The following is a 72089-nucleotide window of genomic DNA, read 5'->3' as shown; positions in this document are numbered from 1 at the left end:
CAACTTACCAGATATGATTATCATGATAGAATGATTATCATGATCTATGATTATGTTAGTTGTGTTTGTCTTTGCTTTAGACTTCTTCAAAACAGGAAGAGCTTCTTCGACCGCTGACATACTTTGTTTCCCACCTAAACCACATGTCAGACCAGAAGTCTATAACAAAGAGAACAGCTTTAGAACAGCTATTTGAGAATACGCTATGCATTTTTTTCAGGGTCGTTTCACCATAGCAGCCAAACATCATATAACAATTGCAGAAGTATATGAGACAGAACTGGTGGATATTGATAAGGTAAAGTTGAGTTTCTGCTCTTTAACACTTTGTGCTATATTGGCTGTGCTGCATTATACCCTATATGGCCAAAAATATGTGGGCATCTAACCATCACACCCATATCAGCATGTTGGACACCCAACTCCAAAAACATGGCCATTAACTGGAGTTGCATCCCTCCTCTGCATCTATAATGGCCTCCACTTCTCTGAAGACTTTCCACAAGACTTTTTAGGTGTGTGGAAAATTGTACCATTCAGGCAAAAAATGTAATATACAATGTATAGGCAGGTGGTGCATAGACAGGACAAGAAATATAGTGCAGTGTAGACAGTAGTATATAGTTGGTTTACAGAAGGTGGTTTAGAGTAATATAAATTAAATATTAATATGTGTAGTGTATTAGCAGTTACCTTATAAGATCAGAATAAATATGTAAAATTGAACAATGTATGAACAACATATACAGATATGTGCAATGTAGTAGCAGTAACATTATAATAGTAGTAAGAATAATATAGGTACATTATATGCAGTGTATTAACTGAATATATTATAAGAAAAACAATAAATATGGATTTTCAGTATGAATCATAGACAGAAATGTACAGTATGTACAGTATTATGTAGCTTTATCACCCGGGGAGAAGAAATATTCTTTTCTGATTGACTAGTGAGATGCTATTAATTCTGAATAACAGCCTATGAAGTAGATCTGGTAAAAAAAGTTTCATCACCGTTCCATATCAATGCTTATGAATGGTAACTATAACAAGCATAGTAGGACGACGGTTGAGCCTGAAAGCAGGCTTCGCAACAATGGAATCAACTGTAAACAAGCTAACTGTCCATGCGATCGCTGTTATAGGGCCAAAGAAAGTTGTACAAGTCGGCTTCTTTTTAAACGGAACTGCTTGTTTCCTTTGCGTGTTATAAAGACATGACTATTGCCTATAGTGGCAACCGGGTGATAAGCGGGATAACGGCTTTCGAGGTGTCCTGTTATATGGAATTAATGGACTTCAGCGGTGCACGTCGGGGAGTTCTTTGCCTCTCGCCCTCGTCCATTAATTCCGTATAAGGACTCCGCGGTGGCCGGTATCCCTTACTTAATGCTAACCACTGGAACCTATAGGCCCAGCCCAAATCCTGAAAAACTAAAGTAGCTTCAGACTAGTTATTCCACCTCCATGAAACCTTATAATAGGCACTGCATTCCTCTAAGTAGCATCCTCCTGGCATACGCCAACCCAGATTCATCCATCAGACTGCCAGATAGTAAAGCATGATTCATCACTCTAGAGAATGTGTTTCCACTGTTCCTAAGTCAATCGGCTGTGAGATTTACACAGCTGATGCTTGTCATTGCGCATCATGATCATTGGCTATTGTGCAGCTGCTCAGCCATGAAAAAAACATTTATTGAGATACCGTGACTCCTAGAGAACCTATACTCATTCTACTGCTAATGTTAATCTTTGAAGATTTGTATTTGTGTTTGATTTCTGGAGTACAGTGGGGAAAATAAATATTGAACACGTCAATTTTTTTGAGTAAGTATACTTCTAGTGAGGCTATTTCCATGAAAATTTCACCAGACATTATTATTATTAACTTCGGTAATCCACACATATAAAAAAATCCAAACATTAATGTTCATAAGTAGAGTTATGAGTAAAAAAGTGGAATGCCACAGGAAAAAAAGTATTGAACATGCATACTGAAATTTCTTAAATGCTTTGTGGAAAACCCTTTATTTGTAATGAGAGCTTCAAGGCATTTCCTTTATGACGAAACTAATCAGTCACAGTATTCAGGTGTGATTTTGGCCCATTCTTTTAAACAGATAGTCCTTTAATATTGAAGATTCCAGGGGTCCCTCTTGTAAATCCTGATCTTTAGGTAACTTCCAAAACTGTTCAACTGGATTTAAGTCAGGGCCTGAATTTCCTTTCTCTGAAACCAATTGAGAGTTTCCTTTGCTGAATGCTTTGGATCATTGTCCTGCTGGAAGGTCTAGCCATGTCTCATCCTCATTGTTCTGGTGGATGGCAAGATTCTCTCAGAAAAAATGGCTCCATTCATCATTTCTTCAACTATATGAAGTCTGCCAGTACCATGAGATGAAAAACAGCCCCACACCGTGATGCCTCCACCTCCAAACTTCACTGTTGGTATGGTATTTTTAGGGTGATTCACAGTGCCATTTCTCCTCCAAATATGGTGTGTAGTATGACATCCAAAGAGTTAAATTTTGCTCTCACCTGACCAGAATACATTCTCTTAGTATTTCATAGGCTTGTCCAAATGTTGTGTAGCAAACTTTCAATGAGCTTCGACATGTTTTTCTTCAGTAATAGAGTCATGTGAGAGAGTAGAAAATGTCATGCGAATAGCCTCTCTTGAAGTATACTTACTGAAAAAAATGTTGACGTGTTCAATACTTATTTTCTCCGCTGTATGTGTTTGAGTTTATGTTAGTAATAGGTGTGACTGAAACAACTGGTTGAGTAATAAAGGGTGGTGTCCACATACTTTTGGCCATTTGTCTATTTATGATAGATTTATTGTTAAGTAAATACAAAGATGTTTTCAGCCTTCCTCACTAACAGCAGCTGTACCCACTAGGAGTGCATCATGAAAAATACTTGTTAGACAGAGCTGGCTATGTCTGTTAGCGTCCTCCTATCTGATATTTTGCAGAGATTGGAAAAAATCAGTGATTATTTTGTGCCTTATTAGATTTTTGTTCTCAAAGAGCTACCAGGAACTACATCTTAAACATTTCATGGCAATTTAATGAATGAATGGTAAAGGAACAATGTGCATGCTGGCATTTAACCTATTTATTATGATTTATGATCTCCTGTAGGCTATTGCCCATTATGAACAGGCTGCTGATTACTATAAAGGGGAGGAATCTACAAGGTAAGCTATAATAAATTAATAAGTCTGTTGTTAACGGGATATTCCACCATTTGGGGAATTACACTCATTTTCCACCTCCCCTTGAGTTAAACAATTTATCTTTGACCATTAGCATCTTGCCTTCTAGCATCACGTTTCAAAGTGACTAAGATTTCCAGTAATTGTCCTATTTAAAACTTAGAGTTAGAAAGTGTAATAGACTAATGGAAAAGGAAACGTGGCGATTTGAAATGGAACTATACTCTCATTCAAATGTAATAATCCAGTCACTAACCAATTTGTCTGCTGCAGTTCAACCTTGGTACTGGAAGTTAGCCTATGGGCACTATTTTCAAGTGCTGCATGATATCATTGTGCTTCTGCGCCCATGGTGTTCCTTGATTTATTACGCTAAATGGTGGAATATCCCTGTAAAGGTTTACACTTTAAATCTTAAGGTTAATTTGTTTTGAATAAATGGTAAAGGCTGCCACAGCCACAATACAAAAACATCACAGAACATAGCACATATGATACACATAGAGTAGATAACACATACATTGTGAATGGGTACACATTCACAGTCAAGACACAAATTACACTCACACCACTCATACCCCATAAATGGCACTCTCTCTCACCCAGTACCACTCAGCACAGTCACAAGTAGTCACTCATTCTCTCTCTACACTCTATTCTCCTTTTCTACTCAATCTTATGTCTTCTTTTTAGGGCTGAACGATTTAGGGAAAATGTCTAATTGAGATATAATACATTCCTTGATGTTTGCTTAATCTTATCTTTTTGGGCATGACCAGCACTAGGCTACTTCTGCTAAACAGTTTTTGCTGTACATATATTGTACTGCTGCCTGTAGTGCTTTTTCAAGTGGCCTAAAGAGGTAGCGACTACTTGGTGATTTTTTGCATATTACCTTTGTTTGCTTGTTTGTTCCATCACTTCTTGTAAATCCAAAAAACCCGCAAAGAATTGTAGTTGCAAGCTGTATGATTAATTGCAGCCTTTGCATTTTGCTAATTGCATTAGTTGAAATTGTGATTTCGATTAAAAATAGATTCATCTTTTCATCCCTAATCCTTTCATTATCTTTCTGTGTAGCTCAGCCAACAAGTGTCTTCTCAAAGTGGCAACATATGCTGCTCAGCTGGAAAAATACCAGAAGGCCATTGAAATATATGAACAGGTGGGTCTCACTGGAAACTTTGCTGGATTTACCAGGAAATTAAAAAACACCTCAGCCCAAGAAAATGGAATCATGTAAAGTTCTGTTTTGTCACCAATCCTATCCATCAACGAACTACTTCTATGAAGTCATTTCAGTCTAGAATGTTATGTTAAAGGAGAATTCCGGTATTTAGCACTTCGAGTCCCTTTTCTGGTTTGTTTTGGATGAACTAGAGTGGTGAACACCGACATTTTGACGATGGGTCCTGTCTAGACTTTTCTGACTCGTTTTGAATCGCCTCTGACTACTTCAGAGTGGCAGCCTATGGGCATCCACAATCATGTCCTTAAAACAACCCTTAACGTTTGTTTTACCACCGGGTAGTGATGTTCGTTGATGTTCCAAAACAAGTAGCGTAGCGAAACTCAGTTTCTGTCTTGTTTTATTTGGCATTTTGTAAAATCCTATTGATTTCTGTTGGAAGACTCATTGCACGTTGATATTACTGCGCCAGCGGAAACGGAGGCTGTTTACATTTGGTTGTAGTCTTTCGGCGAGACTTTCTTTTATTGTCTATACATGGATTTCTATGCAACGTCACAAAAACATGCGTGCGCAACCAAGAGGCAGAAAGCACCATAGAACAGCATGAGCAATGCAAAAGAGCAAAAGAATAAAATGAGTTTTTGTGCTGAAAACTGCACCAATTCGAAATCATGATGGTTACAGAATGTTAAATATGTTCAATATCCCTAACGGAATGCATGTCTTCCCAAAAATGACAAAATACGATGTTATATTAATAATGCAAATGAACGGCAAACTTTGAAAAATAGTCTGAAATGAGATGTTATTATCATTGAGACAACAGGGGTATACAATAAAATCTGATTGTAGCTTACAGCAGCCGACTATTTAGGTTAAGTTTATAACGTTGTGGACGGCCACCAAGCGTCTTCTGCCTCACGGCTGCGCGCATCTAGTTTTGTTGGTAAAACGTTGGTAAAGCTCAAATATTTAACGGAAGTTTATACGCGGTTGTGAGGTGAGAAAAAATAGTTCCACAATAGCAAATAACGCGGCTGGAAATCATACATTGCGCCGATATATGTTTTTTTTTTTTTTTTTTATTATCGACGACGAACACCACTAACCACTTGGTGAGTTGCACAGTTTTGAAAACGAACGTTAAGGGTTGTTTTAAGGACATGTTGTTTTAAGGACATGTGCATGCCCGTAGGCAGCCACTCTGAAGCAGTAAAGGCGATTCAAAACGAGTCAGAAAAGTCGAGACAGGACCAATCGTCAAAATTTCGGTGTCCACCACTCTAGCTCCTCCAAAACAAACCAGAAAAGGGACTCAAAGTGCTAATTACCGGAATTATCCTTTAAACGGAAATGTTTTTAAAAAAATATATGTATATCGGAACATCACATATTTCCAACCTCTTACGTGTATGTGTTACTTAATATTAATTTCTATACAAACTAAGACGGCGGATTCCTAAAGAAACGCAAGCACCCAGACCATAAGTGTATCTAAATTAGCTATGTACCAAAAATTACATTTTACCGTGACTCGAAGAGCTGTAAACTGTGTTGTAAGGCTGCGTGTACAAATCCGCTTGGAGCTCCAGTGGAATTTTGATTTGCGACGAGAATTCTCGGGCTAACCGTTGATGTGCTGTGAGAAAGGTTGGGAAAAGGCCCAGCACTAAACTCCGAGCGTGGTAAACAAAATCGGATATTTCGGGCAGTAAAAGCCCGAAGTTGGATCGCCACCTCTGGCCCACTTTCGACCATCATATTTTAAACTTGCCAGAATATTAAGATAATACCATTGATTGTTTTCAAAATATTTTTGATAAAAATGGTGAAAACTGTGAGATGAGCACAACACCAGATCTGCCCTCAGACCAGCTTCTTGCTATGTGCAATTCTACTTGTATTTTTTTATTTCACACTACTTGGGCCAATGGTAGAATACTGGTCACTACTTGGGCCAATGGTAAAAAAAGCAACATGGGATGTTGATATTTAATGAAGCCATGAATGAATCATTATGCCTATGATCCAAACATAGACTACATGATCAAATAGCCTAGTTAGGCCTACTTAAATTGTCTGGTATAAACCAAATCAACTCTCCACTGTGTGTTTGCAGTTAATATTTATGCAACGTTAGAACTTAACAAGTGTTGGCTTAACAAGTTACCAGTCCAGAACACACAGAAAATTGCAACAGAAAGTTGCCTTTATAATCAACTATTTGTTCCAACAGCATTTAAACAAAGCATTTATAAAATTGAAAAAAAAAAAAAAAAAATACATAAGAAGTAAAATAAAATACTGTTACTGTACTAACTGTATCACATTATCCCAAGCTTCAAAGAGCTCCCCACGTTTGTGACAGAATTCAGACGTGACACATCTAAATTCTCAGCTTGTTTATACCTCACACTGAACACATAAGAACGCTATGCCCATCACTCTGGGGTGTGGTAGCCTACTCTCTGGGATTTATGCACCAAGGTGACTGAAGTATCCAATTTGTGTCTTGAAATTATGTTTGAAATAAATGTCTTAGAACAAAAACGTTGATAGACTTGTATTTTATAGTTAGGCTAGTGAAAACGAGTTGATAAGTAGGCTAGTTGAGTTTGTTATCATAAACATAACAGCTAACGCCATGTTGAGCAGGAGGAGTTGAGCACTAGGCTACCATAAATCCTCAAATTATGCCCGGGATTGATTCTATTTATAGCAGGACAAATAAAGGCAGGTTTACATATACAAGATGGGGTAACTAGAAGACATTGTTTCGATTTAAGTCAATGAAATAACACCTCTTCTTAATATTTTATTATATGTTGTATTGTATTGTATTATGTTGGTTGGATTAATAGCCTACAGTTGGCAAAGAAAAGTCGTTTTCCTACCATGGGTCTCCAACGTACGTTCTCAAGATCATTCTCTTGCCGCCCCTTTCGAGCTAATTGCCAGAGGCTGAAGCCTACTACATTTAAGCACAATTGTTGCGACTCAAGGCATTCCAGCCTACGAATTTTATTAAAAAAAAGTACTAAATCATGCATAATTAAACAATAACTCACGGGGGGCAGCCGTGGCCTACTGGTTAGCACTTCGGACTTGTAACCGGAGGGTTGCCGGTTCGAACCCTGACCAGTAGGCACGGCTGAAGTGCCCTTGAGCAAGGCACCTAACCCCTCACTGCTCCCCGAGCGCCGCTGTTGTTGCAGGCAGCTCACTGCGCCAGGATTAGTGTGTACTTTACCTCACTGTTCACTGTGTGCAGTGTGTTTCACTAATTCACGGATTGGGATAAATGCAGCGACCAAATTTCCCTCACGGGATCAAAAGAGTGTATATATATACTTATACTAACTCAATTTAGGCTACTTGGCTACGCAAAAAGGTTTCCATTACAGCACAACCCCTATTCATTGAAGGGTTGCCTTGTCTCGCAATAAACCGCAGTGGAAATCCCGACACCTTTTCAACTGCATGAAACTTAACAGAGAACCATCAAATATCTCCCAGATTTCAGTGCCCATCAGTCCCAACATTTAGCAATATAATCAAACAGTCCAAAAGTAAATTAAATCCCAAACCAAAGCGAAAATGCTTTTGATAGCCTACCGGTATGCCGCTCCAAACGAAACGCATGTCTAAATGCAGGTTAGAAATATTTTAAAAAGCCTGTCTCGAATACCAGCCTGCCTCAAATAAAGATGATGATGAATGATTTATGCTAAGCAAGTAGCCTGGATTATTTTATGATTGTTAGTAGACAAACTGGCTTCAGATATCCAACAGGGTGAATATGAGATTGTGCAGTCTTACAGTACTGTAGATGGCTGTGGTTAGTGATGCTGTTAATGGGGAGTTTTACAGTTAGCGCAAATCCTATATGTTATTATTTATTTAGTGTACCTATAAGGCTTTTTTTCCCTTATCACAAGTGAGGGGGACGACGGCTGTCTCTTCAGCACTGCGGGGGACATATCCCCCACGTCCCCCGTGCCTCTTGCGCCCCTGAAATATTGTCTCTTGAGAGACAGTATAGCATGGAACTTTGGCCAGCCTGTAGTGAGTATAGTGTTGAGCGAAGTGATGTCGTGTCTTTAAAGGGAACTGGAATTTTAAACATGGGCCCTATTTGTAGATCTTTGTGGGTGCAAAAGAGATTTTTATTGGCAACAAATATTATTAAAATCGGTCCAGTATATGGAAAATTTGCAGATGTTTTGAGATTTTGTGTTTCTGTTGAAGTTATGCTAACAACTGCAAGTACTAATGGTGCTTTTGTAATATTCCTCTGCAGGTTGGAACCAATGCCATGGACAGCCCTTTGTTGAAGTACAGTGCGAAGGACTATTTTTTCAAAGCAGCTCTCTGTCATTTCTGTGTTGACATGCTAAATGCCAAGGTATAGCTTTCTTCTACTTCCTCCTCTGTAATTCAATATATGTTTTGCCATCTTAGTCATTATCAAACAGAAATCTTTTTCATTTGTTTGAATGGATGCACTTTCCCAGTTTTTGTTTGTGGTCCTAAACCTAACCTAAACTTAATACCGGTGAGGAAATGAGGTTGCGCACACACACATCTTCACCAGTATATTTTTTGGTCAAGTCCTGCTCTGATGATGGCCATTCGGCCTAAATGTTGCCATGTTTGGTTAGCCAAATAGAGATGAAATGTAGTCCAGTTCTATGAAGATTTGTGGGTGCTGCCTCGTTACCTTAGAGTATTTAATTTGGAATATTTCTTATTGTCTTATTCTTCTTATTGTCTACTGTGTCTTGTACAGTTGGCCTTGCAGAAATACGAGGACATGTTTCCAGCCTTTTCAGATTCACGGGAATGCAAACTGCTGAAGGTATATACATTTCTTAAGCTGTTATCAATGTTATCTGTTAATATCATAAAAGTAGTTAATGATCCCATGTTACCACAGAAACTTCTGGATGCCTCTGAAGAACAGAACATTGATGCCTATACTGATGCAGTAAGTGATTCAAGCTCATACTTTCAAGACGTGTGAAAGTTTACATTTTGTATGTTCATGTAGCTTTCACGTTGATTTACACAACTTTACACAACTTACATGTCAGTAGTATGATCAAGGCAGCCTTATGAAAATGGTGTGGGGCAGACCCACAACCTCGTCAATTTTGCCTGTTAGGAAAGCGTGGAACATGAACTCTCTCATGAACCTTATCAATGCCATTTAATTCCAAGAAAAAACATTTTCAAAATCAAAGTGTGGTTTATGTAATCAAGGAAAACTGAATAGCAAACCACCTCAAATGTAAACATTTATTTCATCACATAAGCAAAGAATTCAATTAACCAAACTATACAATTTCTAGGAGGTATATGTATAACAATGTGCATGCGGTGTTTAGATGAATAATTTAAAACTCATTGTTGAGAAAGAAAGTGACAGACTTAATGCATGAATGCGTGGAGGCTAAAAAGTGCGTAGTTATGATGCATGGGAGAATATGGCCTTGAGTGATCACTATGAATACAATATCACTAAGGAAACAATATTTTACAACCTCATAAGAGAAACGACAAGCAGATATTTGCATCGCATTGTGCGCCAACATTGAAATGTCATGTTTACTCAGGTGAAGGAGTATGACACTATCTCACGGTTGGACCAGTGGCTCACCACCATGCTGCTGCGCATCAAGAAAACCATACAGGAGGATGAGAGTGACCTTCGCTAAAGACTCTCTCTCACACACAGTTGCCCAGCGACAACCTTGTATTTTGGATCATTCCCAGATTTTGCTATGTGGCACTTTTTAGTGACTTACAACTATTGTGACTTACGACTATTGTGACCGTAATCTGTCAGTTTTTCAACAACAAAAAAAAGCCTTATGTGCCTTCTGCTTCTGATGAGCCTAGATTTTCTTGCCTGAAGTCCATCTTCCCAGACTCTCTGGGAAGGTCTGGCAGACCTTTCATCCACTGGTGCTCTAAATAAGGTCTATTCATGACCCTTAAGAACACTAACTTTCTTGAATGGAAATCTGTTGCCAGGGTGAGCAGTGCCTTCAATCATGACTAGTTGCAGCACACTCTTTGGAACTTCAAAGTAGCTCTGAGAACCTTTGTTATGTGCTATCAGAAAAACAGACATAGGTCTAAGCACAGCAGAAATAGCACAGTATAACAGTCTATAAAAGATTCTTTATGCTGGTATTCCATATTGTACTATTTTATTTTATTTTATTTTTTGCCACAGGATGGTAGTCAACACGTTCAAACAGTAAACTTTGATTTTTTGTGATGAATTTGGTTGGAACAATTAAAAAATCTAAAAATGGTATGATGCACAAGCTTTGTAAAATATAATGTGTATGAATGAATTTCTTTGGCTTTGTGTTCCTTTTTCTGATCTTAAGTGTTTGAGTGTCAAATTGGTCCTGATGCGAAACTTCTTACTTTAATATTGTGTTTCTTACTTTCTTCTGTTTTTTTTTTCTTTAAGGAAGTGAATTTTGGTAATGAGGCCTTGTGCTGTGGGCATCCCACATAATTCAACAGCTAATTTGGAGATGTGTGCAGAAGCTTTTTTTTGTTTGTTTTAACTAGACATGCCAATTTTATAGTTATAGTTAGCATACACTTTTATCCAAAGCGAGCAACAACATGTCCCGTATACAAATTCACAGATGGGGTGATAAATAAATGATAATTCAAAATAATAACAAATAAATGATAATTCTAAATAAAAACAAAATGTTGGCCTTAATATCTGGACGACTTCCTATAACAATGCATACATTTTTTGTTCATATTATGGTCGTAATATGTAATCAATGCCATTAGATAGAATAACATGAAAGGCTGGAGAACAGGGCCATGCAAATATTAGACACTATTGTAAAAAGAATACAAAATATTATCATATCACCCCATCTGTTTGTGAATTTGTTTATATTATTGTTATTATTAATATTCATAATAATAATAATATTAATCTATGGCTACAGCCTTGGTAAAATATCGCACACACTCATTCATTGTTACATACGACAGGAAGAGCAGCTGTGCCCAGCATTGTGATTGGTTGTCTTTAATTGACTAATGTTAGAAAGGGAGTTCAATCAGATATTTCTCCATATTGAAGGCTTTTTGATTGATAATTATTAACAATTTGTAATTGTGGGCCATTGGAATCGTATGCCATTGCATGTTTGTATGTTTTTTCTAAGCCTAGACTTTGTTTAGGTGCATGGACAAGACACAAACATGCCTAGAGCCGGCCCTGTTCAACCATATTTATTCCTTCTGGAGTCTTTTAACAATGAACTTAGATTAATGTAGGAATTGAAAAGTGATTGTGTGGCCTATGAGGGAACACCCAGTGATACCCTTGGTGCCATCAAATGGTTGCCTATAGCGATGCGGTCAGGATACACACCTGTATGCCGTGGTCCACCTTGCTGGTGTCCATGTTGTGGTTGCTATATCACATAATTTATCCCCCTTTTTTACCACTACACCCCTGTGTTTAACTATGGAGTTACCCTTACATTATTTGCAACAGGGTACTATTTCATTAATTGAACATCACAGCAGCAATATTTGCCTTTTTTGTGATTTGTAGCATAATAAACAAATAAATAAAGGTTCAAAGCCTTCAATGCCATTTATAACATGTATACTTTTGGATGTGTTTGTGTGTGTCTGACAGGGGTCACGTGTGTCTGACAGAAGCAGGGGGCGAGAAAGAGAGATGTGTAGATTACAAATAATAACATCAAGGCTTATAAATCTGAATAGCATTAATCAGGACCTGCTATCTGGCAAGGGCTCGAACTATTTTCTTTTCCTGACATCTTTTGATGGCTCTTCTCTCCCTCCAACTTGAATATAAACTGCATGTTTCTTTCTCCCTTTAGTTTTTGCTGTTGAATTATTAAGCCTGAAAATGTCTTTTGGTGTTATTTGATAGGCTATTTTATGTCATGTTCACAAAAGAAGTAATCCTTTGTAATCATTACATTTATATAGCCTTTCAGACCCAGATGCAGGGGACAAGTGAGACACAGGAGGGTTAAAGTCATCCATTAGGTCACCTATTGACTCAGGCCTATAAAAGTGCTTGTGCAAAAAGTGTGCTTGTGTGGTCATTAAAAGTATACGCTATGCTACCAACAAATGGCTTCTGTGTGGGGCCATAGACTATGATCAGATAGGGCCAAGTCCTTAATGGTAAAACTTTCTCCAGACAACATGAATAGTAGGCTGTAGGGTTATTATTTGAAATGTTTTAAAATGGTTTCATTTGATACTTGAAATATATATATATATATATATATATATATATAATCTGTACAGTTAAGAACAAAATTATTCATACCCCTGGCAAATATTGATTTAATGTTGATTTTCTCTTGACCAATATGTAATATACCAAAAGGTTGTAAGACAATATGGTAGAAACATGGAATCAAAAATAAATAAATAAGCGTTTTAATCTTTTTTAACATTTTTATGAAAAATGGTGTGTCCACAATTATTCATACCCTTTTAAAATAATTACTGAAAACATCTTTATTTTCAATCAAAGCTCTCAAAATGGTTCTTATAATACGTACCAAGCCGCTCCATGTCTCCACAATGATTGTAGACCGCACCTTTTTAGCTGCAATCCGGGTTTTGAGGCAGGAACAATTATTTGCCAGCACTCTGGCCTTGTACTCACTTTTTTGACGGATTGAGGTCTGGTCTCTGGCTGGGCCACTCTAAAATATGACATTGTTCTCTGTTAACCATTTATTGACTTGTTTGGCTGATGTTTTGGATCATTGTATGGTTTAATGGTCCAATGATGCCTATTGGAGCAGGTCACCAGGTCCCCCTGGTTGAAAAACATCCCAAAAGAATACTTTTCTAACCTCCACAATTAAAATGGACATGGTGTCATTGGAATTTAATGCATCTTTTTTTTATGCCAATCTCAGGCCATGTCCCTGGGTCGAAAAAAAAATCGGCGAAAGCTAATTTCTTTGTCCAGGTGTGCCCTTATAAAGGTTTAGCTGAGTTGTGCATGTTTGGAGAAGAGTGATCCATGATCAGCATCCAAGATGACAAGTGATCCATTTTGAGATTTGAACATTTCAACCACCAAAACACCATCCACAATGTGGAGAATATCTATAGAAATGTATTAGTTTTGGGTGTTTTTCAGACAATGGGACCTGGTGAACTTCTCAAAGTAACAATACTAAAACAAGGGGAAAATTGAGAATTTTGGAGGAGAAGAGGCTGTCTGCCGAGAGACCTGCCCCAATAGGTGGCATTGGACCATTAAAACACACAATGATCCAAAACATACATAACAAGGCAAGAAATGGTTAACCGAGAACAATACCAATATTTTAGAGTGGCCCAGCCATAGTCCAGACCTCAATCCGTCAAAAAAGTTAAAAAACCCAGATTGCTGGTAAGGTGCCGTCTAGAATCATTGTGGAGACAGAGGCTTGGTATGTATTATAAGAACCATTTTGAGAGCTGTGAATGCAAATAAAGATGTTTCCATTGATTATTAAAAGGGTATGAATAATTTTGGACATGCCATTTTTCATAAAAATGTTAAAAAAAGAGGAAAATGCTTCTTTTTGATTCCATGTTTCTACCACATTGTCTTACAACCTTTTGACATGTGGTAGTGTCATTTTCAGTCAGAACAAACATATCGATAAAGAGAAAAGAATGAATAATTTTGTTCTTATATATGACATTCTAGTAGGCCTATTCGAGTATAGTCTAGCGCCCTCCACATATTGCTCAACTTTACCTGGCAATCAATGTGGAGGGCGCTAGACTCGAATGTCATCGTTATCTGAGGTGTCAATTTTCAGGAAGAATATTTTTTTTTCAGAACCTGTTTGGTGAGGAAGGTCTGGGGATGAGGGCGTTGTCGATCTCTGTTAACAATAAATAGACTTTTATCGACTGACCACGTTTATTGCCCTTAGATACTGCCTGATCAGACGCTTTAAATAAAGGAAACACCGGTGTCAGGTGAGATGACAGAAGAGTGAGGACATGGACATCGTTTGGTTATTTTACAAGGAAATTCATCAGAGACGGAAACAGGTAGGCTAAACAGTTTGATTGGCTTTTATTAAACGACTTCATAATCATTCTTATTGGCTTAGTTTTGCCTATTCGTTTTAGTAAAATTCATCTGAGAATTACAAAGAAACAGCAACATTATAGCCTACAGTTGGCTTGGCTAGCCTACACCTTTGATCTCAGTTAAGGGGAAGTCCGGTATAGGCTAGATGTAGAACATTAGCCTAATATTAATATACCATAGTGAATGGTTTCGCTTCCTGAAACTGAGACTAGGCTAGCCTATTCTTGCTGACATCTTTTTGCTGTTAGCCTATTTTCTCAAGGTGTTCAGGTGTTTACATGTAGCCTAAATCCCCAGGGTCACACGCTACTTAGTAGGCTTATACTTTCCCCGAATAATTAATCTTTTGGGACGTGGGGTGGAGTGGGGTGGTAGTGTGGGGGTCCAACACTTGGATGAAACTATCGTTATAAACTTAAATGATTCACTGGTGTGTTGTTAAGAAAAAAAACGCCTGTCATTGGTAGGCCTACATCAATGTCATCACAATTAAGCAGAATTCTTTACCTGTCCCTATAGCCCTCAGATAGGCTAGCTACAGCACGATGTGAATGGGGAGAGCCGGGGCCGTTGAAACACTTATTAATTAAATTTTCAAAGCGAGCTAGCTCTTTTTTAGAGTTATAACAGTAAGTTCTCCCATTTATATCATGTTTCTGTAGTGGAAAGTGTAATTTTTACTAGGTTTTTACGTGGGTTAGGCATCCTAATAAGTGCCCATAACGTCCCACAGCCCGCAGTCTCCATAAGATAACACGGGAAAACTCGTTTGGAGACACTTAGAAATGTCCATTCCACTCCATTATAGACAGAATACCAGCTGAGATCATTTGCATTGTTTTTTAATCAGGGCAGCAGTTTTCAGATTACATTACTTACATAGGCCTTAATCCCAAAAGGGTTCTCGACTGTTGTATAAAGAAATGGCTGATCTTTAATGCAATATCTACATTGCCCATTATCAGCAACAATTCATCCAATGTTGAAAAAAATATAATCTTAAAAGGCTAACTGAGAAAACACTGGAGAACCCTTTTGATCAGAACACTCTCAAAATGTGAGAGTGCACTTGCTCAAAAGAGGAACATTGGAAACCGATTTGTTTGGCAAATATCCCAGAAGAGTTCTTGTGAGCAGGTACACAGTAAAAAACAGTGTCAGTTTTACTCTTTAAGAGTTGAATTTAACTCTGTGTCAGATAACATTTGGTCCCACCCTAAATTAGTGTAAAATTTACTCTGTAGCCAGTGTAAGATTTTCAGAGTTAATTTTACTCTATTTTGTGTCACAATTTACAATGAAATGTGTAAAAACATTTAACACTGTGATCTGTTTACACTGTTAGAGTAAAATTATTTCACTACATAGAGTAGTTTCCACTCTAAATAGGCTATTCTTAAAATACACTATATAGTGTATATTTATTTTATTTTATTTTATTTTAATGAAATAGTAATGTTTTTAACTGCTATAATATAAGACAATACACACCATCAGGTACTGTAGCACCATTTATTTCCTGATAACTCCTCAGAGATAACAATATGGGACAACATACATAGTGGTGTCATTCTCTCCACATGACATTTGTATGTCAAAAGGCCTTGGATAAGGCAGATCATCAACTTGAAAAGCAACAAAATCTTTCTTAGTCCTAGTCACTTCATAAGCAAAGAAATGTTCTTGGAAAGCTACTGTAAATAAAGGTATGGTGAGCAGCACTGGTTTGTTCTGTATGATCACAACTGATTCAATCTGGTAAAACAGAGGCATTTCACATAGAACTTCACCACAAACGACCAGGTGTTGGCGGTATGCACACCCATTGTGCTTAGCCCACGTCACTTTAATAACCTTATCAAAATTGGACATTTTCATTTGCATAGCAATCACTGAACCACCATTAATCATATTTAAAGACACACTTTTTCCTGGACCAATGTCCAGCCGGAATAAACGTTGTTGAGGATCGCCACTTGTGTGCCATATAATTTTGGTGCTTTTTTGGCCAATGTTTTTGTGACATTTTTAAAGGACTTCAGTTGTTTCTTGAAAAAATTATGTTTGCCTTCGTATCTCATGCACCAGCTATGGAGTACAGGTCCTATTTTCTGAATGCAGCGAGGATAGTGAATTAGGAAATGGTGTTTTGGTAAAAGTTTTTTCTGAGGATATACCTCCTTAAACAGTTTATGATGTTCAACAATCAAATGTTTCAAATACACACACAGGCCTTGAGATAACGTGGGAGAGAACACAAGGTTTACTATCTGTTGTAACAAAATAAGCAGGGCCCAGTGTTGGTTTGTAGAGGCTACCAAATCTCCAAATATAAGGGGAACATTCCTCAGTAAGCACCATGACTGAATTGCGTTTAGTCCCAAATCATTAGACTCTGCACTTAAATTCACAGCCACTGGCCTATGACATCTCTCTGTGAATCCATAATCAAAACTTAATATTCTTGAATTCAGTTCTGCCAATGTAATGTGTTTTCAAATATAAAAACAGCTGCTTTAATTCAAATTGTGCGACGCCTTCTAAAAGATCATGCATTACATCAACTGAGTAGTTCTCAGTTGTATGAAAATATGTAAGTGAATTTAGCAAAGCATGATCTCTTCCGCCAAATACATAAGGAAGAGAAGGCTTATTTGCTATTTCTTGACAGTGAGCACTGTGGGCCTCTTTGGTACGCAACACTATTTTGGGAGCCTCTTCGGAGAATTCAGTTTGAAAGTCCTCTTTTTCGGCTAAACAAAACCTACAGCAATACCTTGCACTGAAACTCTCAACCAGACCAAACAAACTATGTAGGCCTAAATTATCTCCAGTGACCTGTATAACACTGCCACGAACACAACCACCATAAAATGGTATATCAATGCCATTACTCTCTAACTGTTTAAGATCACAAACAATAGGATCTAAAATTGCGCTAAAACCGTAACGTTTAATATCTTGAGCATGAAACAAGGCACAAAGATGAATATTGGCCAAAATAGAATTCCACTTTGGTGAGAAATTCCTTAAAGTAAAATAGATTCCACCCATTTTATGAACTCCCTTCTTGGACCCCAAGGGGTTGGCAACTTCGAAGTCGTCATAAAACATTTGGATCTGTATAGTGTGTCTCTCTGATGAAAATAGAGGATGAGTGTTGAAGAAAGAGCCATCATAAATATCTCTGAGTTTTGAATCACTAATATTTTTTGATTTCTCCTCCATCTACCCATGTCCTTGATTGCCTAGCCTTTCTGCCCCCCCCCCACCCCACCCCACCCCACCCCATCACACACACACACATACATCATCACTGTCATCACTTCACATACATACAGCACTCCTCTACATACTTGCTGCACACTGCCCCCACACACACACACACATACACAGCACATTGTCTTCAGGATCTTCTCCAACACACATCCTCTACATACTTACAGCACACTGCCCCCACCTACCCACACTACACACATACACACACAGTCACTGCTCCACTCCCGCCCACACACACATCTTCACCGTCATCACTCACATACATTATATACAGTACTCTGCTTGCAATAGTAAGTCCCTGACCCCCCCCCCAACACACACACTTACATCATCACTTCACATACATACAGCACACTGCTTGCTACAGTAAGCCTCCTCTACATACTTGCTGCACACTGCCCCCACATACACAGCACATTGTCTTCAGGATCTTCTCCAACACACATCCTCTACATACTTACAGCACACTGCCCCACCTACCCACCTACCCACCTACACACTACACACACACACACACACACAGTCACTGCTCCACTCCCCTCCCCGCCCACATACACATCTTCACTGTCATCACTCACATACATTACATACAGTACTCTGCTTGCAATAGTAAGTCCCTGCCCCCCTACATACACAGCACATTATTTCATCAGGAAGCTTCTCCAACACACATCCCCAACATACTTACAGCACACTGCCCCCAATACACAGCACATTGTCTCATGAGGGAAGCTTCTCCAACACACATATTGCACACTGCCTTCTCCCCCACATACACAGCACACTATCCCATCTCCCTGTCATCCCCCCAACACACACACCAAGACCCTGGCAGTTGGGTTAGCCCCTTGAGCCGTGGATCTGCCCAAGGTTTCTTCCTTGGTAAGGGGAGTTTTTCCTTGCCCCTGTTGCTCTTGGGTGCTCCTTGTTGGTGCCCCCACCCAATCCCAATCCTCCCCCCACCTTTTTTATGCAGCCCTTGCCACTTAATCTACTAAACCCCTCTTCTACTGCACTTTTACCCCCATTAATGCACAAATAGGCTGACACCAGACATAATTTCACTGCATTTCTTACTTCCAGTAACTATATGCATGTGACAATAAACTTCCTTGTATCCTTGTATTTGGGCTTTTGAGCATTTCCCTAGCAAGTTCACTTTTAAATATTGATTTTAATGTCGATAAAATTGGTATATACATAAATTTGTCTAACAACTACTTGGTCATATGTTCCTGTGTTTTTGTTGAGCCTCGAGTCACATCTTGAGCCAATTACAAGCTCCACTGGCTCCACAGTTTCCCACTTACTGGTAATAAATTTTGATTGTTTGTAATCTGAATTTAGAGCTGTGAATGGATTCTCTAATTGGTTAAAACATCCCTCCACATTCTTGCATGTTTCAGTGTCTCTTTGATCACGAAATACACCCTGGATGACTGACTCTTTTGCATGCTCATGAATTTCCTGCACAATATCCTCCATAGAGGTCACAAAAGAATTAACAACAGACTGGGCTACACCTGCTGCCTTTAGATCTGAAATGACAGAGGCACAACTATTTACAAGGTGTTCTGACGATAATGCTGGCTCTGACTCAACCTCAGCCTCATATGTCTCTTCTCTTGGGGATTTGCATTAGTACTATCAAGAACAGTTTGACAATGTGGTGGTTCAGTTTCAACAATAACATCACATGCACTATTCACATGACACTTATTCAGATGCTTCCTAAGACCAGAAAAACTATTGAAAAACGTGAGCATCCCACTTGCCACATTGAAGATAAAGAGTCCTTCCCATTACAGAGTCCATGTATTACTTTGAGGTGCTTTACTAGATTGTTTGCGTCACCAAAGACATTGCTGCAAAGAAAGCACCTCATTGTTTAATTTCAAGAGTGCCTAAGCATCATTCTTTCATAACTCTGCAATTCTTGGCGTTTCCTTAGTTTTCCCCACGTCAATGTTGTAAATGGTAGTTTGCAGAAAAGTGAACAAGTTGTTCAAGACAGGACTGTAAGATGTACCAAACACATAGTGGGCCTTGAAGAGCTCATCCAGGGCTCCAACCGAGCTGGTGGCTTGGCATGGAAGTGCATGCTTGTCGATGGCAATGAAGAAAGAGTGAATGCTGCTTTTTGTGGGTCCCTGAGCAAGGAGGTAGGGCTGACTGCTTTGAGCGATGTTGTCAAGATGCTGCTGCACGCTTGTTCCCGTCTATAACAAAACACATTCAACAACACTATTTATTAAAACAATAACATGAGATCACTCCAATCTCTAAACAATTTAAGGATTCAAGAATTTTATGTCACATGCATAGAATTACTTTAAGAAAGCACATGCAGTGAAACTGTAAGGTTCTCCAGAAGAAAGAAAGGTTCAAAGGGAAGAGTGCTGTGTGTGGGATAGGTGCTCGTAGTAGTATGTGGTGTATAACGTTGGTGTTTGTGTGTGTGTGTGTGTGTGTGTACTGTAGAACTTTGAGTGATGACAGAAATGAGATAAGATAAAATGATACAATGATGTTTGAGGGGATGCACGGCTGCAGTGTGTGTGTTTGGGGGTGAGTGATGTTTGAGTGTAGGGTGGTGTTGACAAAGGGGTAGTGGAGTGTGGGTGGGGTGGAGTTGGGGTGTGTGTGCATGATAGTAGAGTGATGTTTGAGGGGGGTGTGGTGTTGATGGCGGGGTGGGGGGGTAGTGGAGTGATGTTTGAGGGTGTGTGGTGTTGTTGGCAGGGGGTGGTTGGATAGTGGAGTGATAATTGAGGGTGTGTGGTGAGGGGTGGTGTGATGTTTGGAGTTTGAGGTGTTGTTGGTAGGGGGTGGGTGGTGGTGGGAGGGATGAGGTTTGATTAATGTCTAGTGTACCTTTTGGAATTTGATGAGGTGATCAACTGCATTAGATGCTGATATCTTCCCTGGCCTCTTTCGTCCCTGTGCAGATGGTGGTAGCAGATGTAGCAGCAGTATGATGGCAGACATGTCACTGTCCCAGCCTAGAGGCCAACAAGTATCAGGTTAAAGCGATATTCCACCATTTGGGGAATTAAGCTCATTTTCCACCTCCCCTCGAGCAAAACAATTGATGTTTACCTTTTTCCCGTTCATCCAGCCGTTCTGTGAGTCTGGTGATACAACTTTTAGCTACAGCCTAGCATAGATCATTGAATCTGATTAGACCGTTAGCTTCTCGCCTGCTAGCATCACGTTTAAAAGTTACTAAGATTTCCGGTAATTTTCCTATTTAATACTTGTCTCCTCTCAAGTTAGAAAGTGTAATAAGACCAACGGAAAATGAAACGTGGCGATTTTCTAAGCTGATTTGACTTGGAACTATACTCTCACTCCAGCATAATAATCAAGGAACACCATGGGCACAGCAGCACAATGATATCATGCTGCACCTGAAAATAGTCCCTGTAAGCTAACTTCCAACAACAAGGTTGAGCTGCAGCAGACGTGACTGGATTATTACGCCTGAACGAGAGTATAGTTCCATGTCAAATCAGCCTAGAAAATCGCCACGCTTTCATTTTTTCCGTTGGTCTTATTACACTTTCTAACTTGAGAGGAGACAAATATTAAATAGGGAAAATTACCGAAATCTTAGTAACTTTTAAAACATGATGCTAGCAGGTGAGAAGTTAACGGTCTAATCAGATTCAATGATCTATGCTAGGCTGTAGCTAAAAGTTGTATCGCCAGACTCACAGAACGGCTGGATGAACGGGAAAAAGGTAAACATCAATTGTTTTGCTCGAGGGGAGGTGGAAAATGAGCTTAATTCCCCAAATGGTGGAATATCCCTTTAACATTATGCCATCATTTTCCACCATCCTCAATATATTTAGCAACATGCTTCTCCACATTCAAAGACTTACCTTTTTCAACTTCAGTAGATGTCTCAGCGCTATGATTAAATCAAGAAGGTCTGTGGAGGGACCAGTCCATGGCTTTCCTTAATGACTCCTGCTTTGAAAGTGGTAGGCCACCTCTCCAGGAACTTGTTGGCAGTCTGCTCACCAAACATCATTCTAAAATCTTGTTCTATCTGTAGTTTGAAAAAGAAAAAAAAGAAGAAAAGGAGGACAACCTGAGTTGGTACCTTGTGCTACATTTTACAATATGTCTCAGTATTCAATGAATGTAGATGCCATACCAGTCCTGGTGTGTCTAGGAACCGTGGAAATACTGAGAAGACCTCTGCTGATTTGTTCTCATCATTGACCATGGCGTGGCGGTATTCGAAAGTGACTTTCATCTTTTCACGGATGGTCTCCTCATCAGCAGTGTGTCTCAACAAAGCGATAGCGCATTCCACTTCCTCGTCAGTCAGGACTCTGTCGGCAGTAAAGGGTCTAGTACACCCATGGCCTGGCCCACCAACTTTAGAACAAGACAATTTTGTTGTTGCTGTTAATAACTACACAGTTTTATATCCTCCTTTAAACACATTTCACAGGTTGATAATTCCACCTCATGATAAATATTACCTTTAGGAGATTGACTAACTGCAGGACCTCTTTCCTCAGCAGCTTTTCGTTGAATTGTCTTCAACCGCCATGCAATGTAGCCTGAACCACTTTCAGGATCGTAGTAATGTTCCTATGTATAATGTATGCACAGTGTGATATATACATTCATATGATCTCTGAGCTTTGGATAAAAGCGTCTGCTAAATGCATAAATGTAAATCTCAGCAGTTCGAAGGGCAAATATATTTTAAAACCTTTACTTACATAGCCATTCTGTGAATATGGGTCTTCAAGGTATGGAAACAGAGCGACAATCCCTGTGCATACATCACTTTTACACTCGGTAGGAGATGTCCTGGTGTATTCAATAATCAACATTCATAGATAGCATTGAACAACATGACCTAAACAATAATTGCGATGTTTAAACAATGTCTCATGATAACATATTTGATCCATGCTTACCCATGTGTTTCCGTCATCTCTGCAGTAAGTATGTTGATGAGCTGTCTTCTGGTTGAATCTGTAATTGATTTTGTTTTAAAGATACTCCTCCATGACACGGTCACCTCCAGGCTTTGTCGTCAAGATTTTTTCAATCAGCTAAGAAATAAAATGTGCAGAATTGTATTTTGAAAAATACTTGGCAATTATGAAACAAATAAAATGCACCTCAAATTAAACATATGAATCAAACTCCCCACACACACAACTCACAGCTTTTGCTTCATAGTTAATGCGGCAAGGCCTTTTAGGTTGACTTCCTTCGGCTGCAACTGGCTCCTCAGCTGGGTCACACAACGAGAAGTTGAGGATCACTGTGTCTTCAGATGCAATAGAGCATGGAGATGATGTGGACTGAGGGTTACCTGAGCATTGGGAAATAAGAACACAATTACATAGTTCAACACTTCCACTTCAACGATGTGTGTGTAGTCTTATGCAGGTAGGCAGCAATTACCAGGTGCTTCATTGGCCAATGAAATTAGGAAAGGTCCATGGAACTCTTGTACGATCTCCTCAAAAACCTCAGAGTCGACCTCTGTGTTAGACTGGTCATAAACCTTGATGTCCAACCGTCTGTCTTCAGCAATGTTAAATTTTAGACTCACTAGAGTAAAAGAAATAAACAGTGCACAAAATGTTCTGATGAGAAACAATTGCAATATGCCACCACTTGATTAGGCTACTTTCAATCCACATTTAGTGACTAACCTTCTCTCAAGAAATCACCGAATGTTAGTTCAGGCAGCTTGATGTACTTCTGCACTCCGCCAAACGAGACACGCAGCAGCATTTTCTGTTAAATTTAAATTTAAGGAAGGTTGAATAACTGTTAATATCCATCAAAATATTCTCTGAAGAATCAGAGCAAAGTTATTAAAAAACGTAATGGTCTAATAAACACTCACGGACTTATGGTATCAATAGGCTGATATACGGGGTGCTAATAAACTTGTTAGCTGAGAGTATAACCTCCTGTCTTTCTAACGACTTTCTTGCCATTCAGCAATTGTTGAAATTACTCTCAATGTCTGGTTTCAGACAGGCACAAGTCAAGCACGACAACAAAACATCTTGCAAATTATTTCAACTTGGGCAGAAACCACGTTGTCAAGCTAACTTGCTAACATTTTGGTACGTTAACCCAACGTCACCCACCCGGCCGAACAACTTCAATTATCACTAACCCATACATTGCACGGTGTTAACAAGTAAATAAAGTCTGAAATGTGTCATTTAAATGAATTTCGTTATCAACTGTATTACTTCTAAGTTCTTGACGTGGTATTGCAGTCGAATGCATCTGAACTTGAAGTCAGTGAGGTATATTGATTAGCTAACTACATCTATGCATGCCTAGCTTAACTTAATACGCCTACCATCGTCAATGTATTGCAAAAAGTTGGCCGTAAGTGGAAAAATATCTAGATGGTGAAAACCTACAAATGTTCATACAAACTTACCACGACAGGTCTGCTAGTGGGGAAAGAGACGATTTCCAACGTGCCACTGCCAGCTTGAGCTCCAGTTCAGTTCTAGGATTTTCCGCGGGGAATCATCACCATGTAGAGTAGATTTGGTCATTGTGTGCATGTTGGACTTAACTCTCACTTTTGACACTACTATTTAGACGATTTTACTCTGTACATTGTTATAATTACTCTATCCAGAGGAAAATAGGTTTACTCTGCAATAATGACACTCCATTTTTTACTGTGTAGGGGAGAACCGGCATAATTGTAACACTTTTTTATTTTTCCAATTCAAACTCGATTTACACAAAGACGATAGACTTGAGAGCTGTGAAATTTGACCAGGACAGAGTCGTACATGTCTACTCCATGAAAGTTGAAACAGAATTTAAAAAAGATGTTTGTCAATAATTTAACTTAACAGCGACATGTAGGCCTACCTTTGTTACAATCTTGACGCAGCCATAAAAAAGTGCGGTACAGTTTAACATTATGCATGAATGTAACAGTGCTAAAATCGTGAATCCTATAACATATTTTAACACAAAACACTGCTGGGTTAAACAAAGAGCATCTGTTTTAATATAAAATCAAGAAAAAAAAAGTCCAAATGTATGACTGTTAAAACTAATTTATTGCATTATTGATTAGCCATTGCAGACCATATGTTACGGTGTTATGCTAGCTCACAATATATCCACTTGATAAAACCAGTAAATATAGTTGATAAACTGCTTATTTCTTACATGTCTGAAGCATTTGGTCCAACAGTGATATTTCAAGTTGCTGTGTTAACTTTAATTGGGTGATGGCGGCACAAAAATCATAATCCATAACTCGCAATGAGAATGTTCGCGCATGCGCGATAAAATCAGTTCATTTTGCCATAGAGACTGGTGTTACAACTGACCCGCACAGGTCACACACACCCGCTCTGTAGTTCTTATGTGGTAGTATGTTTTTTCATAGTAGGCTATATGCTCCTTAATCACATTAAAGATTGCTTAGGTTTCACATATCTCTAGGCAATTGTGTTGATTTGACACTGACTACCATAGACTATAATGGAAAATTGGTTTCTGTTTATACAGTAGGCTATAGGCTATATTAGAGGGTTGGATCTTACCTCCAGGTCTTATGAAATCTAAAAATAAACCAAATCAATATGTCATGAAATAAGCAATAGGCTTCTTGTAAAGGTATTACTTTTACTAGTAATTAGAATGGTATTTCAGTGCACTTCACTTCTAACTTTTGAGAGTTGATCAAAACAGTTCTCTTTTGGATATAATAACAATGAGATATTCTGTAGCCAACTGATTATCAGTTTGTCGCATGTTTACACCTTGTATGTGTGTTGCACAACACATGTTGCACTTGGCGATCACTATGGTAGTGGACCATGATGGTCATAGAAGAAGTGAAGGAGCAGTACCCCCCAATTATGGCACTCTGCGTGAAAGCAAGGACGCATAGAAGACGACTAGCTAAATTAGCCTACTATTAAATCCACTTAGCATCATTAGCATGCTGCACATATTTGTTTTTCATATTTATACTTTTTTGATCCCGTGAGGGAAATTTGGTCTCTGCATTTAACCCAATCGGTGAATTAGTGAAACACAAACAGCACACAGTGAACACATAGTGAGGTGAAGCACACACTAATCCTGGCGCAGTGAGCTGCCTGCTTCAACGGCGGCGCTCGGGGAGCAGTGAGGGTTAGGTGCCTTGCTCAAGGGCACTTCAGCCGCGGCCCACTGGTTGGGGCTCGAACCGGCAACCCTCCGGTTACAAGTCCAGAGTGCTAACCAGTGGGCCACGGCTGCCCCAATACGGCTGTATTATTACCTGTATTATTATATTATGTTATTTAATAAAATGTCTAGCCTCTAAATGTGAGGTTGGTGTATCGTTACAGCCCTGTTAATATAAGATTATAACACTTATAAGATTTCATTTTTTTGCAGTGATGTCACTTGAACCACCACTTAATGACAAACACCAGTGTGAGTAGAGATTCTGTACTTGTCTCTGATAGCCCAAGGCTGTCGGAGTGTTTGCTCTGCAGTGAAAGGTTTGAAATGGTTGCTTGGTTTGAAACCAGGTTGTCCTGTTTGCAGAGAAAATGGCCCCTATTTTGCACCCTGGCGCATGACGTAAAACTTGTTTTTCACCCGTTTTCCACTTGTTTTGCACGTCTATTTTTACAATGCACCCAGGGGTGTGGTAATTAACAACCTAGGGAGTGGCCTAGCGCATTGTCTAAAAATCGTTATCAAAACATTACAAATTACACAATTACAATGGGAAACATAATTAGAATAAAGACATTACGAAATACAACTCACTATGAGTGGGCTAGTTATTCACCATCATTTGCAAATTGGTAATGACGGTTAAAAGTGATTAGGGAAGAGGCGAGAGACACATATGGAGCACAGCTGAAGAAGCACTGTCATGAGATATAAACAACTCCTCTGCAGGATAAACGTTGTTTTATTCAGTCATTTGAACAACATTACGCTAAGTGTTGCTTTTTCCAGCCTATATTTTCGATGGTAACCCACTGTCAGTCAATAGTGAAAGTAATTTACTTTGTATAACTGTTTTGTCTTTGACTGACACCACAGTGAAGTTAGTTTCACTTAGCCAATGAGTTCAAATAATAGATGAGTGCAAATGCTTGAAGGCTATACTATGCTAGGTTTTAGTAAAGAATAGTGGAATGACTGTTCCATATGGTCTCGCAAGCAGACTCCTTCAAATGTGCTGCTGACTGTCAAAATACCGATGCATTCTTTGACGTCGCTGTTAAAGGGAATGACAGGTGTCATTCTCATTGGTTGATTAAGAAACCTAGGAACACCTTGTTGCGCCATCCGCCCGACGTTTGATAACGAAAACACTCCCAATATGGACTGGACATCCTACTAAATTTGAATAAGCTTTTGACTAGTGACCATGCACTTTAGACTGTCTTAATAGGATGTAATGCTTGTGTTTTTGGGATGTATGCCCTCTGTGGTGCCGCAGGTGCCTCTAAAACCATGTGCTTACATTTTATCCAAAGTGACTTACAGCAAGATAATAACATTCAAGCTACAATGCAGAGGAGACTAGAGGAGACTACTACTGCATCTGTCATTACTGTTACTATACAATACAGTACTATTACTAGAGTCTTACTATGAGGACAAGAGTGTCGGCGTTAGAAGTACTAGTCAAAGTGTGACAGCGAGAGTAAGCGGCATAAGAAAGAGGCAGAGGAGAGAAGAGAGGAAATTGCATGGTGTGCATACTAGTCGTGTGATGTTAGAAGCGTAAGAGAGGAGGTATCCTTGGCAGCCAAATTTGCTTGTTTTTAGGACAAATTTGCTTAAGGGGATATTCCACCATTTGGGGAATTACATTCATTTTCCACCTCCCCTTGAGTTAAACAATTGATTTTTACCTTTCTCCAGTTCATCCAGCCATTCTCTGAGTCTGGCGATACCACTTTTAGCTCCAGTCTAGCATTAATCATTGAATCGGATTAGACCATTAGCACTCGCCTGCTAGCATCACGTTTAAAAGTGACTAAGATTTCTGGTAATTTTCCTATTTAAAACTTGTCTCCTCTCAAGTTAGAAAGTGTAATAAGACCAATGGAAAATGAAACGTGGCGATTTTCTAGGCTGATTTGACATGGAACTATACTCTCATTCCACCGTAATAATCAAGGAACACCATGGGTGCAGCGTACCGTACACTAATCCTCAGTGTTTGACTCGTTTGACACGTTTTCAATTTCCTAAAACACATTTTCCAAAACACCACACACAAAAACTAGATGTACCGCAGAGAGGTACAAAATATGACCGCCGCCCAGTCCAGCACATTTTTTCCACAAAAATAAATCACGCTGAAAGCCCTATATGATTCTAACTGTCTCACTAAATTGCATTATCCACCCTCAATTCTCACTGGTATCTGCTAGACAACAAGTACCAAAACATGATTAGTTCATAGATTTCACATGTAAAATTCATTTTATACAACCCCACCCCCATCTTGCCTGTTCATAATTCTGAGAAATTCTTGAATTGTGTGCATGTGTGAGTGTACACGTTTATGTTTATGTGTGTGCACTGTAACAAGATTCTGTGATTTTCACAGCATCACTGCTGTTTTTGAGAAAAATGTGTACTGTATTTGTGAATACAGTATGTTGCTGTAGTTTCGCTATGAATTATGGTCAAAAATGGTCAAACTACAGTAATAAAAATTTGCGAATCATAACACAGTAATAAATCTGACTCCTCCCTCACTTGTCAGCTTTTTGAAAATGTGAAAAAAAACATGGCGGAAAATCAGTTTTCTTTTTGCACATAAATACAAAGTTAAGCTCCCAGATAGCAAGGTGACATTGATATTATGTTGATTTTCCATCCAAATCATCATTTTGAAAAGATATTGAAAAGTCATGGATTTATGGTTTACTGGGAAATTTTGGCGTGGTGATTGAAAGCGTGCACCGCGAGCGACGTTTGAACTGTCGGCGGGGAGATCATTTTAAACAGCAGTTCAGTCAGTCAGACCAACGGTGTTCAGCACTCTGTCAAGTTCGCAGCTCCACCTTAATGGTAAGCAAGCATTTATTTATGTAACGTTAATGTTTCATTGTGAAATTGTACTACATTAAATTCGGGCATGTGTACAGTCTATGTACGTTGTACTGTCTAACTTACAAACTCATCCATGCTTGTTGGATCAACTAAGTAAGTAACGTTAGGCTAGCTATCATAGTTGCTGTTGCTGTGAAGGTGGCATTAACGTTAATGTTTTATCAAAGATCCTTGAATACGTTAGACCGGCACATCCGGGAACTTGACTCGTGACAAACGTTCCCGCCCCTTTCGGGGGGAAAACAAACAACCCCTCTCATTAACTCCAACGCAAATTAGGGTCAATAAACGTAATTCGTACAGAAATCGCAGGAATAAATAATAACAAAAAATACCACAAATCAATATGACCACTCAATACATAACCACTTTGCCGGTCGTTGACCGTGAAAGATACCTACAAAAGCTTAATTCAATTAATATAAAAACACGTCTCTTCAGTATCCCAAGTAGCCTACGAAGTGGTGCAACAACCCCACTCAGTGACCAGAAGTGTCATACGGTCTTCTCTTCTTATGGCTTGTAGCCATAATTTTCTTCTGTCAGGATTTTTTTTGAGGACATGGTAGGCAAAAGAAACTCAGGGAGGGGTTCTTAGCTGTGTGGTTGGTACATGTCTACCGGTTCACTCTGGTTTGTTCTGAGGGAATGTTTTCCCCTCAAAAGGGGCATGGCGCAAACAACCTGCTCTGGGTGACGCGGGTCCGGTTGTAAGTATACTAGCAAGATAGAGCAACGTAATTCGTTACTATGGGAGCAAAATGGGACAGTTCCGGTCTGCATAAGTGGGAGTGTCACTAAATAAACTTTCTCTCTTAATAAGCAATAAGAACAGATAAACATAATTGTGTTCACAATATCATTGTCTATAATCATGTATGATACCAATGAATCATTCTTTAGGACATGATATAAATAATTTAATTAGTCATGTGTACCGAGCTAGCTAGCTAGCTAACGCTAGCTTAAAACGCCATACAAGTGGATGGGAGTAGCTATGGCAATACAGATATGCGCTAACAAGTGACTAGTAGTTGAAGGACTTCGCTTGAACTTAATGTACTGTTCCAAATTCGCTTGAGTATAAACTATCCACTTTAACTAATGTCAGTAATGTTATTCAGCTAGTTGTCATTTCAAAGAAATTACACTTCTCCGTTTAAAATGTTACCTTAGCTAAGAGGCTAGCTAGCATGCTAACAACTGGACAGTAACTGGCAGCAGCATGGTCTGATATTAAGTTATTTTATTACAAATCCGAACACTAAAAAATTACACTTTTAGGCTTGAAATGATCCCAAACACTTACAGATTATGACAAAATGTTCCAAAAAACCCTCAACAAATCCAGAAAGACATAATGACCAATTTATTGGTAAAATTCCACAAGTCTCCATTGACACTAGTGCAATGAGGGTTTACTCTGGTCTGCATAAAGGGGGATTTCCCCCCCTCCCCCTTGCAATAATCGAACGCGGAAATTGTCGAACGTTTGCGCCTCTCGCTCCGCTTTAACCCTCTCTGGTTTTATGTTACGTTAACGTTTTGGCAGTCTCGTTTATATTAGGCCTACTTTAGTTCTCAGTAAGTTACAGTTTATTATATTCATATAATTTATATAAAACATTCGCTAGTAGTGCTAGGCCTAGTATGTTACTGTCACAATGTTAGGCTGAAGATGATGTGCTGCTGGTTAACGTGGAGGTTTAGCTGCTACCAGCTAGAGCTAACTTATGTAACGTTAACTCATCGTAATCAGTACATATATCCAAAGATTGTTAAGGCGGAGCAAGATACTTCGTCGTAGTTCATGTCTATGGGCGCTAAATGGGGATCGAATCCTGTCTGCATAAAGAGGCGTGTCGATGACGTATTGATGAGCATACGTTGCAACCGGCCAACAGCAGCGGCATAAATAACCGGCGCACACCTGATATAAAGTCGATTTTCTCCAGACTGGAATGCTCAAAAATGCTAAAAATGTACCTGAAATGTTCAGAAGGGTTTGATGATCATGAAAACGTGCCCAAAATTCACATTCCTAACTCTATAGAACCAAGACCTTAGCATATGTGGTAAAATTCTGAGCTATGCCCATAGACTTCAATGGAGCAGTCGCTGCCTCTGCTCTGCATAAAGGGGGATTTTGACCCCCCCTCGTGCGATCCGGGTTCCCGGAAGTGGCTCCTGATGAAATATCTTGCTCCGCCTTAACAATCTTTGATATATGTATGTGTTGCTGCAAGCAAACATCATCAATGAGCTCACCCAGCTGGCTAACGTTAGCAGCTAAATATACCTTGCGAAACTGAGTTAGCAGCTATGCTAACACCATCTTCAGCCTGGCATTTTGACAGTAAACTCAAAAAACATACAGTATATATATAAATGATTATTCTTAAGTTTCACTTGTAAGTAGCCTTCAGTTTCAGTTGAAAATTGTTATCTAACACTGTTTATCTTTTTTTCTTCTATTTCTGCTAGGTGCTGCTTCACTCTGCTTCTGGTGGTGGATCAGGCTGACTGCAACCATTGGTCTAACGTTAGGATGCAGCACACGAGAATTTCTAAACGGAAAAAAAGTGAATAAATGTACTTGCTTTTCAAACTGATAACAAGTTGTCAATGGTTATTTATGCAAGTTTGTGTAGCCTAAACCATACCTAGGCCTAGTGAAATTTATCCTGGCTGTAGATAAAGCAGGATATGAATTTCCCAAAATTACTATATATAATATTACAGCACTGGTATTACTACTGTACTAAGTTACAGTATGATCCATAAGTACTGTGATTAAAAATACGGTAGACAATTCATTACTGTATACATTACAGCACTGGTAGTACTACTGTAGTTTGCATTTACAGTATCAGGCATAGGTACTGTGATTTCATATACAGTAGGTGTACTGTAGAGTGAAATACAGCAACTTGCTGGTTATTTGCTGCCAGCAAGTTGCTGTAAATTTTACGTTAAACTTTTTACAGTGTGGGTGTGTGTGTGTGCGTGCTTGTGTGTTTGCCTGCGTATGTGTGTTTGTGCATGTGCATGCATGCGTACATATGTCTACTGTGTGAGTATGTGTCATACGTATGATTACTGTGAATGTATGTGTGTGCGTGTGTATCTGTTTATGCACATGTGTGCACATGGAATGGGTTAACATGACCCCTGGAGGCAAACATACGGAAAAAATTGGTCATCCTAGGCCCTACGGTTCTCAAGATATTCACAGAAAACTGTCTGCCCTACCCTCCTTTCAGGGGGTCCAGTACAACGGGGGGGGGCTACAAATCAAAATGAAAAACGATGGTTCCATGCTATCCATGTGGGGTTACATGCCCACCAAGTTTCATGTACCCCGGTCTTTCAGTGTCCCGGGAATTCTTGTTGGTGTACGGTCACTAAATGTACACATAAATTATTTTATTGTAAGGCCCCCCATGAACGAAAGTTCACAAAACTTGGCATGCATTCGGAGGGTGTCATAATGATCCTACACTTTCAATTTCGTGCAGTTTTGACCATGTCAGCCAGAGATATTGTGATGAAAACACCTAATTTTTTGCTTTTTAATTTTTAACTAGGTGGCGCTATAGATGAAATAAGTGGTAATGGGATGGGTTGACATGCCCCCTTAAGACCAACATACAAAAAAAAGGTGGACCTCCTAGGCCCTACGGTTCTCGAGATATTCACAGAAAACTGTCTCCGGCCACCTAAAGGCCAGTGGGTGTATAGTAACATAATTAAGCAATATAGCACGAGTGAGAGTGGGGTTGGTCATGGATATTCCCACGAGTGTTGTTTGGCCATTAGCCACGAAGGGCGAGGCCAGTGGCTTAGGCAACAACAGCCGTGGGAATATCCATGACCAATCCCACGATCCATGAGTGCTATATTGCTTTTTATACAACAATTCTACCACAAACTAAATAATCGGAAAACACCCCATTATTGTTTAAAAATGTTAATTTCGACATCGTTCTTACGCATCAAAAAATAGTTCCCTTTTCAATAGACAGCGTCTTGATTGCTAGGTAACCAACATTCCAGACCCTTCGTTACGGGTCTTTGTGGTTTACATGTCTTCTTGAAAGAAATGTTGAAATCACATTCATATCTAGGTTTACTGCATGCATGTTACAAGGACACTGGGCCATGTCATGTAAGGGACATGGTACTGCAAAAAAACGGAAACATAGTCTACATTGCAGAACCACTCAACTTTATTAATGTATAGTGAATAAATGTTACACTACTGTGCACAGCCTGACGTGACGATGCTAGCACGTTAGCAGCGGTTAGCTAATTATGCTAACGTTTGTTATCTACAAGTCTCCTCCAAGTGACAATCATATTATACACAATGCTGGCAATGCTGAGAACAATTAGCATCCTCGTTTATCTTACTTACATTGAGTTGACTGTGTGGCTTAATCCACAGATGTGGTGAAGCACTGTTTGGTTATGGTTTGCTAAGGAGTAACCCATTGCTTGAAATAGTGGAGAGCTGGGTGTCAAATCTTTGCATTGTATCGCGGAGTGATTTATTATTAGCTGTGCTGAGTCTGAGTTGAAATGTCCAGGGATATTCCAACTCATGGAACGTCTCTCGGCCAATCAGAAACAAATAAATAGTTCCATAGATTCCCAATTGTTGTATAAATTAATTTATTGTGTGGCCCCCCATGAACGGAATTCCACAAAACTTGGCGTGCATTCAGAGGGTGTCATAATGATCCTACACTTCCAATTTCGTGCAGTTTTGACTATGTTAGGTCACAGATACCTGCGATTACAACACCTCATTTTTACTTTTTGTGTTTAACTAGGTGGGCTATACATGAAATGAGTGGTTATGGAATGGGTTGACATGGCCCCTTGAGATCAACATACAAAAAAAATGGTCCTCCTAAACCTTACGGTTCTCGAGATATTCACAGAAAACTGTGTCTGCCCTACCCTCCTTTCGGGGTGCAGTCCAGCGGGGGCTACAGATCAAAGCGAAAAAACGATGGTTCCATGCTATCCATATGGGGTTACATGCCCACCAAGTTTCGTCTACCCCGGTCTTTCAGTGTCCCGGGAATCCTTGACGGAAATTTGGACATGCGAAAAAGAAAAAAAAATCTGACTAAACCTATATGACCGCTTCGCTGTGCGGCGGTCATAATAAGAGGAAGTAACTTTAACTTTTAACTTTAAATTTTATTTACACTCAGTCCTAAATGTACAAACACTCTGAACACTATCCGATCATTGCCTTATAGGCATATGAATAGATACTCTATATATAGGTATAGACTCTTTCAATGTTTCTAGAGGATTTATGGTTCAAATGTTCAGAACCAATGCAGATACTTTGAAATTATAATAAATTGGACATTACCGTAATGTTCTACAAAAAGTCACAAAACACGACCACCGCTCAGTCCTACACATTCTCTCAGCAAAAATAAATCAGGCTTGTCAATTTGTCTCCATCTACTCTACATCAACTGATGTGCATGTAAATGAGTGTGTGTATGTTTGAGTTTGCTTTTGTGTACAGTGTGTGTGTGTGTGTGTTTGCTTGAAAGTGTGTTTGTGTGTTATAGGGAGGTAATGATGTGTGTGTGTGTGTGTGCATTCGTGTCGGTGTGTGTTTAACTGTGTGTTTGTGCGTGTGTTTGTAAGCGCTTTCAGACATACGTGTAAGACCGGAGGTTCTGCCGATGTTAAACGGTGGGGCCGTATATCTGAACGACATAACCGGTCATATGGAAGTCCGAATTTACCCGGTGTTTATACTACTCCCCCCCTAGTATTTCCTATGTAAATGTGCTGTGTCTGAACGAAGAGTAGAACATGCGGTTAAAATGCACACCTAGTGAGAGGGCGTGTTGGTGACGTTTCTTTCGTGCGTCCATGTGGTTAGATCTGACTTAAATGCCAGTGTTATGATGGAGTGGCATAGTGCTGTCCAGAAAATCTCCGACCTGGAAAGATGCAGACATCACGGAGCTACTGTCCATGAGGGCAGACAACATTTTGATAGAACACCTGAAGGGAACGTTAGAGACACGTTAGCCTACAACTGCATGGCAAGGACAAACAAATTCAGAAGACTGAATCATCATAAGCAGAAGGTGCTGAAAAGGCAGTAGCCTACAGCGACGTCGTTGACGACAATAACAGGAGTATTTAATAAATTGTTAGCCAACACGGTTTTCTGTTCATTGATAGCCTTTATGACCTGCTGAGCTCGCTGATATTTGCTGAGCATATATGCCTAGAGAAAATGAAAATGAAGAAAACCCAACTTTGTTCCAAGCTCCTTACGTAAATGTGACACATGGGGAGAGGATGCTTTTGGAAAAAAATAAACCATGAAAAAACGAACAACTTCACTGTTATTAATGTTAGTATTTTGTTTGTTGCTTAAAAACGTTGTATGATCTTGAAGTCTTGAGTTAGCCTACTGAATTGGCTGGTAGCCTACCATAAAGTTTGTGCATGCTCTCTCCAACGCAAACCAGATTTGGGGTTCTATAGCTAATTCTGGTACATAACGTTGAAAACAGATAAATGTGTTTATTTGAAGCACACATACAAATACTGTAGGCTAGGTCAATTTCAAGTGCGTTTCAACGAGCCTACTTCAAGTATTAGCCTATGCACAATAGATTTCACTTCTTTAGCCTACATAATGCATAGGCTACACTTTACAAAAAGCAGCTGTGACAGGCAGCAGCCGCATATATTCTGCGTCATATCTCGCATCTTGTGAACTCTACAAGCCCCCACCCCTCACTCGACAACCACACGGAGATTCTGTAATGTGCGTGTATGTCGTTCACACATACGTCCGTATAAGGTCAGTATTAGGTCCGCAGGTTAGCATCATATCTGAATCATCCGAAGGGTAGGACCTCCGTTTGACAAACCTCCTCATATACTCCGGAGGTTATATCTGAAAGCGCTTTATGTGTGTGTGTGTGTGTGTGTGCTTGCCTGTGTATATGTGTTGTTTGTGTGTGTGTGTGTGTAGGTGTGTGCAAAAATTCACTACTTAAGTATGTGTTTTATGTAGTTTGTAGAGGACTGGTTCAGACACGTCACATAACGTGAAAATGTCACATCCATAACGGTAGTGTTCCCTACATAATGCATTACAAAAATGACGCATAGTTTCAAAAACACACTTTTGTCTCCTTCATACTACATATATCATGGTTTCGGCAGTTTCCTTAACAATTCAGAGAGTTTGTAGAAAACCTGTAATCTCTCATAAAAGTGCTATTTCATGTCACATCCATAATGCTGATAAAATGCCATGTAAGCTTAGGATGTAAATGATTATAGGAAATTTGAGGATTTGTCAGTATTCAGAGGACAGAGGTTACATTATAAGTTATGCAAATTAATTTCCTTGATACTAATTTTGTCCATGCTCAAGACATTTTGTTAACCATTATATATGAGTCTAACTGTCACATCCATAACGCTGGAACTGCCCCAGCCTTTTGCCACAGGAGCGCCAGTTATCCATTGCTAGTTAACCAATGGAAAATAATTGATCAGATCGTTAAAGGTTATTGACAATGCCTTTGGTGTTGACATAGCTATGAGAGAACACATTTTCTGCCTCTGCTACCAATGCCTATTTGCGAAAGTGAAATAGGCAAAATGAAACTAATTTTTGCCGGTTGGAGAGAAGGGGGTTACGAGACTCGGCCAATGTCTTTTGGGGAGTCGCCAGACAAAAAGTTTAAGAACCACTGGCATACACTACACATTGAGATAAGTGGTTTGGTGAGCCAAAGCCAGAGGAGCATTTACATTAGGCAAAGAGGCACAGGCATTAGAACAGGTCTACAGGCTCACATGCACAAGCTGGATCCCAGAGCCCAGTATACACATTGCTCATGTTATGAATTTGGTTCTGCATGACATCACTGACATTGCAACATTCTTGCATGTTGCAACTTATGTTACTTATTATACGTGTTACTTATGTTATAGTTAATGTACGTGATTATGATAATGATCATCAGAAATATACACACTGTCTCTGACCTCTGTGCCCGACATGAATGACCTCATTACAAGGACCTCTCTTCAAACGAAAATGGTGATGTGGGAGGAAAAGCATATGGTCTTCTTCTGCGCCTGCAGAAAGGATGAGGAAATTGTGAGGAAATAATGAGGAAATTGACAAGCTTTAAAAAGCAAATGCGACTGCGACAGCTTAACAAGTCAAAACTTAATTCAAATGTGAAGCAGGTTGTCCAGCTATCACTGAAGATCTGGAGTTGTGGAATTTAACATGTACAGGTTTTATTTCTGACATATTTCTTAGTGTCTATTGTTTAAACCCCCTCATTCCAAACCTACTAGGTTAGCCTATGCACTATCTATGTACTGTACTAGCTCTGTGTTCATGGACTGGCCACCTTTCTTTTAGAATAGAATAGAATAGAATACGTTTTATTGTCATTGGACAGCAGCTGTCCAACAAAATATTTCCGCAACTCACTCTCAGTGGTACACAAATAAAATTGCATTTTTTTTGTAAGAAAAAAGCTTTCAAAGATACATATAATTAACTATATGTTGTCAAAACCCACCACTACACAAATATGTTGTCAAAAAAAGGTCACTAAGTGTTTTCTCTCAGATTTGCATCTAATAAATCAAGTGTTATTGAAGGTGCTCTAAGTGATGTTAAACGGTTTCTAAGCTAACATACACTGCAAAAACTGCTTATCTAATAAAATCTAACCAGTTTTATTAATCTTATATCAAGATCAAAAAATATAGTGGGTTTTCAGTATAAAGAGACTGCGCTTTCTTGTAAAATCATTTGATTTAAAAACAAGCAAATTTGTCTGCCAGTGCGTTGAATAAATCTGTCTTGATAAGACTCCTTAAAATAAGTCTTCTTAAATTAAGTTAAAATTAACTTTCAAGAGAGTGCTAGGTAAGTCTGTTCATACTAAAAACAATACCAAATAGATTTTTTATTCTTAAAGGCACACTATGAAAGATTTTTACCTTTACAAAGCCAATTTGATGGTAAACAAACTTGTAATAGGCGGATCGTTCACTTAGCATAGCTATACAGCATAGACATAGTGAGTCCCTAGGGAGAAAACCAGCCATGCAACTTCCAAGCGGCGCCCCGCCAAATCTCGTGAGAATCGTGAAACATTACGTTGTCAGTAGATATACAAAATGGGACCCACTGTAGCTCTTTGGAGATTTTGGAGTTTTTGCCTGTTGTTAATCCTTCACCTCCACAACAAAAGCATTTGCATTGTGTACAGGGGGGATAAGTCGTGAGAAGTTTGGTATTTACAATAGCAGAGTAACATAAATATATCGCGACTCAGAGGGAGCTCTACAGTCGCCAAAAATACCTAAATCTGCATAGTATACCATTAATATAAAATTAATAACACTTGGTTAGATTTTATTTTTTGCAGTGCAAGGCAATCACCTCAAGTAGCAGTATAGTCAGGGCCGGTTCTAGCCTACTACATTTGGGTGGGCTGGTAGAAATTTTGGGTGGGCAATCATAGCAAAGCGGTCAAATTGGATAAAAATTGACTTAAACACAAAACACAAACACAACAGGGAGAGGCAGTACGGTATTTCATGTATTTATAATAAGTATTTCAAATACAAAATAGTATGTAATTTTTATTTTATTTTGTTGAAGAAAATGGCTTCGTATTTTGTATCAAAATACTTTATAGGTGTGTTTTGCCAAATATATCCTTGATAAAACCAATGTCAAGTTGCAGTTTTTCCATGCAGTTTTGCCAACTTGAAAAAGGATTGACTCTTCAATCTTTTACTTTTTCTTTTAATGTCAGCAGCTTATTTCCAGGGTTTTGCAGTTTAGCAGCGATTTGTTTCCACAAGGTGAAAAACCTTTAAATAGAAACAGAAAACAAAGAAAATAGATATAAGCTAATGCAGTAGGCTACAATACACATCACCAGTAGTAGACAAATACACTCACAATGCACAGATCATAAAATCTAGAATATAGAAAAATATAGAAAAATATACATCTGATATTAAAATACACAGGGCAATTCACCAATGTATATTGCACAAGCCCATCAGCAGTAGCCTACCTTTACCCGATAATCCAGCAATTTCACCCATCATGCTCTCACCATGCTTTATAAAAACAAAAATGCAATTTAGTCATTAACAAAAATAAACCATTTAAATTAACACCGTAGTGCGTTCACTAGACAAATATTCACATTAGCGGATAGCAGTTGCAAACACATTGATTTGACCAAACTATTCTGGTAGCATGAGCAGCAATATGAAACAGGCAAGGTTCAGTCTCTTACCGACTGCCCTTCCAGTCTTAGTAGAAAGTCAGTACTGCACAATATTCCACGGATTGTCCGCACTTACTTTTGGTGATGTGATGATATCAAATAATGAATGCAGCCTCTGACTGTGTTGACTTAGTAATTAGTATTGTTGTGAGCAGAATATTGAGATTCAGAAAGATGATCCAGAAAGATGAGTAATGTGTAGGTTGCTCACACACACACCAACCTCAAGTTTATTGAGAACTTAAAAGGAGAAATCCTGACGATTTTTACATGGATCTTGATCGCTAGACGTCGCCAAGTGCTGTCAATAGGAAAAAAACGACCAAAATCGTATCTACCAAACTGGACTGCAGCTAATGGCCAGTACTCCCAGTCAGCTACAATGCTAGGTCTGGGGGCATCATCTAAACATGCTTTTTTGACTCTTAGATAAAAGCTGTTGCTCTCAAACACTGTCCTTAATCAACAGAGTCAGTGTACTGATGAAGGAATAGATTAGATAGATAATGGAAGGTTTGCAAAGTGATATCATGCTCCTTTTAAAGAGCATTTTAGTTTTTTTTTGATACAGTATAAGTGTAAGTATAAGTATATACTCTTTTGATCCTGTGAGGGAAATTTGGTCTCTGCATTTATTTAATGATTGATGGCAGAGTTGCAACGGTTGGCTTGAATTCCCTGCTACTTGAAAACAAATAAGATGGATGTTGCTGTTGGCGAACAGTCTGACACGAGTTAAGCTTTTATTAAGTTGGCAAACGTTTGAACTAGCCAACTAGCTCCACTGGTGGGAAACGCATGGGACTCATTGCGCTGCCGCTGTCCTATTGCGTGCAGAGGTAATTTGAAAGACAACTTATTATCCCGCCCCTCGGACTGAGCACTGCGAACGGTGAGTGCCCAGACCCTACATTTTAATGTGGGTCTGGCTCGTCAGGCTAGGCCATGGCTGCACCAATGATACATGGTGTGGCTATGTATTTTGTAGATTTTTTTTTTATACACTTAAAATTAGGGTGTTTGATATTTTATTTTAAAATACATTTTGATGTATTTCAGCCCATCTCTGCCAACAGCTAGAGTAGCCAGGCAGCTTCAGCGCTACACTCTGGGAGCATATTTAAAACCATGCCCCCATAGCATAGCACTGTATAGCTAGCTACCTGGCAGACAGTCAGTATAATTACCCAACCCAGTTTTGAACCCAGGTTCAAGGTAGGAGCAAAGTTCTAATCAGAGCCAGTAAGTGCTCTGTCCATCCACTACACAACACTTTTCTCTCTCCCTCTCCCAAACAAAAATGATGTAGGCATTTCAATAAAACAGCCTTTCAAGGTTGACTAATGATCAATAACACAAAAACATCCAAATGGACAGCATTTACACTATCTTGTAAGGCTATACTTACATTGTAATGTTATCCAATCTGCATGTGGTACCACGTGATATAATTTGGGATGGGGATTCAGTTCACAGTGTTTTCACAACATAAGACAAGATTTTCCAGGACAGTACCCTACACCATTTCTGTCATCAATCTGTCATTTCCTGGAAAGATCACCGGTCACCAGTCAAGTCACCGGTTTTTCAGGTTTTTCCAGTTAACCGCGAGTTTCTGTTTGTCTAGAAACCTGACAGAATATCACACACATCAAAGTTGCTGGTGGTTTCTTGGATGTTGCAACATGCAGTCGGTAGAGTCTGTGTCCTACATATACATTCTAAAACGTGCTGATTATATGTGACAACTGTTTTCAGAACCAGTTTCTGAAAATCCCCTTCATACAATTTATGGTTTTACTGCCATATAATTCTTTGGTTATCCAGCTAACTGTGCTTTATATTGAAATGGAACATTCTGTATATGTTGGGGCAATTAAAATGGCAACAAATATTTAAAAGGGGACTGAACAATTCTGGTCACTCATACCGACCGTGAGCCTTTTGAGGAATCTTCATAACTGATGCTGCTTATATTCTGCTCCAACTATATGGAACTAGCCATTGCCACAGGTGCACAGCAAAGTCCTTTAGTGTGACTGTTCTACAACATTCCTATATCATTTTACAGGATTATATGATTGATAAAAAGAAATGCAGACTGCATATAAAAATACTATTTAATAATGATAATAATAACAGTAGTATAGCCTAACATGTTAATGTATTAACCTTCAATACATAGCCTAATGTGTTAATGTATTAACCTTCAATATATAATCTGAAATCTGAATAGAAAAGCATCAAGTGTTTAAGACATTTTCTTACAGCAGAAGATGATCAGGAATCTGTCAGCAGGGGGAGGCAGAGATGCACCTATAGCACATAATCAAGAAAACCATGTCTATACTATATACCATACATGCTTACCAACACATTAGCAGACTTAAAGATCCTTTAAGTGCTAAATACATAATTCAGATAGTGTTTCTCTGTATCTCAGACCAGTGAGGGAGGGGTGGGTAGTAGTAGAAGAGGAGGTCATTGTGATCTGTCACTTTTGTGAATAATGATTTCACTGCTTCTATGAGCAACTGGCCCAAGAGTCAGAGGCGTTGTCTGAGTAGCTTTCAGAGGATCAAGAGCTGACATCCTGTCACAATTCTTGAAACAGCGAAAAAATACTATAGTGAATAAAGAAACAGGAAATGACTAATGTAGGGCCGTTCCAGCGTTATGGATGTGACAATTGGACTCATTTTGGTAAACAAAATGCCTTAGAGTGGGGGCAAAATTAGTATCAGTGAATTAATTTGCATAACTTTTAATGCAACCTCTGTCCTCTGAATACTGAAAAATCCTCAAATTTCATATAATCAATTTCATCCTAAGAATACAAGGCATTTTATCAGCTTTTTCTACAAAGGTTTTCTACAAACTCTGTGAATTTTAAAAGAAACTGCCGAAACTATGATATATGTACCATGAAGGAGACTTGAATGAACACAAAAAGTGTGTTTTTGAAACTATGCGTCATTTTCGTAATGCATTATGTGACGGTTTCACGTTATGGATGTGACGTGTCTGAACCAGTCCTCGACAAACTACATAAAACACATAATTAAGTAGTGAATTTTGATATGAAACAATTGAAATGGTAATTTCTAAAAAAAAACTAGCGATGAAAATATTGCTTCCTCAGTGCCCACTAAGATCCACAGGAAGAATCAGGACAACAAGTCATTTAAAATATAAAAAAAAAAAATATTTTTTTCTTTTACCGTCATCAATTTTGGTCAGTGATTCCCGGGTTACTGAAACACCAGGGAACATGAAACTTGGTGGCCACTCCCCTAAATAACTAGCCCTACCTGAACCGTTGCACCCAAGATGACAAAATATTTATGGTATGTTAGTCTCAAGAGCCCGCATGAACCTAACCCATATCCACTCATTTGTGATTAGCACACATAAAGTTATGGAGTGAGAATTGTCTCAAAATGATTTAAATATATATAAAAGGATATATATACATATACATACATTTATAAATATCCAAATACAAAATACAAATATAAAAATGTGACATACAAATAAATAAACAAATTTATACAGTCTATGAAATTAAAAACGGCACTACACATCAAAACCGATAATAAATCGTTCTGGCTAGTTGTTATTACTTACCTATCCATTTAATCCAGTGTCTTCCATGTCGTTAATCCTGCTAGTCATAGACCACTTGACTGAACTGAACTAGGGAAAACAGCGTCGGAAAGATTCAGTTGCTATCAGTTGATAACAGACATGTTGTACAACACTGCCATCTGCTGGTTGTTCAGTGGAGGGTGTCTTTGCATTCAAATCTGGTGGTGTTTATTTGTGGATCTTGGTGTGCAGTAGGAATGTCTCAAAATTATGTCATCGACATAAAAGCAAAAAGGAGATTCACAAATGCAGATTCCACATACAAAGTCAAGCAAATCTCGAAAATATATTTACAAAGACACGTTTATTTATGTAAATTTGTTTATTTATTTGTATGTCACATTTTTATATTTGTATTTTGTATTTGGATATTTATACATGTATGTATATGTATATATATCCTTTTATATATATTTAAATCATTTTGAGACAATTCTCACTCCATATTAAGTACATGCACACGCATGTGCACACATGCACACACACGCACATGCGCACACACACACACACACGCACGCACAGTTGCACACATACAGACAGGCAAGCACACACACACACACACGCACGCACAGTCGCACACATACAGACAGGCAAGCACACACACACATAAACACATACAGATAGGCAAGCACACACACACACAAACACCCACCCACATGAATGCAGACACATAAACACACACACACAGGCACGCATATGCATGTGGGCATGCAAACACATACGCACACACACACACACACATAAACACACAAATACAGGCACGCATATGCACATGCACACACACAGACACACACACACACACACACACACACACACACTTTTATAAACAAAAGCAAACTCACATATGCACACACTCATTTACATGCACATGAGTTGCAGGAGTAGGAGATGGAGACAAATTGACAAGCGTGATTTATTTTTGCGAAGAGAATATGCAGGACTGAGAGGCGGTCATATTTTGTACCGCTATGCGGTACATCTAGTTCAATGCTGGCCTTACTCATGTTACTCTGTGGGTATTAGCAAAGATCCTTGATTACTAGCAAGATACGTTAGACCGGCACATCCGGGAACTTGACTCGTGACAAACGTTCCCGCCCCTTTCGGGGGGAAAACAAACAACCCCTCTCATTAACTCCAACGCAAATTAGGGTCAATAAACGTGAATTGCGTACAGAAATCGCGAGGAGTAAATAATAACAAAAAATACCACAAATCAATATGACCACTCAATACATAACCACTTTGCGGTCGTTGACCGTGAAAGATACCTACAAAAGCTTAATTCAATTAATATAAAAACATGTCCCTTCAGTCTCCTCGAAAACGGTGGTGCAACAACCCCACTCAGTGACCAGAAGTGTCATATGGTCTTCTCTTCTTATGGCTTGTAGCCATCATTTTCTTCTGTCAGGATTTTTTTGAGGACATGGCAGGCAAAAAGAAACTTCGGGGGAGGGTTCTTAGCTGTGTGGTTGGTACATGTCTACCGGTTCACTCTGGCTTGTTCTGAGGGAATGTTTTCCCCTCAAAAGGGGCATGGCGCAAACAACCTGCTCTGTGTGACGCGGGTCCGGTTGTAAGTATAGAGCAACGTAATTCGTTACTATGGGAGCAAAACGGGACAGTTTCGGTCTGCATAAGTGGGAGTGTCACCTTACGTCACTAAATAAACTTTCTCTCAGATAAACCTAATTGTGTTCACAGTATTATTGTCTATAATCATGTATGATACCAATGAATCATTCTTTAGGACATGATATGAATAATTTAATTAGTCATGTGAACCGAGCTAGCTAGCTAGCTAACGCTAGCTTAAAATGCTATACAAGTGGATGGGAGTAGCTATGGCAATACAGCTATGCGCTAACAAGTGACTAGTAGTTGAAGGACTTCGCTTAAACTTAATATACTGTTGCAAATTCACTTGAGTATAAACTATCCACTTTAACTAATGTAAGTAATGTTATTCAACTAGTTGTCATTTCAAAGAAATTACACTTCTCCGTTTAAAATTTTACCTTAGCTAAGAGGATAGCTATCGTAACTCCCCCTATTTCCACCGGTCCCGTATTTCCACCGTCTTGCGTGTATGTGTCACTTAATATCCATTTCTATACAAACCAAGACAGCGGACTCCTATAGAAACGCAACCACGCACAACATAGGTGTATCTAAATTAGCTATGTAGAATTTTGCTACCAAAAATGACATTTTACCGTGACTCGAGGAGCTGTAAACAGTGTTGTAAGGCTGCGTGTACACAACCGCTTGGAGCTCCAGTGGAATTTTAATTTCACGACGAGAATTCTCGGTCTAACCGTCCATGTGCCGTAGAAACGGTGTAAATAGGCGACCCATCAGGCCAGCACTATAACTCCGAGCGTGGTAAACAAAATCGGATATTTCAGGCAGTAAATGCTCCAGTTAGGAACCAAACCAGATTTTGTTCAAATCTACACAACTATGGCTACTGAAAAATGTAAGGTTAATTTAGTAAATGTTATTTTGAAGTGTTAAAAAACATCGTTGTTTTAGAATTTCTGAACAAAAGTGGTGATAATTGGGGGTGTTACGATAGCATGCTAACAACCGGACACTAACTGGCAGCAGCATGGTCTGATATTAAGTTATTTTATCACAAATCCGAACGCTAAAAAATTACACTTTTAGGCTTGAAATTATCCCAAACACTTACAGATTATGACACAAATTTCCAAAAAACCCTCAACAAATCCAGAAAGACATAATGACCAATTTATTGGTAAAACTCCACAAGTCTCCATTGACATTAGTGCAGCGAGGGTTTACTCTGGTCTGCATAAAGGGGGATTTTCCCCCCTCCCCCTTGCAATAATCGAACGCGGAAATTGTCGAACGTTTGCGCCTCTCGCTCCGCTTTAACCCTCTCTGGAATTAGCTACAGAGGACCTGACACTTCAAATGCTGTCATATCGCGTCACATTTAAAATTAAACTGTGTTAAGCAGACGTGAACGGCAGGCTGAACAGATCTGCAACAGAAGGAGGTTGCTATGATAGATAGATAGATAGATAGATAGATACTTTATTGATCCCCAGGGGAAATTCAAGGTCTCAGCAGCAGCATACATACAACACAAACACATTCTTTAACAGCAGAAAGAGTAAAGTATATAATATAAAAACACAACTAAGCAGTAAGGACAGTAGAAGATAAAGAATATAGGCCTACTAAATATACTAAAATACAAATTATACTAACACTTAATACAATATATAAAAATATACTAAAATACAAATGACAAAAATACAAATTATACTAACACTTAATCTAAACCAATTCTAAAAACAGTATCCACATAGTGGTGATTAATAAATCAGAGGCGCTTGCAATGACTGATGTTAACTCCAGCTGCAAAGTCAGCCATCTTCATCAGCTAACACGATAATCCAGTTACTGTACAACATTAGTATCACAGTTACAGGAAGATAATCGCTCAGATTTTCGTTATTAGGCCACTTGAAAATAGGCTATGGCTAGGCTAATCACTGGAGGTATTTTATTATTATGTTTGTTTTGCTAATGGTTAGGCAAGGCCTCCCTGTGGTTTTGATCAACCTAATAATCTTTGAAATGTCAGTTGTAAACACTAAGTTGAAATGCGTTGAAACTGACATGCCACCATAACAGACGTTTTTATCGGCTTTGAGGTATAATAAAGTCCCCAGTCTTGTAAATTCACATTATGTAACATCCATAATGTCACATCCATAACGCACCATTAAAGGTTTTAAAAGTAAGAAAGGGGCACAATTTGGTCATCACACTTTACATTGATATAAATCAGCTTTGCACAGACACTATGGACATTGTCGCATCAACACTGTATGTGTAGCATAAACTTTTCCTATAAAACGTTATGGATGTGACATGGCCATGGAACTTGCTGACTTACAAATGTAAGGAGTTGTGCTCTTAAAGGCAAGCCGAGCATAGACATTGCTCTACCATTCCCTTGTCTATCTGGAATTTGTCAAATGACACAATTTGTTTGAACATTGGGTCCATTTATCCACTTTTGAAATATGTATAATATTACCATGTAAAAAAAGTTGTTTCTGTATGGTTGCACACCATATTTATGATGTAAAAAGAGTGTCATTCTCCATCAAATTCAATCAGATCAGTTACAAACAATAACATATAGACCTAAATGAAGATTTTAACAACAGTTCTATTTGCGTATGCACAACTTTTTTTTCCATGGTAAGGATGACCTTTGCATGGAATTGCCCTGTAACTATGTGTCACATACTGTGTGGGTTGTATCGTAGGTGAACCTCTAAACAGCTGTTAGGTGTTGTTGGCTGGTCTGGGTCAAGCCATTACTGGTACAGGTAATGGCCCATTAGTCTTGAATGTCTTTTAACATGTTAGGATAGTGAGCATTTCACAAAGCAGACCTTTCCCAACATAATACACATGGGTCTCCCAGATATTTGTGTATACCCTCCCAACCAATAAGAATAGAATGAAAATGTTCTTCTGTTTTGAAAACAGTGTTTGCTCCTTGTAAACAGACTTTGGACTTATTCCACACACTTCCACAGGGATTATAATCTTGACAGAAGTAGTGCAATTTCCTTAACATCTAAAGGGTATGAGCCCTCAGCTGGCACTAGGGAGTGACACGGGTGCTCTTGCTCCAGCCTCTGAGTTTGCATTCAGTTTTACATGAAACCAGTGACACCAGAGCATGCACTGGTATTTGTTTAGAACAACATTTTGAGAAGAAAAACAATGTTACTTTGGTGAAGCTAACAGCAACAAACTTTGAGAACTATTGTGTATTTTCTTTTTTTCTCTAACAGATGGATCTGACAGCCTGCAGAATCAAGAAGGATATCAATGACAAATGACCAGCCACTTTTTCATAACACTGCATATCAAGATTCGTTGTGTGTAATACTCTGGACTTTGTCTTGGAACTCTGGACTGGAGAGCTCCTTCATCTTACTTTTACAGCTTTGTGTCTTGAACATATACAGTTTAACACTGCAGTGGACACTGAATCACCCTGACATCTGTATTTGAAAGTCTACAAAATGAAAGGTCGTAGCAGAGCATTTGCTGCTACACTAGTGATTTGTTCATGTCTTATATTTATCTACTCAAACTTGAACCAGGAGGTGCCTGTTCCTCCCTGTGTCTTACCAAATACTCCTGTGAGGTTTGTCTCTGGTCACCCAAGTGGCACACCTGTTATAGTAGATGGAAAAATAAACAGAAGTCAACTTCCTCATGTGAGGATATCCACAGTCCACCTTTCCCCTGCATTTAGAAATGATATTCCAATGAGTAGTGCATTCTGGAACAGAAAGTTTTACTCTGGTCTCAAAAAGTTGGATAAGGCAGGAAATCTCTTACAACCTGAGATCAGCAGCAACGGTACACCACAGAGTACAGAATACCTGCAAACAAACATAGCAGATTTCAATAAATACCCATCCATCCATCAGGATTTTTTGCGCAGCATGCATTTTCGCAGTCCTGATATTCTCATCAATCAGCCCAACAAGTGCACCTCTAATGGCAAACCTGACAATGTGACTCTTCTCTTTGCCATTAAGTCTAGTGCACAGAATTTTGCACAACGACAAACTATTAGGCAGACTTGGGGGCAAGAAGGATTTTATGAAGATGGTCTGCTGGTACGAACAGTTTTTATCTTGGGCAACTCTTCCTCGGACGATCCGGATCTCGGAAAGCTCTTGTCCATCGAAGCGCAGGAGTTTGGTGATTTGCTTGTCTGGGACTTTAAGGATACATTTTTCAACCTCACTCTAAAGGAACATGTATTTTACAAATGGTCCATCCTACACTGTCCTCAGGTCTCCTTTATTTTCAAGGGTGATGATGACATTTTTGTTAATACAAAAGCGCTTCTTAAATACCTTAAGTCACTGCAGCCAGGCAATATGTCAAAACTGTATCTTGGCCAAATAATAATGCAAGCCTCCCCCCTGCGTGACCCTAAGATAAAATACTATGTCCCACACTCCTTCTATGATGGACCCTATCCACCCTATGCTGGTGGTGGTGGCTTTGTCTTCTCTGGGGCTCTGCTAGAGTCCCTCTACAGTATGACCTGGTACATCCCCTTTTTTTCCCATCGATGATGTCTACACAGGGATGTGTTTCCAAGCTCTTGGTATAGCTCCAGAGAAACATAATGGGTTCAGGACCTTTGACATCATGGAGAAGGATCGGGAGGATCCATGTGTGCACAAAGATCTGCTTGTGGTGCATCGGAAAAGTCCACAGCAAACTCTACGGTTGTGGCGGAAATTAGAGAGCCCTCTCCTCACTTGCTAAAGCAAATCCCTATCCTAAACATATCATGGGAACTTTACTAAAATGGTGTAGAATTCTTTCAGAATTTATGTTTTTTTATTATTATTATTATTATTATTATTAAAAAGGCCACATCCTTTTTTGTGGATATTTGGATATTAAAAAAACTAAATGTAATGATTATAGGTCAAATCATTCTTTTCATATGGACTACAGTACAATCCAGGCCAAGCTGTAGAGCCGGAGCTGATTTTGACTGTTAATGTGTGAGATGTTTTTATCAAGCAGAATTAAACGTTTGCTATGGATCAGAGTTTTACCAAAGTCCTTTTAGGCAAGTCCCTCCACTCCGCGTCCATATTGCAATGCTTTTTGGGCACTCATCGGGCATCCTACTCGGCAGAAATGCGCGTGTGCAAGGCTTCACGACACCAATCTTGCTCCAGCAGCGAGTTCACAACACATGATTGGCACGATGTCTTCACAACACACCATATGATTGGCTCAATGTATTCACATCACACCACATGATTGGCTCAATGTATTCACATGTCGACGTTTTGCCAAGGAAGGGGTGGGATATGTGTAGACAACGGCCATATTGGCGTTACAAACTAGCCCCATGCATTTCTATGGAGGATTTTTTGAGTGTTGTGTCTCCTCATTAGAAAGTCTCTGGTTTTACAGTGTTGGCCAGACATTTTCCGTATGGCACCACCTGGTGCATTCAGGGAGCAATGTAAGCACAAGTATCTAGATGATTTTCTGAATGTGTGTTTGGAAATTCTCATGATCTCTTGGATTTTATTTTGTATAGATTCTTTATTTTGAGTGCTTTTTGTCTTTCTGTTTGTTGCATGATTTATGGCACTTCCACCAATCCTTACCTGTGTTATTTATACTTTGGCCCAATCTCGATGCATGTCCACACCCACAGGCTCAGAGACTTTGATGTGCCTCCCCATTGAGTCCTTGAGGTTTGGGCTGTCCCACTGTCAAATCGTCAAGTGGATGAAGGCACTCTTGCTTTTGCGCCCTTATTGCCCATGTGAGCTGAAGCATAATGCTACGGTGATAGTGCTGGTTCAGTAGCTATGTTTTTACAGGAAAGATTGAGCATTTTAAATTTCATTCGGACATCTACAAGAGGCCAATGAAGAGTGACTAGAGGAGTGACTTGGGTCTTCTTCATTCTAATGGCCACATTTGGAACCTATAATGGTCTCACTCTCACTACACCAGTTGGCCCATTAACATTGCAACATGTAATAACATTGCATTTTAATAGTCTGGTTTAGAAATAACAGACCAGAAATCCAGAAGGAGTTGTTGTCTATTTGAAATTGAAATTGAGTGACAGGAAGTGAGTGGGAGAGGGAGATGTAGTGGGATCGGGAAATGACCGCAGGTCGGATTCGAACCTGTGTCCCCATGGGCACTTGGACCTACATGGTATGGGCACTGTAGCCTGTTGCGCCCAAACAGGTTACAGTGACCTAAATGGGGCTTCAGTCATTGAAGTAGGCCCAGGAGATGTCACAGAGACACTGATCATTGCTTGTCATTTAAATAAGACTCTGGGGTTCAGGGCTTGAGGTCCTTAGGGGTGACAACAGGTTCAGCTCAGTTGTGTAACTTCTCTCCACCACTTTGTGGCTTGAGGAAGACCAATATGGCCACAGTGCGTATGCCCATGAGTTTGTAAACTGTTTTAATCATTTAATTTATATGAAAAGCTTTCGTAATATGTAAGAGTGCCTTTGTTTCTCTTTTTTCAATAAATAATATAATCTCGAGGGAGTAATCTCTTTACCTGTATTCCATGCTGTTCTATATGATGTTTCTGTGCTGATGCACCTTGCAGTTTTTAGGGCCCAAGAGTTTGCTTTACTTTACATCAAATTAACATCAGACTGTTGATCCAGCCACTTATCATGTAATGCTCTCATAAGAGTCTTTTTGCCATGATTTGAGTTACACTGGCAAAGGTGTGCAAGACAGGTATACTATGATTTCATTAAACAAAAGTGACAAACAACAGACTAATTATAAAGAAATGCAAGTGTTTCAATTTTAAAAAGTCAGCGGGTGGTGTTGGAAAAGGAGAAATGAAGTGTGGAAAACAAATAACTTAATTACCCAGTAGAGGATTCTAATTAGTATTCCATACCAGAGCACAAACATATTTTTGACTTTGTTTTAACTTCTAGTTAAATATATTTCATTTTGGGGTCTTTGTTTTCATTCCCGGACTATAATTGGAGCCCTGCTGTCTGGATTGAAAATGACTGTAACGTGTATAATCGATCCAATTCAATTATAAATCACAATTTTGTTTTGTTTTTATGGCCAGTTTAGAAGAAGCCCAATGAATGATCTAGTTCAATTGAAGATACAACACAACTGATTTGTTCTTGTGATAGCAGCTGTACCCAAGCATGAAGCAGCTGTTGAATATGGCCAGCTAGTCAGTTCTTCACTTTTAAAAATGCACTCTAAATATTATTAATATAGTATTGATCCCATTTACTTCAACATTTGTAACACTGTAATATGATCTAAAGCCATGCTCAGCTGCAGTGTCATTGTGTGGTTAGGTTGTTAAATGCTGTGATGCTTCAAAGATTCTATAAAGGTCTGCAATTCTGGCAAAAAAGTTGTCAATATTTTTTATCAAATAGAGAAAAATCAGAGCTTTGGTTCAGATGGTGGAAGACTTTTGACAAGAAATCAGTTACACAAGGAGACCGAGAGAGTCTAATACTATTTACATTTTTAGTGAATTATGCTAAACTAGGCTAATGGTGTCAGACTGGGTTATTGCATGCACAGAGAAGAGAAGGGTATCCTCTTCTGTAAGTGCATGTTGTGTTGTAAGTGCATGTTGTGTGTGATGTCTGTATGCTACTGAGACCCTTGAATTTCCCCTTGGGGATCAATAAAGTATCTATCTATCTATCTTCTTTAACTCTGGGGTAGTCAAATAAGCTACAGTTCCTAGATGGACTGTGTTTTATTTATGGGTCTACTTTGGTAATTATCCTGCTATTTCCTGTTTCCCAACTCCATCTCAGTATATGCGCGCACACAAACACTCTGCACACCACACACTCACACACACACACACAGACGCACAAACACACACAGACGCACACAAACACTCTGCACACCACACACACACACACACACACACACACAGGGATTGAAAACAGAATGATTTTCATTTCGGTTGGTTCTGAGCAAAAACATATTTTTTCTGTTCCTGTTCCAGTGTTCCAATAGCCTGGAGATTCCAGACCCAAATCCGAAAGATTAAGGGTCTGGCCATGAATAATGTAATGGCCCAACTCGAGAGGCGGCACCATGCATTTGAAAATCTCACTGCACGCAAATTGGATAACACCATACTGTACCAGAGAGATTTTGAGTGCTTCAATCATAAGTTGCATGATCCTCCCCTGCCCAAAAGAAAATTTTCAAAGACCGCCCAGCAGTTTTTTCAAAAAAGACATGACCGTTTCCGGCCAATTGTCGATACCTTCCGCCCACGCTTTTAAGCGCTATGAAAACACACCGACTTTTAGGCTGCCGTTCTGAAATCAACCTCTGCTTTCTGATCTTACACATCACACTTCACCAAAATGGTGGCCATTTCAGTAGATTTACTCACTAACATTGTTGTGGAAACACAATAAGCATGGAAACTAAATGCACACTTCCTGCAACTGCATTAGCCTACTTGAAATAAGTTACTCCTCTAGTAAGTATTCACATAAAATAAAACAATAAAACATTGAGACCATTCAACAAATTCAACACATGAACTTGTTGCTATGGACTCATCTCTAGGCTTCCTCAGTCATTGTAAAGTTGCCGAAGCTGAATATTATCCAAAACTCAATTTCTCAGACGAGCGTCAATTTGGGAGCTTGCTACACTCCTTCCTTCTCAAATGACTTGAAAAGGCCGTTTGCACAATTTCACAAATAATCACAGGGACCGAAAAATACCTAACATGCCAACTTTTTCCGGGTTTATCCTTTTAACTTTTCCCCGCTGTGTTGCCGTTTTAATATTTTCCTGTAGAATATCCCATATTACTGTAATACTCTCATAATAGTCCTGCATTCTGGCCTGTCTCTGTGTTGTCCTGTTGTTACCCCTTGCCCTTCCAGTGAAACAGATGTATTCAAATCATCGTTTTGCTTGCTTGAATGCAAACTCAGATTGATGTTAACCTAGGCCTGGTTGGCGTGAGAGCACGATTCATTGGCGCTTGCAGTGTTCGGCCGTAGGCTATGTCTACGTGCGCACCTGCCAGGCTACTCAGCTACAAGTAGACAAAGAATTCCCCCTGTATATTCACTCCAAGTTGGCCTACCATAACTTACCAACTCTACATTTTTGTTGGCAGGAGAGAGAATGACAGCGATTAACAAATTGCACTTGTTGCTGGTTACCAATAAATAGGGCCTATATATTTTTTTGCAAACAACAAAAACAGAAAGGATGGAGACAGCAAAGCTAGAGATGGGCAGGAACAAGGTCAATTGGTAGAAATGCTTATCAAAACGTTAGGATGTGAGGATGAATGAAGCACAAGTATGCTTTATGTTAAGCATGCACACTGTTTAAAGTTAGGCTACACGGTAAACTACAAGTAAACCAAAGTTAAATTTAGCTTTCTTTTTTAGGGCTGGATAAAGTTGACCAAATGGATATAGGCTGTTAGGCGTGAATAAAGTAGGCTACTTTGTTGCTCCAACCCATAGACAGTAAAAGATATGGACAGATGAAGTGCTCTAAAACTTCCTGGTAGATGGCTGCGTTGACCCTGGACCTCAGAAAACACAGTGGACCAACACCAGCAGATGACAAGGCACCCCAAACCATCACTAACTGTGGAAACTTTACTTCAAGCAATGTGGATTCTGTGCCTCTCCTCTCTTCCTCCAGACTCTGGGACCTTGATTTCCAAAGGAAATGCCAAATTTACTTTCATCAGAGAACATAACTGGACCACTCAGCAGCAGTCCAGTCCTTTTTGTCTTTAGCCCAGGCGAGACGCTTCTGACACTGTCTCTTGTTCAAGAGTGGCTTGACACAAGAAATGCGACAGCTGAAACCCATGTCTTGCATACGTCTGTGTGTGGTGGTTCTTGAAGCACTGACTCCAGCTGCAGTCCACTCTTTGTGAATCTCCCCCACATTTTTGAATGGGTTTTGTTTCACAATCCTCTCCAGGGTGCGGTTATCCCTATTGCTTGTACACTTTTTTCTACCACATCTTTTCCTTCCCTTCGCCTCTCTATTAATGTTTTTGGACACAGAGCTCTGTGAACAGCCAGCCTCTTTAGCATTGACCTTTTGTGTCTTGCCCTCCTTGTGTAAGGTGTCAGTGGTTGTCTTTTGGACAACTGTCAAATCAGCAGTCTTCCCCATGATTGTGTAGCCTACAGAACTAGACTGAGAGACCATTTAAAGGCCTTTACAGTACAGGTGTTTTGAGTTAATTATCTGATTAGAGTGTGGCACCAGGTGTCTTCAATATTGAACCTTTTCACAATATTCTAATTTTCTGAGATACTGAATTTGGGATTTTCAGTAGTTGTCAGTTATAATCATCAAAGTTAAAATAAATAAACATGTGAAATATATCAGTCTGTGTGGAATGAATGTATACATTATACAAGTTTTACTTTTTGAAAGGAATTACGGAAATAAATCAACTTTTTCATGATATTCTAATTATATGACCAGCACCCATATATTCATTTATTCCCCTGCTTGGTTGAATTTCCCATTGTTCTGCGTTCTTTAGAACGTGTATTAATGGTGTGTTATTTGCACACCTGTGAAGTAGGTCCAATTATTTGGCTGTATCACACTTGTATATTAATTCACCGAACTCATTGTGAAGTGAAAATGAACTGTCCCGTTGGAGCCCCATTTAGGTCGTCCTCACCCACCTACTTATTGGCACCTGAACTGTGGGATTTCCAGAGTCCTGAGTGCAGCCTCAAACCTAGCTTGGATGTAGATAAGTTGGCGTTTAGTGTATTGGCTGTGCAGTAGGCCTATGTATGTGTGTTAGGTAAACCCCCCTCCTGATGCCTTAAAGGTGCCATGTGTAATGTCCGCCAAAAAATCAATTCATTCCATAAAAGATGGGGGCAGTATACCTCCAGAAAGTGAAATGGTCTACCCTAGAGTAACAACCGACAAACATGTATTGCAGTTTGGCTGGCGGTTATGTTGCCCGCATACCGCCTCCCATGGCCGAAACTGGTATTATTTTTTGGATATTTTTACCTCAATTCTTACACATGGCACCTTTAAAGGAAAAGTCTGGCCATTTTTCACATAGATCTCTGTTTCTCGAAGTCACTGTGTATTGTTGGTACGAGAAAAAGCTCGAGTTGCTGCAGCCAACAGCTAGTGCAACCAGGCAGCTAGTGCTACACTCTGGGGGAGGGCATGATGTCTTGCCCACCCAAACAAAGTCAAGAGCTAGAACAGCCAGGTAGCTACAGTGCTATACTATGGGGGCAATGGGCATGATTTTAAAGATGCCCCCAGAGTGTAGCACTGTAGCTACCTGGGTGCTCTAGCTGTTGGCAGAGATGGGCAAAAATACATCAACATGTATTTCAAAATAATATATCAAATACAATTTCAAAGGAGAAATTCTGCGATTTTTCACAGATCTCCATTTCTCGAGGTCACGAGTACTATCGATACGGAAAAAAAAATGAAAACACTCTGCTACACTCTGGGGGCATGTCCGTGAGCCTGCATGTTCATACCCCCAGAGGGTAGCAGTGTAGCTGCCTGGCTTCTTTAGCTGTTGGCTGTAGCAACTCAAGCTAGGTAAAACCGATTGTTTCCAGGGTTTTTTTCATACCTACAGTACTCGTGAACTCAAGAAATGGATATCTAAGTGAAAAATTGCCAGAATTATCAAAAGTATCAAAATAAACTGCAAAATACATTAGCCACACCATGCATCAAAATAAAATACAGTATTTTTTGTATTTTGAAAGTACTAAAAATGTTCTTTAAAGGTAGCATGATATCACCTCCATATCTGTCTATTTAAAGCAACACCAAAAACACCTTTACATAATGTTTCCAAAATTGTTTCAGTGGTTCATCAACTATGGAATGATGAGACATAAGAAACTACAAATTTGACTTGCTTCTGATGTCGCAATACATCATACTTTCATTAAATCGTGCAACATACTCTGCCGTGTCTGTGGACATATTATTTGCAAAGCCGGTGCTAGATAACCAAATTGCATGCGTTTGACAGAGGAAAAGTGCTTTAGTGTTGCTTTAATCTATTCCTTCATCAGTACACTGACTATGTTAATTAAGTGGACAATGTTTGAGAGCAACAGCTTTTCTCTGCCTATGCCATAACCAACTATGCTGACCTGCTTGTTACATCTCATAGCCTAAATACTGTATCAGAGATGCACTCAAAAGTCACAACTGAACTTGTCAAGCGGTACAAAGTGGAGACAAGTCTCTGACATCGTCAATGCATGCCCAGATTGGATTATTAAAGTTCTCAAAAAACTGATCATTAAAGTTCTCTAGAAACTTGATGTTGGTAGAGAGGTAGTGTATTGTGTGTGTGAGCAACCTACAAGTTACTCATCTTGCACTGGATCATCTTCCTGAATCTTAATATTCTGATCACAACAAGTCTGGGCAAATAACTAAGCCAGCATCAGTCTGAGGCTACATTCATTGTTTTACACTTTAATGACACATCACCAAAAGTAGGCTATTGGTTTTACCAAAATTATTTGCCCGTATTTTTAAACTACAAAAATACACCTATAAAAGTGCCTGAAAAGGTATTTGCAAAACAGCAGTAGTGTTAAGGTGTAGTGTGCTACTTCTTCAAACTCAGGATATAACATGGGATTTAAGATCAGTAACAGAAACAGAAATCTTTCATCCATGTATCCCATTAGCATGTGACTAATATGACTGCACATGGTGCGGCACTCATACCAAAAAGGATTGGCTAAATTCGTTCTTGCTTATAACTCATGTAGGGGCAGCCATGGCCTACTGGTTAGCGCTTCGGACTTGTAACCGGAGGGTTGCCGGTTCGAACCCCGACCAGTAGGCACGGCTGAAGTGCCCTTGAGCAAGTTCACTGCTCCCCGAGTGCCGCTGTAGCAGGCAGCTCACTGCGTCGGGATTAGTGTGTGCTTCACCTCACTGTGTGCTGAGTGTGTTTCACTAAATCGCATATTGGGATAAATGCAGAGACCAAATTTCCCTCACGGGATCAACAAACAGCTTACCATGTGTCAGAAAAAGATATAGAAAGACACTAAAGAAGGAAACAACACAACATGGCCTACCTCTACGTTTGACCTCTATTAATCCACGGTGTGAATCTGGTGCAAAAAAAAATATATATTTTTGTTTGTAAACATATCTTACTTGGAGGTAGAGGTATTGATTCCCTACCCTGACAAGGAGAGCCTCTATGTACAGACCCATTAGGGGCTCTTCCTGTGCTCAAGTCAGCATTTCCTCGCAAGCACTATGCACTCAAATGGTGGTTGCAGAAGCCATTATCTCATTTTCCAGAACACCTCCTGTTATCAAATGCAGAAAATCTTTAGTTCCAGTCATCACTGTCATACACAGGAATATTATGCAGGAATGTTATTTATAAAACATCAATAACTTCAAACTTGTCCCATTGTTTGACTGTTGTTGTATGCAAGCATGCACAGGCATTTATGTGTAGACCTGATCCATGAGCATTCATGTTTGGTGAATATATGATATTCTAAAATAAAAATATATAAAATATACTAAAATAATATTAAAAGTGTATTTACACACAAGCAGTGTATTCATGTTTATAAAATGTATATGCATTTAAATGCATTTAAAATGCATTTAATGCATTTTATTGCCAGTAAATAACACATCTAATGTAGGCTACTAAGCCTACTTTATGCTGACAGGGAAAAAAATTGTGATCGTATGTCTCTACTGAGATCTAACGTAGGTACACAGTAAGGAAAAAGACTGACACAGTAATATTAAGAGGGTATGTATGTTCACAGTTTGAGTGTTTTATCAATCCTTTTATTAGTTCTATTAATCTTCATCAAATAAACTAAAATGGGATGGGATAATAGTTAAATAAGTAGGCAACTGAATGCATTAATTAACTTATTATTAAGAGAATTAATCTACTTTGATTAATTTTAAGAGTTTGGTTGAAAAAAAAAGGGCATCATTTAATATATTGCCAAGCAAATGCAATTTTCTTTTGGGGCAGTTGCCATAGCTCTAGACCTGTAAAACTGAGCTTGGATTTGTGTTTGCATTAAGTATGATCAAGTATAATATATTGGGGTTTTTTTTCGTATCACCTCATACACTTCCTGGATATACTACAGCAATTACAAATATTTGTCATGAGCCAACACATACTGTTTATACCAAGTGTTGAGAGAGGACGTGATTCGCTTTGAATATGTATACTACTATGGGAAACCCAAGAACTTTCATAGAATGTGTCTCATTCATAGATAGGTTTAGAAGTTGTCTTGGAACAAAAGCATGGGTTTCGACATTCTGTTACTGTAACAGTAGTCTAATTAGCATTCTAATGAAGGGAAGGAGGACCTGTAACTCAATGTGAACACAGTGTGTCGCTCCTCCCCTCCACTGCTGGTACCACATGCTCACATTCTGGAGAAATTTGTAGCACGACGTTTGCAGCTCTTCCACCCACAAACGTGTCCCCATGGTTGGAACAGCAGTGCTTGCGACGAAAGCACACTGGCAGTTACACCTGTGTCCCACACCAAATAAGACGAAAGGCAACCTGATGGTAAAATCTTGGCTGTAATTTGGAGGAATGTGGATTAAGCTACATGCGCGAGTTAGTGGTAAGTGTTTATTGTCCAGAGTTGGGCTAAAGTTATGCCATGTTATTGTGGGCTCACGTATCAAAGTCCATTGTCAGATGTTTTCTTTACTCTAAGTATGCTGTTAAATCATATCTCGTAAATGTTCCCACGGGGATGAATTGTGGAGGGAAAGCCTAAACCGATATGATTCGTTTGGATATAATTGCGTCAAAATGATAATGTTATAAAACGCGCATTTTGTCTCACATCTTTTCTGTACTTGAAACAGTGATTACCTCCAAAAAACATGACAACGGAGATAAACTTTACAACACTTCTCAACGTGTCTGACATCAATAACAACTCAAGAGGATGTTCCCTTACGAAGACTGGGTTTCAATTTTACTATTTGCCTACTGTGTACATCATAGTTTTCATCACAGGCTTGATAGGAAATAGTCTGGCAATATGGATGTTCGTGTTTCACATGAGACCATGGAGCAGCATCTCGGTCTACATGTTTAATCTGGCGCTGGCGGATTTCTGTTACGTGCTTTCTCTCCCCTTCCTAATTTTCTATTACTTTAATAAAACTGACTGGATTTTTGGCAACGTGCTGTGCCGACTGCAGCGCTATATTTTTCACGTTAATCTGTATGGGAGCATTCTGTTTCTCACCTGCATCAGCGTGCACAGGTACACGGGAGTAGTACACCCTCTTAAATCGCTGGGGAGGCTGAAGAAAAAGAACGCTATACGCACAAGCGCGCTGATTTGGTTCATAGTTACCGTGGGGATTTCGCCTATTCTGTATTACTCGCGCACGGGTCCAAAGAGGAACGCAACTACATGCTATGACACCACCACAGAGGACGAGCTGCAGGGCTACTTCATCTACAGCATGTGCATGACAGTTTTTGGCTTCTGCATTCCTTTTATTATCATCTTTGGATGCTATGGATTAATTGTGAAGGCCCTCATATGCAATGACATGGACAATGCACCACTGAGGAGGAAGTCAATATATCTTGTAATCATTGTCCTGGCAGTGTTTGCTGTCTCCTACCTGCCCTTTCATGTGATGAAGAATCTGAACATGCGGGCCAGGCTTTACTTCCAGAGTCCTGAGATGTGTGATTTTAATAATAAAGTGTATGCCACTTATCAGGTTACCCGAGGTCTAGCTAGTCTCAACAGTTGCGTGGACCCCATCCTTTACTTCTTGGCTGGGGACACATTTAGGCGGAAGTTCTCCAGAGCCACCAAAAAGACTTCCAGAAAGGGGGAGAATGCATTGCAGTCCAAGAGTGAGGAGACCGCACTCAACAGCCTGCCGGACTATACAGGCAATGGAGACCAGCGGCTCTGACTGTGCCTCTTATGAGTTGTGCGGAGTGGACAAAACTTGTACATTTGTCAAGCTGTTCACTAAATGGATCCATGTGTGCTGATGTTTAGATAGCATGACTTCCACTCCATGTTCAACATGATGACATGATGTCACTGCGACCAAGTCATAGTACTGTATTTGCCAGTATTAATTAGGCTGCTCTTTTCTTATTAGCGTATCATGAATGGTTAACAAAGTAAAGGTTTTGTTGAGAATCAAACATGTATAGAACATTGAAAACCTTCTACAGTTTGCTACGGAATGAGCATGTGTTACAACTGGGGTTGCCCATAGGATAAACTAGTAAATGTAATTTATGTAAGTTAAACAAGCTAAAGTGAGACTTTTGAGAATGCAATTTTAGGCACTTACTAACAGTTCCTTTACTGTACCTGATATGCTCAAACTGTGTGTCTAGGAACTGCAAAGCACTATGAATTTTAATATTTTTGAGCATCATGTATGAGGTCAGTATATTTCTATTTGATTTTTCCATTACATTTTTTAATAATATGTGTGTTTGTTATTGTAAACAATGTCCTTTGTCCCACACATATCAAATAGCCTTTTGATGGTGTAGTATGAAAAGAAAAGCCTCTGATAAAGCCATGATCACATACTGTGATTTTGTTTTTTGTGACATTATAGGTTTTCCATCCGTTTCTGTAACAGAGGATTTGAAAAATGAAGAATGATGACTGACTGTTTGATGGCCTAATATTTGTTTGTTCCATGTGTGTATGTGTGGGTGTGTGTGTGTGAGTGTCAGGTCATTTGCATGCTGATCACATTGTGTGAGGAGTATACTTGTGGGCTGTGTTTACCTCCTAGCTCATATTGTATTCAGCAGCCCTACAGTGATGTGTATAGGGTCTGCAAATTATTAGAAACATTTATCAGACATTTGCTGGCATTGTCATTACATCTGTGTGGAATAACAAATATCAGATTATAGTTATGGGATGTGCCAAAGGAAATTACATCCATTTCAGTTGACACCCAAGATATAAGTCTGGAGCTCAGGAAATTGGCAGTGCTAATTACTGTAGTAACAAGCAAAACGAAATAATGAGAGCAGTGTTTGGTGTTGCAAAGTTCAGATACTTCTGAAAAAGCAGATAAGCAAATGGGAGTTGATCTTGGCAGTGTTTAAAAGTATTACATTTGAAATTTTAGGTTACGTTGAACATTCTGCAAAATTGCTAGCTAACAGCAGATTAAATTCAAACAGGGTTAAGTTTGTTTGTATTAAAACATGTTGTTGTATTAAAACACATCATATGTCACAATCAAATCGTTTAAATCATGTAATGTTTTAAATGGTTTGCAACAATCTTTTGTATGTCAACAGTGAGTGAATCTATTGTACCATTTGTATCATTTAGTTTCCTTCCATTGAAAACCTACATTAGATTTTTTTTCCCGAGTGGGCTGATTTTCTTTTCATGTGTAGAAAAGAGGGAAGGAGAACGAGAGAAGCATGTAGAGTGGTGACTTTTCCCTTCCAGCCTTTCCAGCCTTTCCCAAGGCACCCTTTGTCTGTGTGGACAAAAGCTCTGGACTTATTACTGTGGGGCAGGGAGCAGGAGGGGTAGTGGAGATCAGAAGCTGTCCCACCAGTGCTCCTGCTCTCTGGCACAGAGCACAGAATGCCCTGTCTAAACACGGCGTATAAATAGAATTACTTATTTCCTGGCTTCCTGGTGGATGAAGTATAGACGTCCAAGTCATTGAAAAGGGTGTCATTTCAATTAAAATAGGTGGATGTAGTTCCTGTTGTTTTGTTTTGCTGTTTCAGCTGCAGGGCAGATCAAATGGCAGACGTGTTTATGACTGAGAATATCTGTGAAGGGAAACTAAATGCTCTCAGATGGAATAAGCTTTAGTCTACTGCTACAATTACTACATGTTGAGACCATTAGCGTGTGCAGCCACATGTTTGATGAGCTTTATACAGTTCTATAGACAATGTCACCTCTGCAGAAAGACTTGCTGAGGCATGCAGCCTTACCAGACTTACCCGTCTATCTTCTTTCTAGCTCACGCTGTGTTTTTCTTTCAAACTTGGCTTCTGTACTGGGTGGGGCTAAAAACAGGAGAGAAGAGAACTGGGAAACACGAATGCCAACCAGTTGCACTTCAGATCCTAGAAGATACGGTAGAAAACCCAGAGTGCTGTCATCACTATCCTCAACCCATGTCCATTTAAAGCAGCAATGGAGATTTGTTAAATACCGTACTTGCAAGCTTACTAACAGATTTGTCTTGCAAACATCAACAATGTACCAACAAAAAATAACTGCAGTTATGAGACAATGCAGTTTCTTGTCCAAAGTGCACTGCAATGCCCATTTTGTGTACAAAAAACTGCATTACACAAAAATTGCAGTTATTTTTGGATGGGTAGCAACTTTTCTAGCAGTTTTCTGCTAGAGTTTTCTAGCAGATGTATTGTGGAGATAAGATGCACACATCTTTTTGACTTGCTATCATTGTACATGGATGGATCTTTTCTCTACCAGACTGGACCTGATATATTTGTGACGTGTATGACTCTTAGGACAGAATTGTGGTTTAAAGGAAATGCTGAGAGGTTATTCTGTTAGAGTGGGGGCAACAAGCCAACATTCATCTTTCTCTCACACACAGTCAGACATTCTGGAACCTGTTCGAGCCTTTTAAGAACACTGATATTCCATTTTGAAAGTATCCAGTCCACACAACAAGGATGATAGCTGTCATGATTTGGATAGGCATGATTCCTAATAGCCTAGTAGCATAAATATTGAAGAGCTATTCAGCTATTAAGGGGGAAAGGGGATACCTCAGCAATATATTGAAGGGCAGCTACATACAATCATTGCCAATACTGTGCATTGACTTTCACAAATGGCAATGAGACAGTACAAATTATGCATGAGTCAGTATGTTTTCCTTTTGCCCAGTATCTTGGGAACCCAATATTAAAGTGCATCAGGACAGAATGGTGATGATGGCACTGCTGCTTGGAACGTCATGCATTGCCATTGTCCTGTATCAGTGTATACGCTTCCTCTCCATGATCTGAAGAAAAATGCCCGTAATGCTGTTAAAGCCCCTTTCTGAGGTGACTGGGGTAACTATACCAACAACATAGAGGCGGTAAACAACCAATGGCCTCTTCACACCAAATAACTTTGACAAGATTTGGGAAAGATTCTTAAAAGATTCTTTTAACTAATGCCCCTTATTCACTCAAAACAAATACAATCTTTCAAGAATCTTTCCCAAATCTTGTCAAAGTTGTTTGGTGTAAGGAGGCCATAACCCTGTAAATAATTGGGTTATACGTTCTTTCTGAACAATATGGTTACGTAATGCCTGTATAACTGTCAAAAAATGAAGACATGACATTAGCTTTATCCATATGTAAGAAATAAAGGGTCTATATTACTTAAATAAAAGATACCCTACAGATTTTCAAGCATACATATGACAGTATACATATGTATACATATGACATTTCTTAGCAGTAATGTAATGAAAAGACAAAACATGTTTTGCTTCAGCTTCATCTCTCTGCCAATGGATGCTGGTCAGAGTTGGTTTTAAATGTTTCTGATGTGAACACTTTAAAATTGTGCTTCTTTGTATAACTGTATGGGGTGGAATACGGCCACTACCAAAGAGCTTCTCCAATATCAACATGTACAAACTTTGCTATTGTAAACATTGCTATTAATCAACTTCTTTACAAGCATTGTAAGTAAGCTTTTCATACTGAATGTTACATAATTTAATTTATTTATCTACATCCTGTTTCCTCCCACAAGCAGAAATGTTTATTCTCAAACTGCTCTGAGATGTCTGCAGGGATCTGTTTTGTTGTGCAGTCAGATGCAGTTGTATTCATCCTTATTTGTACAGACACATTTCTATGAGGAATTGAGGAAGTGAATTTTGTGGTTTGGTACAATTTATTCTGAGTAATAATATTCATAATATGACTCTTGACCACTTATCTTTTGTATTTCACATGCTTATACAATACATGGTGCCAATTTCAAAGACACAACAAAGTGCCAGAAACAATCTTCGGGCCCTATTATCGTGGTCTAAAATGCATGGTCACTAGTCAAAAGCTTATTTAAATTTAGCAGGATGTCCAGTCCACATTGGGAGTGTTTTCGTCGGGCGGATGGCGCAACAAGGCGATCCTACTCTAGGTTTCTTAATCAGTCATGGGTGTGTTTTGGGCGTAACATCATTTAAACCAATGATAATGACATCTGTCATTCCCTTTAACAGCAAGCAGCGCAACTTAAAACAGTGCATCAGTATTTTGATAGTCAGCGGCGCATTTAAAGGAATCTGCTTGCATGCAAGCCCATATGGAACAGGTATTCCACTAAACCATGCTTTACTAAAACCTAGCAGAGTATAGCCTACACGCATTTGCACTCATCTATTATTTGAACTCATTGGCAAATTGAAACTACTTCACCATGGTGTCAGTCAATGACAAAACAGTTCTTCACAGTCAGTTATTTTCACTATTGACTGACAATGGTTTACCATCGAAAACAGAGCCTGGAAAAAGCAACACTTACCCCAATAATGTTTGAATGACTGAATAAGAAACATTTATCCTGCAGAGGAGTTGCTGCTTGTAACAGTGTGTCTTCAGCTGAGCTTCATATTTGCCTCTCGCCTCTCACCTAATGTCTTTTATCCTTCATTACCAATTTGCAAATGATGGTGAATAACTACTCATTGTGAGATGTATTTCGTAATATCTTTATTCTAATTATGTTTCCCATTGTGTAATTTATAATGTTTTGCATGGATGTGCGCTGGTGCATGTTTTTGGATGAGAGAAACAGAGTGCGTTGTGCACCCGCCCATATCACTGTTCATAATGTGCTCTTAAAATTACATATAAACAACTCGCCATGGATTTCTGACCAGGTTTTTCTTGCTCAGTGGCATAATGCGTTGTGTACGATAGTGTACGATAGCAATTTTTAGACATTGCACCAGACCCTTCCTTAGGCCATTAATTGCCACACCCCTTGGCGCATTGCTCAATAAAAAAAGAAGGGCAGGGCAAAAAACCTGAGTCTACAATAGGAATACGCTTTGAGTTGTGATGATTGTAGACTTTACACTATACGCTTTAGACCATCATGATAGAGGCCTTCAAGTTTCGTAGGAACTGTTTGTTTTAACTCTCTGCCTGTTTGCCTAATTTTTCTCAACGTATACTTGTGTTGAAACATTTCACGAAAGAAAAGCCATTGCATTGTCAGGTTGCTTCTATGTGGCATAATGATCCTTAACATTCAAAGTTTCAAAGTAAACTATCAAAGAGGAATGGGGAATGTACTGAAACACACCTCCTGGTTCAATTGTCAGCTCACCTAGACATGACTCCCTGCCACCCTAATATTTACACATTTAACACGCCTATTTGCAACTTTTCCCGCACTGACACGTAAGCAAATAATTACATATCCTCCACTATTTTTAATGTAGTTGTGTTTTTAATGGTCTATATAGTTACAGTGAATGTGTCCCATCCATTTCATAGCCTTGCAAGTCAGTCTTATAACAGAATCAAGTTCCCTGTGTTGGCAGAGAATCCCAAATGCCATCAGCAGAGTCATGATAAGGGGAGATCAGAGTTCATCTAGTGCTGTGGAGAGTGCATGTCATGTAACAGTGCTCAGCTTGTAGACTGTTTTATGTTAACCAATCCAAATATATGATCAATAACACATTGGTATATTCTGCATTTGGGTCATGAATCAAAGATCTCAAGTGTGGTTTGATTGTATTTATGTAAACATTTTAGATTTGAAAAAAACATTTGCTTAATCTGTAGTTAGAATGTGTGCTGATCGTGTTCATGTTTTCTTTTTACATTGTAGAATCTGTGTACTGTGTCACGAGCTACAGTAGCCTAACAAGTATTATGGTGTGACATTGTGACATTGGCTGTTGTGAACTGTTTAAACATGTAACTCACTGGCTGTCTCGCTGTGTTTATTGAGAAGGTTGTGGGACAGAGAGGGAATGATTGTAAGTCAAGATAACACAATTAGACAGGCAGACAAATCCCCCAGGTCTGATTCAGAAAGCCAGGCCTGTCTCATTTCCTCCACCCATCTCTGTTACCTATTTGGTGCCACGGGGCTCATTTACCTCAGCTCTGTCAGGCAACATCGCCATCACTGACACAGACGAGGATTAGATTAGATCCTTGTTCCACAATTGTGTATAGATTCACTTTGAACAACGTTCCAATATCCGTATCTTATCATGACAGAGAGAGCAATCTCTTTTCTGTGTGTGTGTGTGTGTGTGTGTGTGTTGACAAAACCGCATAGTGCGATGCTACTGCCAAGGGAATGTCAGGCATGTCAGAATTTATGGTGTTATGTGCTTACATGCGTTACTCTTTAGCGAGAGGAAACATTCTTTACTGTCACTGCAGATGCCTGTCTCATCAGGCACCAAATATAAATCTAGTGGGAGGATCCGTCTAACAGGAGGATGTACGTTTCTGCTGATAACGTATAGCAGCCCAGCTTTCTGTGAAGATAACTTGTGTGTCCATATCTGTCTGTCATACTGGAACCCCATCACTGGTGTATATCAGCACACAAGGATTCTGCAATCCAATTAAATACATGTTCTATTATTGATTAAGTACGGAGCCCTGGAGGGGTCATCGCAAAATGTTTTGCATGTTGAGAGAATGTGCGCTCGTTTTACTACATTGTGTGCTCGTTTTACTAAATTGTGCGCTCGGTTTACTAAATCGTGTGCACAAATTACTATATTGTGCTCTCGTTTTACTATAGTGTGAGCTCATTTTACTAAATTGAGCTCTCATTTTAAGCATAGTAAAACGAGGGCACAATTTATTAAACGAGTGCACTATTTACAGAGGTGGAAAAAGTACGAAAATATTGTACTCAAGTAAAAGTACCAATACCTTGATGAAACATTACTCAAGTACAAGTTAAAATACTGATCTGAAAATGTACTTAAGTAAAAGTAAAAAGTAGTTCATTTAAAATGTACTTTAAGTAAAAGTTACTTAGTTATTTTTTTTTTTTTTTTTTTTTTGGGGTACCAGAACAACCAGTTTTACCAGAGACTTTCTAATGAGGAGATACAGCACTCAAAAAATCCTCCATAGTAATGCATGGGGTTAGTCAGTTGTCTACAAATATCACAACCCTTCCGCTGCAAAACGTTGACATGTGAATACATTGAGCCAATCATGTGGTGTGCTGTGAAGACATCGTGCCAATCATCTGTTGTGATCTCGCTGCTGGAGCAAGATTGGTGTCGTGAAGCCTTACGCACACACATTTCTGCCGAAATAGATGCACGATAAGTGCCCAAAAAGCAATGCAATATGGCCGCCGAGTGGAGGTACTTGCCTGAAAAGGACTTTGGTCCTAGCTCGAGTTGCTGCAGCCAGCAGCTAAGGCAGCCATGTTCATGCTCCCAGTGTGTAGCGCTGTAGCTGCAGCAACTCGAGCTAGGTAAAACCGATTGTTTCAGTTTTGTTCATACCGACAGTACTCGGTGACGTTGAGAAATGGAGATCTATGTGAAAAATCACCGGAGTTCTCCTTTAAGTTTGAGCAGTAGTTGATTTTCAAAGTTAGTTGCACTCATCCCAGGCCGCTTTGCAGTGAACAGTAATCCAACTGAAAAGCCCCTCACAGGCAGCTGAGGCAGGCAGGCCAATGTTGAGTTGTTTTTTATATTTGGAAACAAGCAGAAGGTTCAGCAGATTAAAGGGGTCCGAACTGGGGGAGAGTGGGAAGTATAGGGCCCCAATGGAGGAGAGGGCCCATGAAAAGTGGAATAATGGGGTACAACATTTTCACCAGGCATTAGTAATAACTCAGGTAATCCACACATAAAAAATCCAAACCACTCCATAAGTAGAGTCATGTGTAATGAAGTGGAATAACACAGGGAAAAAGTATTGAACAAGCTAAGAAAAAGCACTAAGGCAAGGAAAGGGAAGGAACGAGCTGGAATCTGTAAGTAGTTAGAGTAGTTATCCTTTCTATCTGTGCAAATTAATATAAGCTTGGTTAGTAAATTGATGGGCTATAAAAAGGTTTTTCATTACCAAGGTGTCACACAAGAAACATTTCATGATGGATAAAAGCAAAAAGCTCTCCCAAGACCTTTGCAACCTTATTGTTGCAAAACATATCAATGAAACTGGTTACAGATGCATTTCAAAACTTCAGAATCTTCAGTAAGCAGCATGGGAGCCATTATCTGCAAGTGGAAGAAACATCACTGCCATGCAGGATCTCCTCGCAATATTTCTGACCAGGGAGTCAGACGGATAGTCAATTCCAAAAGCCAAGGACCACTCGGAGTAACATTAAATTCAATTAAACAGTTCTGGAAGTAACTAAAGATCAGGATTCACAAGAGGGACCCCTGGAATCTGTTTAGAACAATGGGCCAAAATCACACCTGATACTGTGACTAATACGTTTTGTCATACAGGAAATGTCTTGAAGCTGTCTTTACAAACAAAGGCTTTTCCACAAAGTATTGAAGAAATTTCAGTAGGCACGTTCAATACTTTTTCCTGTGTCATTCCACTTTAATACACATAACTCTTATGTTTGGAATTTTTATACGTGTGTTAATATAATATGTGGTGAAAATTTCGAATAGACTCACTGGAAATTTAAGCTAATTACTGAATTTTTTTTTTATATATATGTCCACCATATATTTATTTTACCTGAATATTTTAACTTCCAAATTAAATGTCAAAATGAATGTCAGACGAAATTTAAAGTTTGACTGACTGGATTTTGTATACAAAAAAAAAACTGTCTAAGGTCACTTTCCCTTGCTAAAGTGCTAAATGGTTTAGTCCGCCTGCATGATTCATAAGGTAGTCTATCTTTTGTTTATTTAGTTGAGCATCGCTAGTAGTGGACCGCTAATTGTTGTGCTGCTGGTGCAATGTTTTCTCCAAGAAAGCCAAGTCAGGTTACTAAAAAGAGAGACATCAAAATGAGGGGAAACAACTGCTAATAAACTTCTTTCCAAAGAAAGGTGAGCACAAACGTCAAAACACGAAATCCCATGGTGTTTGCTTGAATATCTCAGCTATCATGCTAAAACGAACTGAGACAACCCATTGAAATAGCGGAAAATACGCTTTCATAGGTTAGGCTACACATGTAATCTGATGCATCTCGTGATCCAGCTCCATCTCCATCCCTTTCAGAAAGACTGCATGGCGCCAGCTTGATTCATGCCCTGTTGTAGGCCACATGCAAATCATTATCACTAGGCTAGTGGTTTAGGGCGTGGTTTCTTATTCCTCTCCCTTTCTGTTTTCGTTAGTCTTAACTTTTTTTTTTTTTACTCAAGTAACGGATGGGATTTTTTATGTAGCGAAGTACAATACTTCACTCAAAATGTAATCAAGTAAAATTTAAAATACCGATTTTATAAACTACTTAAAAAATACAAAATACACAGAAAAACTACTTAATACAGTAACGTGAGTAAATGTATTTCGTTACTTTCCACCTCTGACTATTTACTAAAACTAGGGCACGATTTATTAAAACGAGAGCACAATTTGTGAACATGGTTATAGAACATTGTGTGCACGATCTACTTAAACGTGGCATAATTTGTAAAACGCGGCACTCAATATTGTCTTGACACATGTAAACATGAGCACGTTATAGTATATTCGAGATCTCGATCTACTAAAACGCACCCACGAATAATTAAAACGTGGGCTCGAAGAAATTAAATTGTGTGCACAAAACATAGTGTGGTGTCAAGGGGTATCCCCGGAATGACGCGGGGAGGTGTGAAAGCTTGTAGTGACGTAGAGGGAATCTCATTGATTGCAGTGCACCTGGTTATAGCCCGTTAGGTAGGCTGTAGGTGGGAGAGCAGATGATTGTGTGTGTTTGTACAGGCCCCTTGCCAACATCGTCCAGCTGAATGTTTGGCGAAGTTTTTGAGTGTTTGTTGAGGTCCAAGTGTATGCAGAGCTGTGGTGTTTATCGTGAACGGTGTGAGCTGGGCTACATAGCCTGAGAAGCTGAGCATCGTGAACGACACTGTTTATGTCTCCGTTTCATAGTCCGGTATCAAAGCTTACCGATTTGTGTGCATCATTGGTGTCTTGGCGTGGGTTATATGGTGAGGCCCATCGGGCCAGAGGGAACCTTATTGAATTGGGTGGGTATTAGGCGATACTACTAATAATGGTAGCCTATTTGTACCAACAGTAGGTCTACGTGTTGTAATTGTTTGGGAGCTTGTTGCTGTGATGTGCTTCGATTGACTTCTAGACCTCACAGTTAAGTCAACAATCCAGGAGATGGTAGAAACCGGTCATTAGAGCTACAACAGAGCCCGCGAGTAGCCTTTGTAGTAGAATTTCCCCATTATGGGTCTCCATAGCTGGCGGTTGACACCACAGTGCCCCTGCTACAAAGAGTAGAAGTCCGCTATAAAACATGACCACCTAAAGTCTTTAATTAGCTGCTTACGGTTATCATCACATTACCAATATGAACTGTTACAGACAGCTGTAGGCCTAGTCCATGTCAAGGTAACACGAAGTTGCCACAGCACAGCGAGCGGTGAGAAAATGTCGGGAATTACTAAATGTGAGCACGAAATACATATTTCGAGAGCTCAATTTAGGCCTACAACGGGGTCACGTTGTATTAATTCGAGGGCTCAATTAAAGGAAAACGTGCTCACGTTTTATTAATTCGAGGGCTTAATTAAAGGAAAACGTGCTCACAAATTATCACGACCAGAAATAATATCACTGAAAGTGAGCTCTCCCGGGCTCCGTAATTAAGAAGTAAATTAAGTGTAGTCTCAATGTTTTTGGAGAATCCGTTTTTAGAAACCCTAAAAAGGTTTGAAAAAATGTTTGAAAAGGATTAGAAGAAAAACATTTAGTACTGAAGCGATTTAGTCGTCAATATATCATTGATAGATAGATAGATAGATAGATACTTTATCGATCCCCAAGGGGAAATTCAAGAATAGAATATCTACTATGTCTGTAAATGTATAGATACTTCAGGTGGTGGGGGTTTAAAGTACTGTAGGTTGTCTCCAGCAGATCCTAACAGTAAAGGTAGGCTACAGCTGGAGAGGGACAACTGAAACACGGTGAGTGACTGAATTTCAGCATTAATTGTTGAGTTTAATTGGATCGAGGGCATTTCAAAATTAAGAAGACAACCGACACTACTGAAACAGTTGAACTTCATCAGAGACGTCCATTACAGTTCAAATTCCCACTCCCTTTTTCCATTACTTCTTCCCTTCCATCCTGTTTGTATTGCACCATACATCATAGTAATGTAAGTGCCAGAAACACAGGCCTTCGGTTTTACCACTCTGTCAATCACACCATCACTCCATCTAAACCCCAACACAATGTCTACCACATATGCACAT

The 72089-nt window shown here is 39.2% G+C and overlaps 3 protein-coding genes and 1 long non-coding RNA gene across 4 annotated transcripts in view; 3 read left to right on the top strand and 1 right to left on the bottom strand.

Annotated features, from left to right (window-relative positions):
* Window positions 1-10783, top strand: part of napab (N-ethylmaleimide-sensitive factor attachment protein, alpha b) — a 14135-nt gene extending 3352 nt beyond the window's left edge. The window contains exons 5-11 of the mRNA XM_048265020.1: window positions 221-298; window positions 3153-3208; window positions 4307-4391; window positions 8719-8823; window positions 9208-9276; window positions 9355-9405; window positions 10034-10783. Of these exons, the coding sequence (XP_048120977.1) occupies window positions 221-298; window positions 3153-3208; window positions 4307-4391; window positions 8719-8823; window positions 9208-9276; window positions 9355-9405; window positions 10034-10135 (546 nt within the window). The 3' untranslated portion in view covers window positions 10136-10783. The remainder of the gene's footprint in view (window positions 1-220; window positions 299-3152; window positions 3209-4306; window positions 4392-8718; window positions 8824-9207; window positions 9277-9354; window positions 9406-10033) is intronic.
* A 3459-nt stretch (window positions 10784-14242) lies between these two features.
* b3gnt2l (UDP-GlcNAc:betaGal beta-1,3-N-acetylglucosaminyltransferase 2, like) lies at window positions 14243-49694 on the top strand. Its single transcript, XM_048265442.1, is given in 4 exon segments — window positions 14243-14317; window positions 14405-14525; window positions 47822-49108; window positions 49110-49694. Coding segments are annotated over 2 exon segments (1269 nt in total). The 5' UTR covers window positions 14243-14317; window positions 14405-14525; window positions 47822-48055; the 3' UTR covers window positions 49326-49694.
* LOC125308834 lies at window positions 38819-40797 on the bottom strand. The gene is made up of 3 exons (XR_007195990.1): window positions 40729-40797; window positions 39102-39147; window positions 38819-38892 (listed from the first exon to the last, which is right to left on the bottom strand). It is a non-coding gene; the product is annotated as an uncharacterized LOC125308834 (long non-coding RNA).
* A 9386-nt stretch (window positions 49695-59080) lies between the features above and the next one.
* Window positions 59081-61885, top strand: p2ry1 (purinergic receptor P2Y1). Its single transcript, XM_048263880.1, has 2 exons — window positions 59081-59245; window positions 59496-61885. Exon 2 carries the CDS (start codon window positions 59514-59516, stop codon window positions 60573-60575), a length of 1062 nt encoding a protein of 353 aa, XP_048119837.1. The 5' UTR covers window positions 59081-59245; window positions 59496-59513; the 3' UTR covers window positions 60576-61885.
* The last annotated feature ends 10204 nt before the right edge of the window (window positions 61886-72089 follow it).

The sequence above is a fragment of the Alosa alosa genome, chromosome 15 (genome assembly GCF_017589495.1).
Source record: "Alosa alosa isolate M-15738 ecotype Scorff River chromosome 15, AALO_Geno_1.1, whole genome shotgun sequence".
Taxonomy (NCBI): domain Eukaryota; kingdom Metazoa; phylum Chordata; class Actinopteri; order Clupeiformes; family Clupeidae; genus Alosa; species Alosa alosa.
Note: the sequence above shows the minus strand (reverse complement) of the source record. Positions and strands in the feature narration are given on the sequence as shown.

Excerpts from the sequence above, each read along its gene's own strand:
- p2ry1 (XM_048263880.1), top strand. The coding sequence starts at position 59,514 with ATGACAACGGAGATAAACTTTACAACACTTCTCAACGTGTCTGACATC.